General features: G+C 40.0%; 2 protein-coding genes across 2 annotated transcripts; one reads left to right on the top strand and one right to left on the bottom strand.

Moving 5' to 3' along the window:
* Positions 1–3,940: 3,940 nt before the first annotated feature.
* Positions 3,941–15,712, bottom strand: LOC112540518 (uncharacterized). Its single transcript, XM_025166021.2, has 6 exons — positions 15,677–15,712; positions 13,698–13,796; positions 7,613–7,898; positions 4,956–5,093; positions 4,682–4,811; positions 3,941–4,109 (listed from the first exon to the last, which is right to left on the bottom strand). The coding sequence occupies exons 1-6, from the start codon at positions 15,710–15,712 to the stop codon at positions 3,941–3,943; spliced, it is 858 nt and encodes a 285-aa protein (XP_025021789.2).
* Positions 15,713–44,306: 28,594 nt separating this feature from the next.
* FOXI3 (forkhead box I3) lies at positions 44,307–52,446 on the top strand. The gene is made up of 2 exons (XM_088142344.1): positions 44,307–44,994; positions 51,716–52,446. The coding sequence occupies exons 1-2, from the start codon at positions 44,307–44,309 to the stop codon at positions 52,270–52,272; spliced, it is 1,245 nt and encodes a 414-aa protein (XP_087998470.1). The 3' UTR covers positions 52,273–52,446.
* The last annotated feature ends 11,292 nt before the right edge of the window (positions 52,447–63,738 follow it).

Raw genomic sequence — 63,738 nt, 5'->3', positions numbered from 1 at the left:
AAAAAAAGCTCAGAAAAAGTTAAGTGGGTGTACTGAAAGTCACAAAATTTGAGGAGATGATATGTCTAGAAAGAAACAACTGAGGTTATTCCATTAATGATAAATTTCAGTTAAAACCCTCATCTCCTACTGAAGATAAGAATAAAGAGGGGCTAACCAATATATGGATGCTGTGTGAAAGTTAGGCCCCTGCCACAAAACGAGCCAACTAGAATACACATCTAACTTCAGCATCTGGAGACAGCTGCTGCAGCCTCTATACCAAAGGTGGCTCTTTTGCCAAAACATACTTTTGGTCCCTGTTTTGAGGGATGTTTCTCTGTGCTCTGAAAAATAAAAATGGCAAGATTGAGGTCTCTGGCAGTGACTGGGAGTGCATAGAGTCTACTGCCAAGTAATTCAGTGGGATATGGGAGCATTTATGTAAGGGGGCTCTAGCACAAAACAATTTTGTCTGGTGTAAAGGATCATAGAGATTCACTACAAATGTTCACTGGCCTATCAGATGCTAATAGTACATTAGTACGTCTCATCACCATCTATCAGTGCATACACATATATTGTTTCCAGACATTTGATATTTAGAAGCATATTGTCCCTGGCGTTAGATAAAATACAGCCATCATGCCCCTAAGCCAGGGGTTCTCAAACTACGGCCCACGGGCCGGATATGGCCCGCCAGGGTCATTTATCCGGCCCGCCTGCCTGATTGGCCGCCGCTGCTGTCTGCCAGAAGCAGAAGTGTTGAGGCTGTGTCGGGAGCTGCAGGTGATGCACGAGGAGGGAGATCGCAGACCCGGACTATTCTACATGGCAGGTATGCTGGGTCCGGCGGCTCTCCTCCTCTCATGTTTTTTTCAAACTATAGTCCAACCCCCCAACATTCTGAGGGACCATGAACTGGCCCCCTGTTTAAAAAGTTTGAGGACCCCTGCTCTAAGCCATTGATAATCTTACTCTCCTGAAATTCATTCAAATTACTGGGCAAAACTACATCTTGTAACTGCTCTATATTTGCATAGTGTTGCTTTATGCTGAGTCAAGTTTTCATCTCCTAAATCAATTTCCATCTTGTTTCATTGGATGACCTGAGGTCTGAGTATTAGAAGGTTAAAAAAAAACACCTCACTTTCCCCACACTTTGCATAATTGTGTACATTCCTTTTATTTATTTTTTTCCAAGCAAGAAGTTCCAAATCTTTGACATTTTTGGCATCTTCCCACTTTATAATACCTTTGTATAAGGTACAAAGACCAGAATTGTATACCAATGATCTTGCAAATGTATTTGAAACACAGGTTTAAATAAAAATTATGATTTTGTTATTCATCAATTTCATAATGATTTTCAATATGCAATTTGTGCTTTTCAGAGTAGTTCCTCAACAAGTTGTTTCCTTGATCCTTTTATCCAATCCCAGAATATTCCTATTTAGTCTCTGTTAGCTGAGACCTCATTTATGTATATGTGATGTATATGTGGGTTTTTTTCCTGTCCCAAGGTGCTTCATTTTAACTTTGTTTACACTGAACCACATTTCCCATTTTAATGACCATTCTTCCAGACTGCAGAAATTGTTTTGGAGCCTCTTCCTTGGGATAACTTCCTTAATTTAACTCTCTTGTGTAACATTGCTGATACTAACTACAGAGAGGAAAATATATAACTACAAGTACCTGTATATTTTTATCTCTGGAACTAATAACTTGGGATGTATATATGTGGGTGTTTTTCACTGAAAATGGGCATGGGGATCTCGGCTCCAAATATTTGCTATTTCTAGGTTAAGGAAAAACGTTTGCTAGAACATATTGTATTTATCTATTTACTTGTAAATTACTGCAATGTGCTTTCTCTTAGTCTGCTCATGGCACTAGCTTGAGAATGCCAGTTGGAGTTCCACAGCATCTATGACCACTAGATGCTGCTGGAGATCCAAAAATCTGAGCATACAAACATCTCTTTTGTACAGTTATATTGGTTGCTGTTTTTTTGTGATATCAAATTAATGTGAAATTGGCCAATCATGTTTTAGATTGCATTATCAAATCTACTACATGGCTTGAAGAAAAGGAGGCCTTACTTTCCCACTTACAATCTCAAAATGAGATTTCTTTTCAGACGGTGGAAGATTATTGTCATCTATCCATGTCTAACCATCTTCAACATCCTGCAGCAACTTATTTGCAGGACAGTTGGAGACCAAAAATGCTGTTAATCCTTACATTTTTACAACTCCAAATGAAGTGACCAATACATAATTTTACTCAGTTCTGGGGGATTTTCAGTTTTCGTGGCCTGAAGATGAAAACCAAAAACTTACAGGAGAACCTGTAATTAGTTCATCCCAAGTGCCTGTATCTTTCCCTCCCTGCCTTCTGGACTTAAAAGGGAAAAGGTTTATAAGAAATACTGTGTGGTCCTATTTACTCTGTGGTATTCTTGATCTTAAAAAGTAGCCTTCAGGAATGTTTGAAAACTGTTTTCATTATTACAAACACTGAACATACAGCTTTTCAATTTCTCCCAACATAACCCCATAGGCCCTAGGGGGATTAACACTCTCAACCCAGCAGTCTTTATTGATAATGGCAACATGCTGAGAAACATTTATTTTAATCACTGGGAATATTGAGCAGTTAAAGATGACCCTTTGCTATGGGAAAACTGGACCAGCAAGGTAAGGTTGACAGGGAAAGAGCATAGGCAGAAACATCAGGGGTGTGTCATTTATTTTCAGGATTGTTTTGCTTAGTAATGTAGTTTCTGCCTCTGTCTCTGCTGATTAATGAATGCTAACTTTGGCACATAGATCTAAGCCCCCCATGACTTGCTGCAGCTGCCTTATTCCCAACGTCCTTTCTTTTCTGCACATTTTAAAATAAAGAGTATCCTTTGTTATCCTAGCACTGGATTTTTCCTAACACCACACAGCCAAAAGCTGTTTGAGTCTGGAAACTATGAATAGAAGAAAAAACTCGAGCTGGCTGGGGAATTCTGGGAGTTAAAGTCCACATATCTCAAAGTTGCTAAGATTGAGAAACGCTGCTATGTTTAATAGAAGGGGAAAACTATTCTTCCCCATCCAGATTCCAAAGGAATCTCCCTATTAAAGAATAGGTGGTGCCAGCTTAGCTTCCTGGAGCTCTTTCATCTGGGGGAACAGCTGTATTCAGACATCCTGCAACTCAGGTGTAAGGGTAGGAGAGTAGAGATTTCAGAAGATCTAGCCAATTGTGTTCTTGTTTGTAACAACGTCATGATTACACAAACAAAACAAAACAACAAAACTAGCCATGAGGGATCAGCACTCTTATGCTAAATAAGCACAACACAGCTTATTTGTGTTTTGTCTACTGTTTATTTAAAAGGCGTAACCTGAAAAATTATCTGTAGATTATTGATTCTAAAAGTCTACTGCACAGTAGCACCGTCAATTTCCATATACAGTTCAAATCAGTGCCCTGGTTTTGTTTTGGTAAGTACATATATTATCAAAAACAAGCTATAACAAGTATATAAATGTATAAATAACTGAAATATAAACAGTTGTTTTTGGTTTACAAATGTTCTTCAAGTTGCCCTGATCCCATGCCAAAATTTCTGTAGCAGGTGTTCTATGTTACTTGTGGAACTGCAATCAAAAAGAAATATGTAAGAGGTATTTCAGTACATTCAGATTCTGAAATAATAGTTTGCATGAAAAGAATAAAAGCCGTGTTCTACATAGGAAAGAAAAGTTTTTCATTATGTAATTTACTTATGGATTCCACAGCCCAGGATGTAACAGCTCCAAAACAGTCTCTTTCATTATGAGTATGAGTCATAATTAAATTGAAGAAAGAATTGATGAATTATTTTACATGCTCAAATGCTGTATGGTCAAATTTAATTCATACCATAATTATTGCAGCTGCCGGATAAACCCTAAGCACCTTTCTAAAGTACAGAATTCACTGCTATTGGAGTCTGTGTGGATATTTCAGGGGAAAGACGGGAGATGGGTCTGACTGCGGAGCAGAAAGCTGACACAGGATTCTGAGTTTTCCAGTTTAGCTTCCTCAAGAAGATGTTGTAGTTATCCATGTATTCTGACATCCAAGGGTTCCTGCAAGGAAGAGGATGGATGGGTAATGACAAGCTGGAATTATTAAAGAACAACTTTTCGGATACTGTCTTGTTTTTCTAGTTATATAGGCACATCAAAGAACTGTTAGTACTTCTTTTCAGTGGTGGTGAATTCCCTCCCCCGAAAACCTGCCAAAGACCCGATTCATAAAGATTGCCAGAACTGATTTGCATCCTTTGTGCTGTCTTTTGGTGACGAGGAGTAGTTTTAACAATGGCTCAATTATCTTATTTCAGCTATTTTAAGATATTGTTGCTCTGCTGTCTCTCAGGGATGCTATCACAAAAAGAGAGGAATCTAGTACATGAAAAGAAACAAAGGGTTTTTGGTATTATACATCCAGAACATTCATGGGGCTTGGTGTGACCTCTGTACGTGGTCAATAGTGATAATTTTGCTCATTGTTTAGAAGATTCACATCATAAATGTGGCTGAAGATTCCTTGAATTAGACAAATCCTTTGGCCAGGATTTTAAACTTCACCAATCCGTGGCATCGCCCTTTTACCTTTAGACTCTTCCTACCATCAAAATCCATGCAATAATGCTCACTCATCGTAGTAGCCGTCATGGAAAACAAAGTTGGAGAAATTCCGATTTGCTCGATACAAGCCGCTACGGACCCTGGGCCAATTTTTATAATCTCTTTGGTAAGTACTTGCATCAGTGGTGGTGACAAAATCTATTAAAAGAGCAAATATGGAGCAAAGGTTTTCGGTTATCATGTTTTTAGGGTTGTTTCTGTGTTTCTTTGAGAAAGGGGTGGATGATATTTCCATAAGTATTGAGATCTTAGCAACTCTGTATTTTACTTAATTCAACTAACCTGCCTGAAAAACAGAAGATCCCAAATGCAATTTCTTAATTTCTTTAAGTTGTGTTTCATTAGCTCGCCGCATTTCTAACATAAATTGTTGATAGTTGTTCCAGTTCTGCCCCAATTCTTGCTTGATGCAAGGAGTACCTATGCTTCCAGGAAAAGGAAAATCCCACATTGTAATATTACTTTTTTTCCACCATATCCAAAAGATCACTGGGGGTCAATTACATTCAAGAATGGCTTAATAATTATTCTTATTTTTAATAATAACAGTGTTTCAAACAATGTGTACAATATCGTATAAAGATATGGATGGAACAAAGTATATTTACCAACACTGTAGCAAAGTATTATAAGAATGCCATAAGCATGGTCAGGATGCATTTCAGAATAGCTAATTATGAGCTATTTTTTCCCTGATGTGATGGTCTCCAAACAGTGGATTTCTTTTGAGGTTGGGCCCCTGAATTTTAGAACAGAGCATCATGGTTTAGATGGTGTGCAGATTTATTCACAAACAAGTGCGGGTATAGATTTGGTGTGAAGGATGACTTCTTTTTCCCTTGGTTCCCATCCTAAGAGGGCATAATGTGCAGTCCCCAAAGCCAGTGCAGAGGGCCTTTTCCACTTTACCCTGTTCCCATAACTTAAGAGAGTTCCTTCCTTTTGTTTGTTGCTTGCTTGTGAAGTGTCTCGTATTTAATTCATCATTGTCCTGTGCTTTTTGGAGTAGGATGATGGAACAACCTATACACTGCCATTTGAGAATAAGAAGCAAAACAAACAGGCCAACTTAAGCCACATCTGGATGTAGTGACAATGCAGAAAACCATTGTTATTTCAAGGAGTTTAGGTGACATATTTTGATTTCTCCTGCACATGTTAAGAAAGTTCACTCTGAGTCATAATAATATTTAGCTAGCTTGTTTTTCACTCTTGCTTGGGAGTGGGGGAGTAGGGGAGGACCTCAAGCAGTCAGGTTCCCAGGATCTTGATTCACACAATGAGCAGGTGCAACATCTAGTCAAGGTCAAGTCTTTTTGGTACCATGGAAACAGGGTCATGAGGTTTCACTGCAAGATAGGGATAAAAGACCCTGGTATTGCCTCTGGAGCTTGGAGTGTGGACACAGGCCTTGGTACCAGGAGCTGTGTTATCTAAGCCATCTTGGGGTCTTTCCGCTGTCACCTTATGGTAGTTCCTGACAGTGGGAGAATAGGTTTTATCATCTTGCTTGGTATGTCATGCTTTTATACTATGCTTTTGCAAATCTGTCTGCTAGAGTTAACAATAAAGCTTCAAATCTCACCTGCTGGTATGTTCATTGTCTCTGGATCTAAAAGAACTAAAAGAACCAATTGCCTGGGCACCTGATCACTGCCTTGACAATTGGCAATACACTGGAGTCCCTGCTCCTGCCTTAGATGAGCTTCTTTATTTCCCAGCTGCCTTCAGCAGAGCAGCACTTAATTCTTGGTAACTTCCTTTGATCCAGCCTATTCATTGTACTGAATGACATCAGCATGTGGAATGAAAATCCAGCTATCAGAGTTAACTTAGAAAAATAACAAATTTAGCAAAATACATTTTAGTAAAAGCAGTAGTTATATTTCTATGGGAAAAGCTACTAGTACAAAATCATTGTAACAGTTAAAGATAAGAACAGATATGAAAATAACATGGAGAAATACATCCATCCATTATTATAGCCTTAAGTATTTGTGAAGACCCCCACATTTTGGGTTTCTTCCCAATGAAAATCCTTAGTGATAATTGTTTTGGTTTTATCTCTACAGTGCTTTGCTTTTTCTACAATACAGACTTGCATTTAATAAAAGGAATAACTGTTGGAGATTTTCTGAAGATGGAGCACTAGTAGCTGAGTTAAACCATTAACTTGCACAATAAGCTTAAGAAAACCATTGCTCAAATTTAATGGAACTTAAGAGATAGCACAGAAGGGCTACCGTTTTTGAAATTCCCTGGCTGGAAGCTAATGATAAACATGAATATCCTGAAGCTAATCAATCAAGCCTATAGAGTCTGGCAGCATTCCCAAAGATACTTACAGTATCTAATGGCTATAGCAGTCAGAGAAACCATTCTAAGAAAAACAGAGAATGTCCAATATGTTCCAAAACCCTTTTTCTTGGAGGCAGAATTAGGGAAAGGCACCCTGCCTTCAAAGAGATGAAGGAACTGCAAGTCAAGAGGCCCAAATATATTTATATTATATTTAAAGAAATCAGTAACATTCAACAAAATCCCGATTCACATATTTTTATGGGGGACGGAGGTTGCCTCACCCTCCAGAGGTAATGATGGTCTCACAAAATACTTTCCACTTCACTGAAAAACAGTATACCAGATGAACAATTATGTGGAAGGCTGTCATCCTAAAATGTTGGTATTCTCTCTGCATGTAGTTTTTACTGAATGACTTTTTAAAATATTCACATGCATACTGCCTGCAGCCTAAAGTAGAGCAATCAAGGAAGTACTTAATTACTCAATTTTACTTGAGTTTAAGTGGATCAAAATCACATCATCTAATTTTGCATTCCTAATGCCACATAATGTTGACTTTAACCACATATGAATGCCCTTTTTTTAAAATAAAAACTTAGTAGTTTCATCCTTGTGGTGAAGAATTACAGGATGGCCCTTTTTACCTGGCATGGCAAATGCATCTGTCTGTGGAGTTGTGCTCTCTGCTTCCTTTTTCTGGACTGCAATTGGCTCCAAAGGAAGAAAATACTTTTCTTGACCTTCCTGTACTTGCTGGAATGCTAGTGGAGCTTCTTGGCTGTTTGACAAACTCTCATTTATTCTTATAGGGTAAGGTGGTTCCACCTCTTGACAGATGGGCTCCTCAGTGTATTTCATAGGTTTCTTCTCAACAAGCCTTTCAAATTCCTTCTTTTTCAGCTGAGCTTCCAGTTGCAGTTTCTGCAAAATCAAGTTTCACAAGCAATGTATGCAGGTGAAGATTTTGGTTTTTTGTTTTTAATTCTGTATGTTGCAACCATGAAGTCCTGTGGAATAAGGAATATGTATAAAACTGAAATGTGGTACTTGTAACAACCTGATAGGGCAGCCTTCCCTAATCTGCCACCTTTCAGATGAGACCATCTCAGATGTATACAGTTGTATTGCTGTTTTTATAGGAATGTTAGAATCCATTTTATTTCCCCTTATCTGCTCAATTTATGTAGGTCATCCTGATACCTTCTATAATACAAATTCTTCTCCCAGATCAAATAGATTCTACCTACCTAGATGTTGAAATTCTGTTATGCTGCCAGGAAGATAAGATCCAAGTTGACTAACGTCCATTTTCCTTAACATAACAATGGCTAACCCTTGAATAACACTGAATTAGTATGTATAATACTGTGCAAAAGTTTTAGGCAGGTATGAAAAAATGCTGTAAAGTAAGAATGCTTTCAAAAATATATATTGTAATTGTATATGTTTATCAGTTTACAAAATGTAGAGTGAGTGAACCTCTACATCAATATTTGGTGTGACTACCCTTTGGCTTCAAACCAGCATCAATTCTTACACTTGCAACACTTTGTACACTTGCACAAAGTCAGGGATCTTGTAGGATTAGAGTCAGGTGTATGATGAACCAATTATACCAAGCAGGTGCTAATGATCATCAATTTCATATGTAGGTTGAAATACAGTCATTAACTGAAACAGAAACAGCTGTGTAGGAGGCTTAAAAATGGGTAAGGAACAGCCAAACTCTGCTACTAAGGTGAGGTTGTGGAAGACAGTTTCATGTCACAGGTCATATGCCATGGCAAGCAACAACAAGATACAAGGTAGTTCTACTGCATCAGCAAGGTCTCTCCCAGGCAAAATTTTCAAAGCAGACTGGGGTTTCAAGATGTGCTGTTCAAGCTCTTTTGAAGAAGCACAAAGAAACGGGCAATGTTGAGGACCGTAGATGCAGTGGTCGGCCAAGGAAACTTACTGCAGCAGATGAAAGACACATCATGCTTACTTCCCTTTGACATCAGAAGATGTCCAGCAGTGCCATCAGCACAGAACTGGGAGAAACCAGTGGGACCCAGGTACACCCATCTCCTATCCGGAGAAGTCTGGCCAGAAGTGGTCTTCATGGAAGAATTGCGCCCAAAAAGTCATACCTCCGATGTGGAAACAAGGCTAAGCGACTCAACTATACACAAAAACATAGGAACTGGGGTGCAGAAAAATGGCAGCAGGTTCTCTGGACTGATGAGTCAAAATTGGAAATATTTGGCTGTAGCAGGAGGCAGTTTGTTCACCGAAAGGCTGGAGAGCGGTACAATAATGAGTGTCTGCAGGCTACAGTGAAGCTTGGTGGAGGTTCCTTGCAAGTTTGGGGCTGCATTTCTGCAAATGGAGTTGGAGATTTGGTCAGGATCAATGGTGTCCTCAATGCTGAGAAATACAGGCAGATACTTATCCATTGTGCCATACCATCAGGGAGGCGTGTGATTGGCCCCAAATTTATTCTGCAGCAGGACAACGACCCCAAACATACAGCCAATGTCATTAAGAACTATCTTCAGCGTAAAGAAGAACAAGGAGTCCTGGAAGTGATGGTTTGGCCCCCACAAAGCCCTGATCTCAACATCATCAAGTCTGTCTGGGATTATATGAAGAGACAGAAGGATCTGAGGCAGCCTACATCCACCGGAGATCTGTGGTTAGTTCTCCAAGATGTTTGGAATACCTACCTGCCGAGTTCCTTCAAAAACTGTGTGCAAGTGTTCCTTGAAGAATTGATGCTGGTTTGAAGGCAAAGGGTAATCACACCAAATATTGATTTGATTTGGATTTCTCTTCTGTTTGCTCACTCTGCATTTTGTAAACTGATAAACATAAACAATTACAATATATATTTTTGAAAGCATTCTTACTTTATAGCATTTTTTCACACCATTTTTCTTTGGTCTTTGATGGAAATAAACTTTGAACTTAACTGAACATCTTACAGTAGATAAGAGTTATATGCTAACATGAGGGACCACCTCTCTCCAACTGTTTCTGTCCCCCTGGTATATTCAGAAAGTTCCAAGCCCCTTCTATTAAATGCTGCCATCTTGTGGGATCAAGGAAGTGTGTCTTCTCTATGCAGTTCCCAATGTCTGGAACAGCATCCCTCCAGAGATATGGATGGCACCACCTCTCATGGGGTTCTGGAAAATCTCGCTTTGTCCCCAGGCCTTGGGTTAATGTGTTGGGAGTGGGGGGCTGTTGTGTTTTATTATTGTGGTGGATTTTATTTTGGGCTCTCTTGTTTTATGTTTTTAACTGTTTTACCCATGGATTAGATTTTGTAAGATGCCCAGAGTCTACCAAAGTGGGTGGTCATAACAAATTTAATGAAAGAAATAAATGAACATTTCTGAAGGGCACTGAGTTAGAGAAAACTTTACAGAGCATCAATATTCCACAGCTATTGAGATGGAGACAAAAACAATCAAATTAATCAGAGATTTCTTAAAAAATATCTGCAGCTAGCACATACTAAAAAGATTGCAGCAGAGGAGAAAACAGATGTGATTATTTTAAAAATGTAATACTTTCATTAAGCCATTAAAAAGTCATTGGATATATTTCAATCTGGTGATGTAATTCCTCTAAGATTACAGACTATATGGCATATACTTCTATATTTACTGCTTTAAAATGTTTATTTTAAAAGTATATCATAATGATTGAGAAAGAATTATAACTATGTAGGCCCATGAGAAAAAAAAAATCCAATGTCCACAGTATGATAAAAATCTAACCAAATGGCGCAAAACAGTGCAAGCTTGTAAATTCTGGAAACCTGAAGGCGTTAATTAGATAATTATATCTTTCCATTTTTCTTTACCACATTTCCTTTCCCTGCCAAATTATAACTTTGAAATGGCAGGAAGGCTCAGGAGCTCCTGGGAGTAATGCCGACAGGACTGTGAGCTCCTGATAGGGTGGTCACTCTTGCCAGGTGAACCTGAGGATATCCACAGCAGGCACGGGCAGGTGGGAGTCTACAGGCATGAGGGAAACAACCCCAATTAGGAGGAGGAATTCCAACATCACCTTAGAAGAAGGCAACAGCAAAGCCACTTCTGTATTAATGAGAACTTTCCAGTCAGATGACATATTCTAGTTACTGGGGAGGGAGCTAGAGTGGGCTACTAAAATGAGTACATGGCACTATTGTTCAGGGCATAGAAGGAAATAAAGTGGCCCCGATACACAAAAAGAACATTATGTGCTCATGTGTAATCAAATAAACAATAGGAACATAGCTATTAGATGCAAGCACAAGGCAGCAGAGTTTCCACTGCAATGCATGCTTCATAATTTCCCCTCCCCACTCCCCGCCCTTGTTGATGCCCAGGGAAGGAGATTTACTTTTGCTTTATAACCTTTAGCCATGGGGCTAATGCCAGAATGTGGACTATATTAGGATTAATGAACGTGCCAGAACAGCTCATTATGCCTCGGATTAATCTTGACATGAACAAGAAACTGAGTCCGGAAAAGCAGAGTAGTTCAAAATTGGGAAGGGAGTGAGAGTCTTGCACATACCCACAGTACACATTTCCCTGGCACTGGCTTTTTTCCCCCTTTCTTGATCTTTCCTTCATCTCCTTTACTACTCATGGGTGAGACAGCCTTAAATTATCCTTGACTGTAATGGTATCAGAGTAATGTTTTCTCCTTAAGCTGACATTATCGAATAGCATTTCAAAGTGTGTAACATCTGATGTGCTTCAGTGCCCATTCCAGAGTGTCAGGTAACACGTAGCAAGTAGGATCAGCTAGACCAGTGTTTCTCAACCTTGGCAGCCTGAAGATATGTGGACTTCAACTCCCAGAATTCCCCAGCCAGCAAGACTGGCTGGGGAATTCTGGGAGTTGAAGTCCACACATCTTCAAGCTGCCAAGGTTGAGAAACACTGAGCTAGACACTTGCTGACCATTTAAGGCTGCTGTGGTCTGCAAGCTTTCCTCCAGTCTCTGGTCTGCCACTGTTCTGCTCGTCTCCCACCTCCCCTCCCAGTGGCTTTGGGTACTTCCTAGCTGCATCCCATTGGGTGGCCTCAGCCCCTGCCAGAATTGCACCTCTGAGGGTACAACACATTGCTCTCCTGGCTTAGCTAGGTCTGCCCTGGAGTCAAAGTGACCAGCATGGTAAAGAGTTAACTGCAAAGGCAGGGCTTTGGCAGGCTTTGCATGTAAGTCAGTTTCATGCAGTGCTGCTACTAGAGATGTTCCAGTAGAGAAACACAAGGCAGAGAAGAGAAAGAGACAAGACAAAGCAGAAAGGGAACAAGCATATGAACAAGGAAATGACAGTTTGGATGGAGGGAGGAGGGGAAAAAAAAGAAAAGTACAGGTGAGGAACAACTATCTGGCAGTGCTAAACCAGGGAGAAGACTTGCTTTTAAACCCGGAGGTATGTCACCAAGAAGTTTATCGCCAGCCTTGGCTATAGCAGATCATTTTCAATCTTCTTGGCATCCGGCAACAGTAGGGAAACTCACCTGCTCACTTCAACAACTCCATTTGGATGATGCCCAAGCTAAAAGAACCATTCAAGAAAGGGGTGTAGATGTCAAACACAAGCTCAGCCATATTTCAGTGCACACACAGCCCATCATACCATGGACTCTACATGGGAATCAGGCAGATATCTAACAGCCCTAATTTCTCCTGCCCAGCAAAGAACCTTTTTCAGAGCGAGGCTTGATGTGCTCCCCTTAATGGAGATTTGCTAAAATCCCCACGCGTCAGAGAGTTTGCCCCTGCTGCACTGGAGCCATTGAAACTACCACACACATGCTGCTCTACAATCACTACTGTCAGCACAGTCACCAGACTCTCATTTCCTCCCTGCTACCACATCATATAGGTCAAAAGAAAAGCCTGTTTGTGGATTTTCTCTTGTCTGACTTGAAACCATTCATCACATATAATGTAGCTAAATTTTATGTGGGGGCAATTAAGATTTGCAAAACAATACCCAGCTGGGGTGTGGGCAAAGACACTGAAAAATGTCCTTTCTTTTATTATCATCATCATCACAATGGTTTTTCCAGGGATAATGTATGGCTGTAAAAGCTGGGTGTTGAGAAAGAATGAAAGAACAAAGATGCCTTCAAATAAGGGATTTGGTTACTAATAGTACCATGGACCTGAAAAAGAACCAATTAATCAGTATTGGACCAAAAGAATCTGAGCCAGACATCTCTGCAGCACACAGAGTGTTGTCAAAATGATGGAACATGTGTTATGATATCATAATGCAAGCTCCATCCGTTAAGTGGTTCATGTGACATCAAAACACCATTACAAAAGGGGTGGAGTTTGTACCATGATGTCACAATACGTGTTTCATAATATGTCCCCCTCTTGCCCCCCACCCTCATCACCCATGTCTTTAGCTGATGATTAGCAAGTAGAAGCTCATGTACTTTGGGAAATGTGTTTCTCTTTTTCCAGATTGATGGAAGTCTTCTCAAAACTGACATAAACTTTGAGAGCAGGGGGAGGGGAACTGATGAAGAAAACTGGGCAACTGTGAAATAAGAAATTTATATTTATGTCATATTTTGAAGTCTGAACATCAAAACCAGGCCTCACTAAACCATGTAGATAATCAGTAATTATACACCTAATGTTAACTCTGAAAAAAAATTAATTAAGGGCAAAGAACACTAAAGAAAAATTGATAAAAATATTGCATACCTTTGAAAGATCCATCATGGATAGCTGGTCCTGGCACTCAGCATATGGTGTATAGTCCATCATATACAAAGTCTCGTACATGCTCTGTTTCACGGGTGGCTGAATAGTGGGGAAGAGATGGAAAAGGGTAATATTCAAATTACCAAGGCTTTTGTAATCAGATTGCCTAATAAAGCAATAGAATGGAGAAATACAGTTAACACACAATATTGTATTCCTAAAGACTTTGCAAAAGAGGGATACATGTCAAGGATCATTCTGAAAAATATGTGTTCAGTAGATCACTCCTTTCTCAGCGTATTTGTAACCTGATGGTACAGGATGTCCCGGTTGGCCCCTTATGTTCATGGAATAGGCAATGCTCTACCACGAATAATTCAAAACTGTAGATCTCCTCCCTAGTTTGGGTAGCTCTCTTGTGGTCTATGATGTATGATGTGCTACAGATCCTGATATTTAAACATAGTATTTCCTTAGTAATATCTTGTGGCTAAATATTTTCTCCTTTCTAATAATTTCTGCACCACAGCTCCAACAGCTTTCAAGGATACTTCAGTTCTGCTTTTCAGGTTGGGTCCTACATTCACCTCAAGGGGACAGGTAGTTTCAGCATTCCAGCAGTAAGGCAAGATGTAAATAGGGAGGGTTGGGTTGAAAGTTACATAGCAACAAACTAATATCAGTCATGGTGGTAGTCTATTTATACTTACTCATTTTCATCATTTTTCTCTAAAAGTTTTAAAGCTTTGTGCATTTTGATTCCAACTCAGCAATTATTTAATCACTATGTGAATGTTACTTTATAGATCTGAAACTGCTTTCTGTAGCTTTGGATTATTTGAATCCATTTACATAAGATAAATGCAGACTTGATGGGGCAATTTAAATTGCTTAATATAACTTCTTTATACCTCTGGTGGTCAGAATTGTAAGTTATATCCTTATTATCTGGAAAAAAACCCTAGTATCAAGTTGAAATAACAGTGAGAAAGCAAACTAGAAATTAGGATGTTATTGAAAAATGTATTATGTGAGCCACCATCCCATAGCCTTCTCCTACTTGAAAGAGAAAAACTAAGTTCTGCATTAGTTCAGGTACATCTAAATGCTTCCCCTCTTATCCTTTCCTTTTGCAAGTGATATGAAGTGATATGCCGTTCACAATTATGTATACATGCAAAGAAAACAAGCCACCTGGATTACAGTGTTTATGTGCAAGATCAGTGTAAAATCCAGATTAATGGAGTTAAGGTCAGCGATCATTTGAAGTGTATATACAGGGTAATATTCCAAATAACCTACTTTCCTTAAATATTAAAACAAAGGAAGTTATTATTGTTTCTGGCAAATACTCTAGAAATAAGTGATTCTTCTTTTAATATGTTGCATTAATTACTTTTATTTTGCTCAGCTTTTTGTCAACTATCTATACCTTTTTTTCCTGACAGAGCACCCTACAGATATTGGATTTAAACTCCCATAATCCACAGCCAACATAGTTTTAAACAAGCTGATTGGGGATGATCAAGGTTGATCCAATATATCTGAGGAGCACCAGCAGAGAAGAGAGACGTATATAATAAACAAAAATAGGTGCTAACATTGTTTTAGATATGAAATTACAGACATCAAACAGCAGGGTCCCCAGCATGTCCCATTGGATGACATCTAGATTCCATATAAAATTGAGACATTGTCAAGCTAGCAATGGGATGCGAGGCAAGAACAGTGTATTATTGTGACAAAAGGGGAACTGAATTTGAGGTGGGATAAAAAAATTAAATGAACCTCCTAGGCATTTGCTGAATAGAAAATCTGGTCATTCAAAGGAGGAGGAGGAGGAGGAGGAGGAAGAGGAGAAAGAGGGGGGGAAGAGAGGGAGGAAGAAGGGGAGGAGTGGGAGGAGGAGGGAGAAAGAAAAGAAAAAAAGAAAAAGAAAAAGGTCTGTGGGGAAAACTCCCCACAAATTCATGCCTCACCTTGGAAAGAGAAATTCGCTGCATGATATCTGTCATGTTGCACCGATTGTCTGGCAAAGAAAAATATCAACTAAATCAACAGACTGTCTCCATGATAAAACTCTATGGTTCCAAACTACCTTACAAACTTTGCAGAACTGATATATTTGAAGACATGTTTTCTTTGATCATGACAAGAAGTTTTGGCCATGTTTTCATCTCTATAATACTTCTCTCTGTACTATAGGCAGAGTCCTTCTTGCTTCCTTTTTATATAAAAAAAATCATGGTTATTTTGATGTGGTATACATTTTTAAACATCAAAGGCATGGTTATGAAAATAACATCTTAAATATTTATAGATGTATTTTGGCATAAGCTTTCCTAGCATCAAGTCAAGCACTATCTGCAATTGCAGGTAGACTCATGGACAGATAAACTTCTATAAAAAGAAACAAGGCAACAATGAAAACATCACTTTGCACCACTTAAAAACAAAGCAGAGAAATAAAAACAGGGCATTAACTTAATTCAAAGCAGATGAGATCCATGAAATGAAAAGAATGTACAATATGGTTTAAATGACCTGAAAAAAAAAAAAGAATCTCTGCTGGTTGGAAAATTGTTTAGGGAAGGCATTCCAAGGCAGGGAAGGGCTACTCTTGAAGAGACACTTTCATTGCCACCTCCATTGACAGATGGGCTATGGAGTACTTTTAGAAGATGGTGACCTTAGAAATTGGGTGAAAAAACCAGCAAAGGTGTCTGCAACATTGGAGGCTTTCTCAAAATGATGAAAGCAGTATCACACTATTGTGACATAAGTTCCAGCCCTCTTGCACATGCATGCAATGTGCAACGGGAGCCTCTATCTCACAAAAATGGGCGACTGATAGTGGTTTCTCTGAGGAGACATGGATTGGGTATGTTGAATCTGGTTGGAGAAGACGGTCCTGAAAGTATCTTGGTGCCAAGCCATATAGAGCTTTATACATCAAATCCAGCACCTTTAATTACACCAGGAAGCTCATATGAAATCAATGTAGGGCTCAAAGCACCAATGTAACATGTTCATGCATGCCACAAACTATCTTCAAAGGCAGTGCCATGGAATAGTCAAATCTAGTAGTGATGAGAGACGAGACACTGTTGCATCGTGGCTCCCTACACCCCCACTAAGTACTAATTTATGTCAAAGAAGACCTGCTCTCTATTACTTCTAAATAGTCCTATCTTACTTGTACATGTTCTTGGGATAATCTGATCTTCTAAAAAATTCTTTCATCTTCATTTTATGTTATTTTCTTCTATTTGTTGATATTCTTGACTGAGGTATATTTCCGTGTCTTTTCTTGCTTAAAATTGAAAGTTTGCTTTCAGTTGTCATATCCCATTCAGTTGGCCTAAGATTTTCATCTTCTGTCTTTCCCTTGCTTGATATCATGATACCACTTGGATGTTTTTGCAGTTTTTAAAAAATTATGTTTTCACAACATCTTATGTTTCTTTGGATTACCTTTCACGTAAGTTACCAACACTGAATGTGTTTCATCTTGTATTCAATCTTATATTCTGACCTTGATCCTCCTGGTCAAATCTTGCATATGTGCACTCTTTACTTTTATAACTTTAACTTATATATTTGATATCATTACCTCATGGTCTCCTTCACAATCTCCAGCCAAAATTGTTTGGCTGACCAGATAGCAACTGCCCTCCTTATGTTTCCCGTTATGCACTCTGTTTGATTCTGATGTTGACCTCTGGGTAATATACAGCTGTAGAAGATATGTTTAAATTGCTTGAAGCAGGTATCGACAACAAAAACCCTTTTTGTAAATTTCTACTAACCCATCTCCTGCATTATTGCATTTTCCCAACCTCACTGTTTTTCCAGGTTCCTCCTTGTCTCTGGTTTTTTGTATTGCAACCACCCATTCGTATGCATTTCTAGATGTTGCATCTACTACTTCTTGCAGCTTTCCACAGAATTCTTAATGCTTTCCACCATTATGTCTTAAGCAGGGCATAACTTGTATATACTTGTATAAAATTGATATCCACTCATTCTAATAGATGCATTCCTTTCATTTATTGGGTTATACTTGAGCACATACCTTGCTGGGTAATTTTTGAGTACTGTAGCCACTCCATTCCTTTGTATGGTTTCATGTCCTGAATAATCACATCTCATATAATTGTGTTTTAATGTAGTCAATTCACAACCACTTATATTCAATTATCCCTAAAACATCCAATTCAATATGCGAAATTTCCTCTTTAATAACCAAGTTTTCCTTGGTTCATGTTACTCACATTCCATGTTCCTAATGAAAAATAAGTCATTCTCTTTCAATAAAGGTACTATCTACTACCTGGCCTTCTTACAGATTTAATCTTGTCAGATCACCATCTCCAGATCTACTTCTTTAAGTTTAGTATTTTCCCCCATGAACTAGAGAAATCCCTTCTGACCTAGACAAGTTCCATCATGTGGCATCCAAACTGATCTAAATAACATTAATTTCAAGGGCACTGTGATGTATTTGGGAATGGCAGAAGTAAGGGTAGAGATGCTTGTCTGTTAGACTATTTTTTTATCTTAGGCCATTCACATAGACTCTAAAGGCTCCATGTATGTTGGGCAAATGTTACTGGTGTTTCTTTCTAGCACATCTATTACTGCATACATAGACTTCTTTTTCTGGAAATTGGATATATGCATTACCTCCTAGCCCCTTCAACACCAAGTGATAGGGGCAGATAAATTATATAAATCAGGTCCAAAGGTATCCAAGTCCCACATGTAGTGGAAGAACTACATAAAGTGCTGTGCAATTTTTGTCTCATTTACCAGGGCAGGAGTGCTTGAGATCCTTTAAACTAAGGATGCAAGGCGTGCATCCCATAGTACCTCTTGTTATCCCAGGAGTCAGCAGAGCCCCAAGCTGGCACTTTTTAAATTTGGTAAGTTTGGAAGATTTTAAGGAGCAAAATATGTGCTCCTGAATAGGTTTCTAAATAGATTTTACCTATTAAGAACCCTGAAACTTCCACCCCAAAAATAGAGTACTGGTCCCACCGACATTTGAAATACCACCCTCAGCATAAGTTCAGTGCAGTCTTCAGGCTGCCAGACACTGAACATCCCACTTCAACCTGATGGATTTCTCCAAGGCTGTGAATCTGAAGCTGGAACATCACTGATGTCAATGAATGGGGAGAAAGGAGCTGAAATATTTGGAGAGCACTAAGCTGGGGAAGGCTGGCCTATACATGTACTGATTTTTGCATCACAGCTTCTGTGCCTTCTCATAACACTAAATAAAGCAATTTCTCTCCCATTATTTTCAGACCATCCCTTTTCTTTTTGCATTATAAATTAGAGATCAACTCCTGTTTTCTTACCAGCCTTCTGAACAATCTATAAGGGTGATAGGATGAAGTTCTGCAGATCTTCTGTGACCAGATGAACTGTAACACTTTAAAATAGCTAAGATGGAATGTAAAATTCTTAGAGAAAGCAATTTAAGAATTCCTCATGCTAGTGGATACCTCTCACAACATCAAGTGGAACTGAAATCAGCAGAATTAGAATTGTATTGCACCATCTCATGGTTACCTATTTATGCCGCCCTAGATAAAGAGCCACTAGGATACCTTTGAGCAGAGGTTGTGACACTGGCTGTTCTGGCATTGTTGCAGTATTGCTTGAATGGGCTTTACTAGGCCCCAAGGGTGAAGCAGGACTGTTTCCAAGGTAGCAGAACTTTCCATCCTTTATGACACATTGGAACTTCCATGCATTCCAAACTCTGTGTTTTCCTCCTCAAGGGAAACATGCAGAGTGCCTACTATTTTCTTCAAAACTTAGGACAAATCCTTTGATCAGCATGCCAGGAATAAGAGTTTCTTCTTGGGCAAGCATCAATTTCACCCAGTGCAAGCAATGATGTGGACATTTATTTATGAACTCCCTGTTCAGAGGATAGCTGTTGTTTGGGACAGTGAACAGCAGAAGTACCTTATTTTACCTGTAAAAGGAGCAACAGGGAGAAAGGTTCATTAAGCTTCCAATGTCAGCCCATTGCTCTCATACTGGCTCCAATATCACTGTGTGCTAAGCTGTCACTGTGTGCTGTTGTTCCTTCTTTGGGAGAAAAGCTGCAGTACATATTTGGAGTGTCTAGTGTAGTGTCCCTCCCCCAAAACACTGACAATGGAGATAAAAGAACTGAGCCAAATCATTCTGATTAAAAGGTGGAAAAATCAACCACAACCCTCCTCTCTCTCCTTCTGTTATTGGCCTAACATTTCCAACCAGTCAATCTTCTGTCCATGGAAGAAACAGAAGGGAATGGTGGGCTGGTTAGTTCTGAACAGCTGGATGAAACGGAGGCTTCCTCAACATCAGAAACCATCATCAAAAGACACTGACTCTGTGCAGAAAAAATGCAGAACTTTATGAAGTGACTGGTTGGCAAATGGATCAATTGGCCTGAGTCAGAAACTGTCTAGGATTAGACAGAATCCCTTTGAATATATTTATGTATATGTTTTAAAATGTTGAAATTGAGCTGCTCCTAGCTAAATGCAGAATTTGAGACAAATCATTATACTACTCAGATAATCACTTTTAACATTTCTTATCAAATGCAGTCTAAGATTCTGAGTCACAGAAGTGAAAAATAGCACTACACTAAGGAATAGTATATGATTTTCTTCATTCTGGATTTTATTTCAAAAATTATTCATTTATACAATAGTTCATATATATAGCCTCCTCCTAGGATTTTAGGCAGTTCACAATAAAGTAAAAACCATAAACAACCACAATAAGATAAAACCCATCATGTAACCCCTAAATTACATCAGATTTCCTCCCTGGACCGTCTGCTTCCAACTAAGTTGCGCCTTTAACCTTGAAGACCTGTTAGAAAAGTGTGGTCATGACTACTTTCTTAAAGGACAGCAGGGAAGGGGCCATCCTCATCTCAAGAGCAGGCTATTCAACAGTGAAGAGGACACCACCAAGCAGATCTGCTTCCTGTCTCCCTTCCTCTTGTCTTCATAGCCTGCACGAAGTGGATAGACAGACTCTACCTGGGTCAGACAACCTCAAAGATATCAAGGAACCAAGCCATACAGGGCCTGAGAGATCATAACCATACCTTCAGGTATACTTGAGAGCCTTATAGGAACCTATGCAGCTTATAAAAGTTTCATATTATTTTACTGTACTCTCAGGTCCTGGACTGGAGAGCAGGTGGACAGCTGTATTCCAGACCAGTTGTAGCCTCCAAATTATCTTTAAGGGCAGCCAAATGTAGAATGAATTTCAATTATCTAAGCACAAACTGGGAAGGGCATGAGTTACTCTACCAGAATATATCTGGCATGTAGTCTAGTGAAATTACATGTTCCCCAAATCAGTCAATTCTGGTATCAAATAAATATTCTTTGGGTAATAAATCCTTTTGCACACTTCCTTAAGCTTCACCATCATCCATATATTTCAGACTGTTTATTCAGTCTGGGGAAAGACTATAAACATAGTTTACTTGGGAAGTTAATTTCATTGTAGAATTGACATTTTATTTTGCACTTTATGACTATTTCAACAGTAATGTAGGATCTTTCTATTTATTTCTATTTACTTCTTTGTTTATTTACTGTATTTGTATGCCACCCATTCCTGAAGACTCTTGGCAGATAACAAGTACAACATAAAACCCTCCAAATATATCTAAAAAGAAAAAGTCAAGAAACATATATAATTAGATATATGAAATCCCATACACAACCAAAAAATGCAAAAGTCAATCTCTCTCTCACACACTAATATAAATTAAATGTAAAATCCTTTTTAGCATAGTAGAGGAAGGCCAAATCAACAGCTGAGTTTTTTTCTTCCCTAAATATAAAACTCTGCTGACACTAAAGCGATTACAATCTACTTCCTCCTTAATCCAGCTAATGCTCATGGGGGAAACCCTCAGGCCTGGGATTTAAGCATCCACTCAATTAATTAAGAACAAACCCCTGACTTAAACCAAAAACACCCAGTAAGGAAGCTGATTTCCTTTTTCTTCTCTTCCTGTCTTCAAGAGTACTCCCTAAATTCCTATGCTAACAAAACAGATTTCTTTTTTGTTTCTAAAATCCTTTGCGTAGCACCAGATCATTCTGAAGTCAAAAGCAGCAATGAATTGAGCTCATGCTAAAATTAAGACCATGATTGGGTTTGGGTACTGAAACAGCAGTCTTCAAAAGAGGAGCTGTTTGGAGGCAATCAGAGGTAAATGTGTGGTGACAGTGAACAGAAATGTGTTGTATTTGGGCACAAATGATTGTTTAACATCAGCTTTCCTATTCTCTGTCTCTGTCACTTCCCTCAACTAGTAGGAATCCATGTTAGGAGAAACTTTGCCAAGAAAATGGATATAACCTTGAAAATAAATCAGTGAAGTTACTCATTTCAATAAGCGTGCTGACTTTACATTTAAATGTACCCTGAGTATTTCTTTGCACAGATGAAGATCTAGTCTTTTGTTCTTTTTATTATAACATTGTTTCTGTCATTGCATTGGTGAAAATGAAGACAATATTTGCTTTTTCTGTGTTCATTATTTACAAAGTTCTGTTGATGTTTCACTCATTGAGTGAAGACAATTCAATTCATTAGACGGGTTTTAAAAATCTTACTATCACATTTTTAATAAGTGTTTTTCCAGATGACAGATTTTCCAAAAGGTAATTTTACATGTCGAAAGAAGAAAAAAAGGAAGCAACATCCTTATTCTGAGCTATGAGACCATACAATGTGTGTAATCTACAGAATGATCTCTATTTGTCTCCTAACTACATGTGTGGACTTCACTTCATGCTGGGGGGTGAACTCCAGAGACCTTAAAATTCCTAAGGCTGAGAAACCTTGTTCTACAGCAAGGTTCTTTTCAGTGAGCCACTGAGCCATCTTGAGCAATGCTGTGGGTGAAAAAGTAAATAAATTAAAATTAAGAAATGTCTGGAATATAATAAAAATAACCCAACAATTTCACAAGATCTTATAGAAGAACATTACTAATTCTTACAAGATTTGTGCAAGATTTTGGCCATTAAAGAGCTTCCGTTTTAAAGTTAATGTTGGCCTTCTCAAGATGCTATCTTGGGATGTTACAAATAGTTTGGTACTTTTGGATGTTATACTGTTTTAGGCTTTTCAACAGTTTCCTACCAACTGTTGAAAGGTTTCAAGTGACAGATCATCTTGAAGGAGATGAATGCTATTGCTCCTCTTCCTCAGCATGGCTGCTAATAAAGCAAGGTTGCACCAATCTTTGTGGACTGATAGTGAAGCAAACCCCTTATCATAGTATGGATAAATGACAGGGTCCAAAGCAGCCTTCCCTAACCTATGTTTACAGTGTTTCTCAACTTTTTGAAACCCATTTTCCTTTTGACAGAAATAAAAATCTCATGACTTCCCTTCACATGTTTTCTTCAACAATTTCAAATGAATTATATATCACAACTAAAGACAGATCAAAGTGTTTATAAATTGAAAAAAAATATGTATTTTGATCTTTCATTTCTTTTACATCAAGCAGAAATTATTCGCTTCAGTTGTTATCAATTTGAGTATTAAGGCTACTTGCTTGTCACAAGCTTTTATATTCTATGCAGTATGGAAGATGGAGGACAGCGTAAATCACTTTCAGTGTCTAGCCTGCTGTGCTGTTTTGTTTTTGTAGAAAAACCAACTTCCCAAAGACTTGTCAATGCAAATAGGAAGATTGTATTAATTTAGGGATAAAAGGAGATATTTTAATCAAATCAAATCACATCAATCTTTACTGTAGTCCTTAATCAGCACAAAGCAATCTAACAGTACTGTAGGCCTAAAGATGAAACTAAAAGGATTAAAATATCAGAGGGTAAGTATAGAACAGTAATTTTAACTAAAAGACATGTGAAAGATAAAAAGCTTCATTTAAATTGCTAGAAGTTTTGGCTAATAAAAAGATAAGTTACTTCTAAGCTCCTGGCTAAGACTAAACCATATCCATAATCCAACAGGTTCACATGCTTTTAGTTACTTTGTGCCTTATTTTGCAGGCAGCTGGGCAGCACCTACCTAAGTTATGTGTCGTCTCAGAATTGTTGTCAAATATCAGAAGCTATCCCTGTTGTTGGGTGGAAAACCTTATACCAGTGTTTCTCAACCTTGGCAACTTTAAGAAATTCTGGGAGTTGAAGTCTACACATCTTAAAATTGCCAAGGTTGCATAACACTGCCTTACACTATTATTCATGTGGGGTGATTTGGGCTCTATAGGGTTCCCTTTAAAACTGATAATAGAGAGGGACATGTTCAATAGATTCTAATTGTCCTAACTAGCAGGGACATACTCATAATGGCTGTGGCATTTTCTTGTATCTACAGTGCTGAAGGGAGGGCATTGCACTGGGCAAGACTGAAGGCCCTTCTCTGATTTGGTGCCATAATGTGTCTCCAACCATCAGCCATAAACAGCTGGCCACATCTGTTTTAACCAAACATTTTCCAAATTTGCTAGAAGTTATCTTTAGCAACAGAAAGAAATTTGAGTTCCAAAATTTGTTCTTGTAGATTCTCTGGCAAATATTAATTCTCACAAGCTTCCAAATGGCTTTCCAGCCAAAACTTCTGGGAAATATTGTTTGAATTATCCAGCAGATAGCTTGAGATTTAAATTTTTGTTTAAGGTCATTTTCAAGAGCCTTGTCTTTGAGAGCTTCATCATGTTGTGAGAATGAGGAGACTTTTTAACACCAACTCTTTATATCCATAGTTCCTACTGTATCAGATCAAATGTATTTAATTTCAGTCAATGACCAGCAAAGTAAAAAAAGAAACCTCAGAAACAATAGCCAAATACAGGAAAGACAATACAACAGTTACATTAAAACAACAACAACAACAACAACAAAATTAAAAACCAGAGAAAGAAGAGAATGGAATAAAATAGCCATAGTTCACTTATAAATACTGGCACTAAGATTAATAGATCAATGATGGTGGTGTTTCTCCTTTGAAGCTTCATATGCATTCAAATGCATTTCAATGCATTCAAGGCTTCAAATACTCAACCAAACTCAATTGAAAGTAATCATTTTTGAATGCTTCAAGCTTTTGGTCTTTTCCATGAGGTTTCAAAAATGAATAAAGTTTCCTTCAAGTCCTGGTGACTTCATGGACACATCTGTGTAGGCTTTTTTTATAACAGAAAGGAAGTGAAGTGGATTGCCATTGCTATCAAATATGTGAAAAGTAACATGCAAAATCATAATCTATAGTATATACAATCAAAACTGTAAACAAATGTTTACTTTTTTTCCACAGTTAACAGTCATATCTCAGTGTTTAAAGTCTTAGCATACAGTTCCTGAGTTATCTTTCTAACCACTATTTATGGGAAGAGAAGTTTACCTTTTCTCAGTCATGTTCTTGACAAAAATCAATGTGACAATAGGAACTTCTGTCTTTTCCTAATGCTAATTGCCATCATGGGAAAGAAATGCTTGAACCAAGGGCAAATTTGGCTTGAGAGGCAACCTCATCTGGTGGCCCCTTTCTCCAGGCCCTGAGGAGTGGTTCAATTTGACCAGAGAGGAGAATAACCAAGATAACTCTCAGATTGTTTCTCACAGGAAATAGGATTTCAGAGAGAGACTGCCCCTTATGCTGATTTGGGGCCAATAAGAAACAAATTAAGTTCCTTAATTAGGATTATTCCTAGCTTTTTCATAAGCTCTGATCCTAATGAAACTCTGGAGGAATTTCCTTCCTTCCTTCCTTCCTTCCTTCCTTCCTTCCTTCCTTCCTTCCTTCCTTCCTTCCTTCCTTCCTTCCTTCCTCCCTCCCTCCCTCCCTCCCTCCCTCCCTCCTGGGTCATATAGATAGATAGTATTCCATGCCATAAGATACTTCATTTGGCTCCAAGACATTCAGTGACTTTGCATTTTATTGATGGTATCAGTTCCTAAGCTGTGCTTTGTAATGAGATACTGGCTGGTCAGTGGCCACCGGTCCAAGCAAAGCCACATTCCCCATGTATAAATTGGGAATGGAAAGGAATTGTTTGATGAACAAGGCATGCAAAGAATGATGCCGTGGAAAGGATAATGTAGGCAAATGTATTACTTTTTTATGAATAAAAGTGAATTATGTTTGCAGCTTTCCATTTCATATTATTATGTGGAAGTTATTTGTTTATTTATCTCCATTTCATCATGAGGGTTCAGGCTGAATAACAAATATGCATACAGAGCAGAACAGAATCATTAATCAAATGTCAATAAATGACAAATCATTTCACTGGGTGGCCTAATATATTAATCGGAGGCATATGCTCTTTATTGCTTATATATACGTGTATGTGTATATATGTGTGTTCGTGTGTGTGTGTGTATTTTGTTACAGTATGCTTAATGTTTGTGGCTTTCATTAAATGTGCTATTTATGATTGCTTGCAAAGCTAATATAAATATATACTTAAACCAGATATACATCCAGGACTGCTATTAATAGCATCTCTTTCCTCATCATTTGGTCAGAGGAAGAAGACTGTCTTTTAAAAGGTTTCCTGTCACTCAGCCTAAAGTAAACATACCTCTGTGAAGCAATGCATCTTTGTATCAAGTATCCATGGCTTTAACTTTCAGAAGACTTGATACATCCATTCTGGCACGGTTAACTTTTGGGGTGAGGAAGGTTCAGAGATGTGATCTCCTGTCAACTCTAGAAAGCTTTTGAAATAAAACACAAAGTCAGATTGTCTTTTACATTATATCTTTAGTTTCCCTTTGTTTTTCTCCCTTTGTTTTATCCCTGGAGCACCTTGAGATGTCAATTTTAATTTTGTTAGCTGCTTTGGCTAACAAAAGTGAGCTCAAACATTAAGAGAGATCAGTTTAAAAAAAATCTGAGAATTCCAAAATTCTAAGGAACAAACTTCACCTGTATATTAGGCAGTCATTTCTAGAATGGCTTAATAGACAAAACACAAAGGGGGGGTCAAAGGATAGGTGGAGAGAAGAAATGGATATCGGTGTTATGTGGCTGGAGGCTTAAGTGCTTTTGTCAACTAGCACAAAGAAAACAAAACAGAAGAGCTTGCAGCTTCTCAAATGAAATACCAAAAGAATGAGACAGCAGAGACTCTTAGTGGTTTGTTTTAAAAATGCTTATATGTGTTTTGGTAGAATCTCTATTTTCTGCTATTATATTTACTTCCCTCGGATTCAGGTACAGGTGAATAAAGCACATACAATGTATATGTTCTGAATCAATGACTCTGAGTCCCTGTGGCTTTTGTTCCTCTGTTGCCCAGCTTATTCAGCCATATAATTTTGCCTTCCCAAGTTCTCCATGAAAAGGACACTGGCTAGTCCTTTTAAAGAAGTGGTCCCCTAACTGGAACAACCCCAGTTTTTAAGACCTGTGAAGCATTCCCAACAGATAGATGTCCAGCCTCTGCTTGTACACCATCAGTGACCAAGTGATGAAGAGGATGGGAATCCAATATCTCCTCAGAAATGGTGCTTACCCTTAGAACCTATTCCTAACAGTCAGCTGAACTTTTGTCTTCCTGTAACTGAAGGTCATTATTCCTTGTCCTGTCCTCTGGGATGGTAGAAAACAAATCATGATCTTTTTCTGTGTGATACCTCTTCAGTTATTTAAAGAGCATTGTAATACCTTGTTTACCATTTCCCCCCCCAAGACTAAACATATTCAGTTCCCTCAATCTCTCTCAGAAGGCTTAGTTTACAGTCCATTCTTTTTCTTCATAGCCATTCAATGATCATGGTTCAGCTTGTCTGAATCCTTCTTAAAGTATGATACAGAACTTGACATAATATTACTAACACAAAAAAGAATCGAAGTATGACTTGCCATGATTGGAAACAGTAGCTGTATTGATGCAGCCTAACATTGCATTTGCCCTTTTGATAGCCATGTTACACTGATGATTCAAAAGTAGTTTGTGATCAAATATAATTGCAAGACAATTTTGTACATACTGTTAATCATGCCAGGTATCCCCATTCACTAGCGGGTCTAGACTACCAACAAGATTTTAACCAAGGCTCAAATCATATGGATTTCAGTCCACATACTTAAGAATAAACTCAACAGTGAATCTTACAAACCTGAGTCCCTGAATTTATTCTTTGTGGTACTTCCGGAATCTGCTCATTATATATGTATTAGAAAATACCACCTCACCATATTAGACTTACAGGCTCAAAGCCTAAAAGACTTTGGCGAATGGGTCCAGAGATTTCATGGCTCCCTAAGGCAGGTCCTCATCTGAAGGGGTAGGAGAGGAGGAGCAAGAGCTGGATAAGGAGCCTGAGGAGCCAAAGCTTAGCTTAACAGAAAGGGTTTCTTGGACCCCGATTCTGCAGTTCTGAAGATGACCACTCTGAAGATGACACAGTAATACAGCTTTTGAGTCCACGAGGCGGTCACTACATTGAGAGCCAAAAGGAGGGGGAGCAGAGAAATGCTAGGCTACCTGAGCAGCTATTTGGTTTGACAGCACCATTTGTGACTGAGTGGAAGCAGGGAGCTTCCACTAGAAGCTGAAAAAAGTATCTGTGACAGCTTGATCTAGACTTTTCTGTGTTTTAGATCTAATCTTTGTTGTGGCTACTGAAATCACTTGAGCTTTGCCAAAAATTTACAGTATTGTCCTGCCTCATTCTTTGAACCTCACTATGGATATCAGGACCCTTTGCCTTAACTATGGAAATGACCCTGACCATCTGCTTGCCAACTGACTGTGCACTAAATGCTTTGTGCTGGTTTATCCCAGAATTATCCAAATTAGGTTTCTGGTCCCACAATATGAGATTCATGACAAGAGGCATACAGTGGGAGAGGAAGTTACAGTGAAGTCATTATAAAAGAACACCCCAAGCACAATAATGGATGTTTAACAAATGTTGACAAATACACCTAAGCATTTGTCAATTATCCCAGTGCCTTTGTTGTCAATTCAAGATGGCGCACATAAATATGTCCTCTCATTTGAAATAGAGACTGCCTCAAAGTCATCTACAGAGCACCATGGTAGAATAGGGAAGTAAAACTACGTCTTCTTGTTCTCAGTCCAACATCTGAACCATTACAATGGTGCTCTATTTATATCTTCTAAATTTCTTGATTTGTTTTAATTTACCAAATGTGTAATGTTGTGGGATTTTTGTCTTTTGTTTGAGAGGTCCAGAAAGCGGATAATTTCTTAAAGGTCTCTTTTAATTTTAAAAATATTTCACAGGCTCTTAACAGCTATCAATACTTAACTGATTTAACTGATGCCTGATGACTTCCATGATGCCTTCATTGTGGCTCTCTACAAAAATAAGGAAGCAAATCAGACTATGAAAACTATAAGGGTATCTCACTGCTGTCCATTGCAGGCAAGATCTTTGCCTGCATTCTCCTGAAGAGACTTCTCACTGTCTTGGAAAGGAACCTCCCAGAGGCGCAGTGTTGCTTTTGGCCAGAATGGAGTACAGCAGACATGATATTTGCCATGAGGCAAGTCCAGGAGAAGTGCATCAAGCAGAACAAACCTCTTTGCTCTGTCTTCATTGGCCTGGCAAAGGCATTTACAAACAAGGAGGCTCTCTGGATCATCCAGAGACATTATGGATGCCTGAGGAAATTTGTGAAGTTGATTCGGCTACTCCACGATGGAATGACAGAACAGGTTCTTTACAATGGTGATACATCAGCTGCATTTGCCATTTCCAATGGGGTAAAATAAGGTTGTTTGCTAGCCCCAGTCCTGTTCAATCTGTTCTTCACTTGCATGTTGTCATGTGCTGTCCAGGGTCTGAAGGAGAAAGTGTACATCTGGTACTAATTGGACGGTTCTCTCTTTGAGCTTCACTGCTTGAATGCATGGGCGAAGTGCCTCCATACAGTCATCCAAGAAACCCTCTTTGCTGATGACTGTGTGTTCCTGGCTCACGAAGACAGTGATCTACAGTTGATGCTAAACAAATTCTCAGACACTGCTATGCTCTTTGGCCTGACTATCAGCCTGAACAAGACTGAAGTACTTTACCAACTCATGCTAAACACCAACCCCATAGAACCAAAAATCACTGCTGATGACTCCCAGCTGACAAATGTAAACAGCTTCAAATACTTGGGAAGCATCATCTCAAGTGATGGGTCTTTGGACAAAAGAAATTGACTCCAGGATCAGCAAGGCCAGCCAGGCACTTGGGCAGCTGCGTACTAGAGTGCTCAATCAACACAACATCCATATCTCCATAAAGCTGAAAGTCTACAGAGCTGTGGTTATCCTTTCTCTCCTATATGGATGTGAGTCCTGGACTCTGCACCAAAGGCACATCAAACAATTGGAGAAATTTCATGTGTGTGCTCTTTGCTCCATCCTCGGCATTCATTGGCAAGACTGTATCTCCAACCTGGAGGTCTTGGATCATGCGAAGTCCACCAGCATTATGTTCCTGATTATCACAGCCCAGATGCAGTGGGTGGGACACGTCATCAGAATGGATGACCACTGTATGCCTCGCCAGTTGCTCTATAATGTACCGGAATCTGGGAAGAGACCTCAAGGTCGACCACGCAAGCACTACAAAGGTGCTATGAAAGAAACCCTACACTACTGTGACATCCAGCCAAGAGAACTAGAAGCTGCGGTTGCTGACAGAACCTGCTGGTGAGCCCTGTGCTATGAAGCCTCCACCACCTTTGAAGACAGGCACCACCAAAAACTGATAGCTGCCACTCACAGAATAACACCCACAGTTACTACAACAATGGACTTCCAGTGCCCCCATTGTGCTAGACTCTGCACTTCCAAGCTGGGACTGGTGTGCAATTTGGGAATCTTTTTAAACTATAAAGATATCAAGTCCCTGGATGACCTTACTAAGTGGTTTCATGTAAAAATTTAAAATATGGGGCCAGGATGAAATCTTGTGGAACTTTATAGCATAAATGACAGCTCCTGAACAGAACTCCCTTAATGCCACCTTCCAGTTAGCAACAAAACCACCAAATCACAGAGCTTTCATTCTGAACCAGACAACCCAAGGCCACTTTTATTTATTGCATTTGTATCCCATGTTTCCTCTAGGAGCTCAAGCTGATGTATGTCACATTCCCCTCCCATTTTGTCATCACATAAAGTTAAGTTAGCCTCAGAAATAATAACTGCCCCAAAGTTACTCAGTTAATTTAATTATGGAGTTGGGATTTGTGAACCTGTACCTTAGTCCAATTCTATCATATTATTGTATTCCTGAAAGTATCTAGATGTTAAATATCAACATTTGTTTTCTGCTAAACTAGATCCAAGTGCAGACTAAAATAGGATCTGTATAATTGGTCTCATCATAGGGTGCTTTGTGTTTTTATGCAGCACCTTCTCAATTTCTGTGACCAAGTTGGTGAAATTCTGTGGATCCTAGAAATCTTCATAACCACTTCTTCAAGACTGTATGGAATGGCCCTTACTGTAATGAGGCATTCATTATTGTCTGGATAGATGCTAAAACATCACAAAGAATCAAGAGTTGAACAAGCAGAACTGATAGAGAACTATGTTTTATAAAGCAACTAATCATACATATATATATACATACTGTTCATAAAGTAGTCCAGAATCCATTGGAATTGGACGGCCAATAAATTTAAATAAAATAATAACAATAATAATAAAACAATAACAACAACAACAATAGACCACATTCTTTCTGATATTTTGGGCTTCCATCAATGAGCTTCACCTTCTAAAACAAGACTAGGTGGTCTTCTGAATATGTCCCTTGACTGAATGGCAAGACTAGTGGCATTGATGTTGAGGTAAATATAACACAATTACCTTGAATTGTTTGAACAAATTTGCTAGGGTTTCCTATGCCAGAGCCTGAAATTCTATTTGCCTTTCTCAGTGTTTGTCAATTCTAGAGCTTAATCTCTAGAAATCTGTCACTTTTTAAATCAGTTAATATTGTGTAAAGCAAATGCAAATTTATTTCAGAGTAGCACATTTTTGCCATCATCTTTTCAAATAAAAGGCCTAGCAAGCTGTCAGATAAAGAAGCGGCATGTCAGGCTATCCTTGCAGGAAATTTGGTTCAAAGAAATTACCAGGTTTTCAGAGAGGAGAGATGCTGTGATTGCTAATCTGAGCTTTATTTGTTGTGTGAGCAAGAAAAGACATCATGGGGGAAGGAAAAAACCCTTCTCTAGTTACCCTACAAACTGATAGGGGCTTCTGAAAGGATTATAGGCCAAGAACCTTTTTAAGTACTGGGATGTTGTTACAGCTAAATCAAAGGTAACTTGCCAAAAAATACCTGTCAACAGGTGAGGAAAGGAGCAGGCCAAGTAAGGAGTTATGCATCAGGATTAGATTCAAAGTTATTACAGCTGAAAGGTTCGGGCAAAAAAAGAAACCTAACCTCACTGGTTGCTTTAGCTTTTTGGTGGGATAGTTGTGGAAACATTTAGAAGGAGAAGAATTGGACACGCTGGCTGACAGGCAGAAAGACAAGGAACTGGGGGTGCCTTTTTGTGAATGAAAAAGGGCCCTTAGAGCCATCAAGCAACAGCACCTTAACAGAGAAGATGGTCCTTACCAAGTCGACATTAAGAAGTATTCCTCACTTATCAGGTATATGAGTAGGATTAGCAGACTGTGAGCATTCAAAACCTGGATGTGGATGCCCATCCAGCAAGCTCTCGCTTTTAGGTTAAGCTTTCCCTATTTTCTTCACTGCCTTCAAGTTATGCCCAAATTAAAGATGAGGCCAAGTGGTTTTTATTTGGCTTGGTAATGGTTGTTTGTTACTGTAGGCAACACAAAGCCACTTTAAATTACTCCAGCCACATAGGACATTCCTGTTACTTTTAAAACAGGCTTGGACTGCAAACTCCATAAGCCAAGGCCCAGTCTTGTTTCCTGAACCACTGCCGCCACCAAGGGAATAAAAATTCTACTACAGTTTCAGATTAGGTGATGGACTGTACTGACTATCTAATCAGTGTTTCCCAACCTTGGCAACTTGAAGATGTGTGGACTTCAACTTCCAGAATTCCCCAGCCAGCATGCTGGCTAAACTATGGGATATTTCTGAGCTTGAGAGTTAGAGACTTCATTTCCTGCTCTATAGTAACAATAACAGCTATATATCAGAACAATAAATACTGTGATGGCTACCAGAGATCACAGTGGCTATTTCCATGCAAGTAATTTGTTTGGTACAACTTGTTTGGTGAGACAGACCTACATGGTGGTCGTTCCTCTTGGAGATGCATGGATATTGGCTGAAACAATATTACTATCTGTAGCAAATCTTGATGAATGTGGTTAAGGCACCAGGCTAGAAAGCAAGAGAATGTGAGTTCTAGTCCCACCTTAGGCATGAAACCCGGCTGGGTGACTTTGGGCCGATCACTCTCTCTCAGCCCAGCCCACCTCAGAGGTTTGTTGTTGTGGGGAAAATAGGAGGAGGAAGGAGTGTTAGGCATATTCGCCACCTTGAGTCTTTTATAAAAATAATAAAGGCAGGATTAAAAAAAAATGTAGGCAATACTAACATATAAAATATTGAAAATTCTCCTTTATGTTACAACTAGATTGGAAAAGCTTAAAGCAAGGTAGACAAATGTTTTCAATTGTCCTTCTAGGCTCTAATGTAGCTACTGAAGAATTAAATTAATTCCATAGTTCCATTTATTCCTTCTAAAACACACACCCTCCTCACTTTGTGCCTTTCATTTGCTGCCAGAACTTCAAAGCAGCAAGGACCCTCCAAAAGTTCTTCTCTAAGAAAGCCTAACATCCAACTGTTTTTGGCATCAATTTCTGATTTGATTCTTTATTCTGGGACCTGTTGAAGTCTAGAAATTTAGCTGCAAAATCACATCGGAATATCTAACCCTAAGAAGAGAAGGATAGGAACAAGTAGGCATCACTAGAATCCCACTATGAAACGCTACCTATCAATCTAATTGTATCACTCATATATATATGGGGAGAGAGAGAGAGAGAGAGAGAGAACCAAATCCTTGACAAACAATTAATTTTATTCTGAAATCACTTTAGAAGAAGAGTGGGCCAGACGGTGGGCCATGTCTCCTATCCTCCCTTTCCCTACTGCAAATACCTTACTGCCAAGTTCTACTACTGTAGATGCAAGATGTCACACAAACTTCATTTGCAAATTACTTGGGAGTGAGAGCATTCATCCTTCCTGCAAGGTGGGTTCCAGTGCTTAACTCCTATCCAAGATTATATGAATGCATTGACTCAGAACTGTAACTGGAGAGGGAGACAGAGTCACCTACTTAATTTATGCTTCACGGATTGGGGGTGGGGGCAGTGGAAAAAGAGCTAATTAAGTAAAAACAATTCTTGCAGAGAATTCTCTCGGACACACTCATGCATAGAGACATGCATTCCACATGCCCACCCTTTGGCAATGGAAGTGGTCATCCTAAGGGGACAAGCAGCATATTCTGTAAGTGCTCAGTTTCATTAAGGATAACAAGCTCCGGGTGAAACTGGAGAGGAACAGCTCTTTGGGCGTACCATCTTTGTCAAGACAATCTCTCCAACTAATCTTCTCTTTTGGAGATGCTCACTCCTCAGAAAAGAACCAATTAGGATATCACTGATCATGATCAGCTGATATGAACTATTTGAGTGCTTGAGGTGAAGAGACAGTTGCAAAGTTTTCAATTATAGAATGGGCTAAATTCTGGTTTAGCTGGGAAGCCCACTGTTTGATCTTCCAGAAAATATCAATTTTAACAGATTAAGGGATTTGCTTCTATTTCACCCAACCTAGAGATACTGGGTTGTGGTCTTCTCTTAAGGGATAGTAGTAGGATATTTCAGCATCTAATTAAAAAGAAGGAAAAGAGAGAAACAAATGAAGCACTGACTTCATTTCTGGGAAATTCATATGGGAAGGGTTTTTAAAAATATATTACTTAATTGTTTTATCTCATGCCGTCTTTTATACCATTTACTTTTTATTTAATGTTAGCTTTCAACCTTTAATATTAAAGAATCACTCCCAATCTTTAGCATCAGAAGCTGTAAGTATAACTTCTCTGTTCTGTGCTATCTCCACCAGTCACCAATGGCTTGTTTCTTGGAAACCATGGCCACTTAGGGTTCTTCTAAGTGTCATGCTAACTTTGGCACAAGGATGCCTCACTAACCATTTTTAAAGGACATGTCCTCATGATATGACCTTTGCTCATCCCCAGCCCACCATGACGGCAGCCCAATTTTGTCTTTAGTTGGTCCAGTTTTAAAGTAGAATTTCCCCATCCTTCAAGATAGGGCTTGTTGTACAAAGATCCATGAAACCTCACAGCCATGGGATAGGATCTGCTCAGCTCCCATTTGCCATTTTAGGCTGCTATATCCTGTCCAGTTGTGGGGCACTGCTCTCCATGGGCATTTTGGCTTGGGCTGTAAGCTCAGTTGGACACCTGGATCCCCACATGGACTTCTTATATGCACAGGTTTAGTGGTCTTCTGGAAGTATTTTTGTTTAATAGTCTTTTGAAAGAGCACTAGAGTTACAAAAATGGATTTGTGCTCTAGTTGATTTAAACCAGGAAACAGAGCTCACTTCTGCCAGCTGTGTGTTGTGCTGATACTGTCATAATTAAGTGTATTACTTGTTTCTGTTGTTTCTGCCAACAAAAGGTTTCATGGGGCCATATTTTTTACTCTTTTTATTACTTTGGAAAAGGCTCTGTTTGCTTACTCCAGCACTACTGTGCTTACTCCATGGGTTGCTTCTCGGTGCTACTAGCTATAGCCACTCATTGCCAGCATTGACATTTCCTTGTGTACCTATGGATTTGGGAGATAGGGTGAAATTTTGCAAAAGTTCTGTCTATTCACCCTTTTAGCCTAAATAACAGGTCTCAGATGTAGTAGAGGGGCACTGATTGCAGTGGGAGGGAGATCACCTGATGCTCCTCATAACCCTTCATCTGCTCTATCAACCTGTAAGCTGGGCATCTTTGGATACAAATGGTGGTCTTCAAGAAGATCATGAAACCCATGTCCAAAAATAGCCCTAATAGCAAATCCCTGGCACTGGCACCCTGATAGTTGGGCAAGAGATAGCTAATGCCTCCATCCCAGACACCTACCCACTGTCACTTTAGCTCACCCTACCACATACTAAGCACAGTTACTGGTGGCTGCTTTTCTTACCAAGGCAAGTAATGCTGGAAAGATGGGGAGTTACTACTCTTAACTTCTTGTCCTGCAATAAACTATAAAGACAGCACCAGGCACCAGCGGCTAGAGCACAGTCTCAGCCATTGGAACAGGGCAAATTATGGTGACATACTTTTCTGCTTGCTCAAAGACTGGAACCCTTAGTCAATGCAGAGTTGTATTAACAGTTGTTTAAGATGGCTTTGTATCAGTCTCTGAACTAAACCTCTGAATTTGTTGGAATACAATCCCTATCACCCCTAGTCTGTAAAGTTATAGACACAGTAAAAACATTGGCCACATTTTAGGAACCAAGAGTCCCCAAATGCTATGAAAGAATGGCAGCCTAGAAAAAAGTTATAGGTAGTCCTCATTTAGCAACTGCCTTATTTAGTGACAGTTTGCAGTTATGACAGTGATGAAAAAATAACTTTGCAACCAATCCTTGCATTTATGATCTTCTCAAGTCTGTAAAGCAAAGGAAAGCTGAAGTAAGATTATAAGCACAGTCATGGTTTCACTTAGTGACCACTTTGCTTAACTACTGAGTTGCTGGTCCTAATTGTGGTCACTAAAGGAGGACCACCTGTACTGTTAAAGGCTCATTTCCAAGCCTGCATTGCAGGGTCTGTGTATGTTAAGGTGGAAGAAAAATGGATAGTGATTAAATCATAATTTGTGGTCACTGGCTATCTATTTAGCCTCCATATGATGTAAGTAATTCAGTTTCAAATCATACCACTGCTCCAAATGCACAAACCTCCTTAGAGAATGTGTGGTCTTTCAGTCCCTCCTTTCAGGTTGCTCTAAAGATTACTAAGATAAGACAATACCAGCATACCATAGACAACCTCAAGGAGCAACTGGAACAAACCATGACTTCAGAGCACACAAATATACTGGCAACCACCATCAAGACCACATCCCTAAGACAAGCTGAGAAAAGAAAAACAAAACTTCAAACTAAGCTGCTCAAACTAAACCCCAGAAACAAAGAGGTACCTGAACCAGAATGGGTAATCAACATGTCCAGCCGACCACTATCCACTGCAGAACACAGTATCCTCCAGAAAGGCCTCAACTATAACATGGACAATGCTAATCAGCTAGAATTCTGTGCAGCCTTAGAAGCAGCATTTAAACCAAAGGACTTAACACAGAGACCCAAGAATATATAAGGCAGACAATCATACCACAGATCAGAAGAACACAGTATCAGCACCAACTCAAAGCAGAGGACAGAGCAGCCCTCAAAAGCCTAAGGAAGGACCAAACCATCATCATCCTCCCAGCAGACAAAGACTGAGCCACAGTTATCATGGATAAATCACAATACTTGCAAAAAGCCAAAAAATTATTAGAGGACAAAGAAACCTGTGCAGTTAACACCAACCCAATACAGAAACTAGACAACCTAATCAAGAGAACCCTTAACAACCTAACCAAGAAAGGCCAGATCACAAAAGAAGAACAGTGGCAGATGAAAAGCAGTGGACCCATCCTCCCACGTTTCTATGGATGACCAAAAATACACAAGCCCGACATACCTCTCTGACCAATTATATCTTTACCAGGGATTCCAACATACAACATAGTGAAAGAACTGACAAAAAAGCTTGGACATCTCACAGAGAGAAGTGAATATTCTATCAACTCCTCAGTACAGTGCCTCCAGAAAATCAAAGATGTACACATACAGTGGGGCAAAAAAGTATTTAGTCAGCCACCAATTGTGCAAGTTCTCCCACTTAAAAAGATGGGAGAGGCCTGTAATTTTCATCATAGATATACCTCAACTATGAGAGACAAAATGAGGAAAAAAATCTAGAAAATCACATTGTCTGATTTTTAAAGAATTTATTTGCAAATCATGGTGGAAAATAAGTATTTGGTCACCTACAAACAAGCAAGATGTCTGGCTCTCACAGACCTGTAACTACTTCTTTAAGAGGCTCCTCTGTCCTCCACTCGTTACTTGTAGGAATGGCACCTGTTTGACCTTGTTATCAGTATAAAAGACACCTGTCCACAACCTCAAACAGTCACACTCCAAACTCCACTATGGCCACGACCAAAGAGCTGTTGAAGGACACCAGAAACAAAATTGTAGACCTGCACCAGGCTGGGAAGACTGAATCTGCAACAGGCAAGCAGCTTGGTGTGAAGAAATCAACTATGGGAGCAATAATTAGAAAATGGAAGACATACAACCACTGATAATCTCCCTCGATCTGGGGCTCCATGCAAGATCTCACCCTGTGGGGTCAAAATGATCACAAGAACGGTGAGCAAAAATCCCAGAACCACATGGGGGGACCTAGTGAATGACCTGCAGAGAGCTGGGACCAAAGTAACAGAGGCTACCATCAGTAACACACTATGCCGCCAGGGACTCAAATCCTGCAGTGCCAGACATGTCCCCCTGCTTAAGCCAGTACATGTCTGGGCCCATATGAAGTTTGCTAGAGAGCATTTGGATGATCCAGAAGAGGACTGGGAGAATGTCATATGGTCAGATGAAACCAAAGTAGAACGTTTTGGTCTAAACTCAACTCGTTGTGTTTGGAGGAGAGAGAATGCTGAGTTGCATCCAAAGAACACCATACCTACTGTGAAGCATGGGGGTGGAAACATCATGCTTTGGGGCTGTTTTTCTGCAAAGGGACCAGGACGACTGATCCGTGTAAAGGAAAGAATGAATGGGGCCATCTATCGTGAGATTTTGAGTGAACACCTCCCATCAGCAAGGGCACTGAAGAGGAAAAGTGGCTGGGTCTTTCAGCATGACAATGATCCCAAACACACCGCCCGGGCAACGAAAGAGTGGCTTCGTAAGAAGCATTTCAAGGTCCTGGAGTGGCCTAGCCAGTCTCCAGATCTCAACCCCATGGAAAACCTTTGGAGGGAGTTGAAAGTCCGTGTTGCCCAGCGACAGCCCCAAAACATCACTGCTCTAGAGGAGATCTGCATGGAGGAATGGGCCAAAATACCAGCAACAGTGTGTGAAAACCTTGTGAAGACTTACAGAAAATGTTTGACCTCTGTCATTGCCAACAAAGGATATATAACAAAGTATTGAGATGAACTTTTGATATTGACCAAATACTTATTTTCCACCATGATTTGCAAATAAATTATTTAAAAATCAGACAATGTGATTTTCTGGATTTTTTTCCCCATTTTGTCTCTCATAGTTGAGGTATACCTATGACGAAAATTACAGGCCTCTCTCATCTTTTTAAGTGGGAGAACTTGCACAATTGGTGGTTGACTAAATACTTCTTTGCCCCATTGTAGATGAAATTATGGTCTCATTTGATGTCACAGCACTCTTTATGTCCATAAACCCAGAACTAGCAAAAGAATCCATATCAGCAGTACTACACAACACACCCGACCTAAACAAATACACCAAGATTGAAATACCCAGAATCATGGACCTCATCAACCTCTGCCTCACTACCTATTTTCAGTTTGATGGACAAATATACCAACAAATCAGAGGCACACCCATGGGATCACCACGCTCAGGACTCATAGCAGAGATTGTAATGCAACACCAAGAAACTACAGCACTTCCATGCATACAACCAAAAGTATGGATCCAGTATGTAGATGACACCTTTGTTATAATAAAAAAGGAACAACTTGAGAAGACGCATGAAACTATCAACAACATCTTCAAAGGAATAAAATTCATCAGAGAAGAAGAAAACAACACGCTACCCTTCCTGGATATCCTCATCAGCAGAGGAAACAACAGCAAATTAGAAACCCAAGTCTATCGGAAAACAACCCACACTAACCAAGTACTCCATTACCAAAGTAACAACCCACAAGAGAAGCTGTGAAAGAAGATTATTCAAATGAGCGCAAACACCCTGCAGCAACCCTGAACAGCAGAAACAGACCACCTATACAACATCTTCCAACAAAATGGATATCCACATAACTTGATCAAAAAGTGCCCGACCACTCAACCTACTATAACACAACCAACACAAGCTATGAAAAGGATAATACTGCCATACATCAGAAACATCTCAGAAACTACCAACAGACTATTACAACCACATGGCATGCCTGTAGCACACAAACCAACTAAAGCTCTCCAAAACATCTTAAACAAACCAGAAGACCCAGTAGCCCAAGAAGAAAAAACAGGAGTCATCTACAACATACAGTGTAAGGACTGTAACAACCACTATGTAGGACAGACAGGCAGAAGGCTTGCAGAATGCATCCATGAACACCAGCTAGCAGTCAGAAGACACAATAAAAACTCCTTAATCTCACAACACATGGACAGACATAACCATAGTTTCAACTGGGAAACTGGCAGCATTTTAGGCCAAGCTAAATCCAAAAATGCGAGGGAATTCCTGGAAGCTTGTTATTCTGACAAGGCAGCCATCAACAGGCACATAGAGATAAACAACATCTACACATTATTCAAAAGAGACAATAGAAAGGAAAAACATCAGAACATCTCCTCGCCAGCAATCATCACCCAGACAAGCAGAGATTAACACCAAGATCACCAGACATATGTATAGTCAAGCAGTAAAAAATACCCTAATCAAGGAACTACTAGGGGGAGAAAAAAAAACCCCCATCAGCACAGGCAAGGCAAGCCACTGTATATAAATAGAGAGCAAACTCCACTCCATTCTAGCACTGAAGATGTTACCTAGCTGGGTAATGAAATGTTTGCAAGAAAACAGCCAAGCTCAGAGAACCCCAAGGACTCCAAAATTGTGCAATTAGTCTTTCTCTAGTCCTTATTAGTTCTTGTCAAGAAAACAAGCAACCAATTTCATAAATCTGAATCAGCCTGCATACATTTCATGTTCAGCTGATGAACATCCCTATGTTTTACGATACATACAACTAAGATGTTTTAAAAACACACCACAAAATATAAAACATAAAAGAAACTGCAGAGAAAACTTGGACTTACAAATATGTAATCAGTATCAATAAGGGCTCATTTACATATGCATCTCAGCTCCAATTTTGTCATTATAAATGTTTAGGAATAGGCCATTAGAGGCCCATCACCACCACCAATAAACTCAGGGTTGAGCTGATCACATAAGTTTATGGAAGGCTGCACAAGGCCAGGGTGCACCAGGTAGCCCAGCCTCTGGTGTTCCCTGGAGCAGTTTTGGTTGGCAAGCATGTCGTATGTGAACAGAGTGTGTTTATCCCCGTTTGCTCTGCAGATGCGCGCGTGCACACACAATAGAGATTTCGAACTTCGAATGGCACCGCTCATTTCGGTCTTTTCTGCCCCTGGTCTCATTCTGCCCTCCCTGCAATGCTCGAAGAATGCCTCCAGGCGGCTCAACACGAATGCCGAAACGGGAACCGGCGCGGAGCCCCTTTGCCGAAACAGAGCGATGGAAGGCAGCGCGGCCAGGGGCTTTCTGTCCCTGCTTTCCGCCCGGCTGGCAAAGGTCCTGCCCGAGCGCTCCGGCTGCCTCGGACGATTCCCGCCAGCGACGTTCTCGGACGCTGCCGGTGCGCAGAAAGCGGCTCCTTGCTTTGGGACCGCGCTCTAAAGCGCCCTTTATTTATTTCGGGATCTACCCGTCTGCTGCTTCTTAGGACAAATATTTAGTATATGCGAAGATTTTTTTTTTTTAAATTTACCGACTCTAAAGGGACATCGAAGGAAGATGTTCCAGGAGATAATACTTGAAATTCAAACGAGGATGACGGCGATTTGGAAGTGGTAATGCTTGTCACGGAAACGAATAAAAGTAGCGAGGGAGCGTGTGACACGTGGGTCTCTCGCGCGTGGGCTCCGCTGGCCCCGACCCGTGGCCGCGCTTTCCTTCCTTCTCCTGCTCGGAAGATGCTCACAATTCCATTCACCAGTATAACACGCACGGAGTTCCCGTTTTTAACTGGAAACCAGCCGGTTAAATAGAAATTGCTTTCCGCGTAAGCAAGCCATGTTTATAAAGAGACTGTTCACAAACTTGATTGTAGACGTTAAAGTCAGCTGTTCAAATGAAAGTCCTTTTATGACAGAGTAATATTCTCTAAAAATAACCATCTTAGAACTGCAGGAATGAAGTATTCGTGCCGTTCCCTCACGCTGCGATTTCTTTTTTCGGATCTCTAAAGAAGTAGCTTCCAAATCGATATTCACAAGATTTCCCAGGCAACTTTGAAAAATCTTATTCTGCCAGTTTTGCCTGCATTTCAGTGCTGGAATACACACACACACACAAGGGGGAGGGGGGTGGGCAAGAAAGAAAAGTCATTTCAGTTGCAAAAAATCTAACTTCCTCCAAAGTGATCCGTTCCCCAACAGTCAGGGGAGACAGTGGCCATGTTACAATAGTGTTAGCCCAAAAGCTTTTGAGTCATCACAATTTAAAACCAGTGTAATGGCATAATTTTGACTGGATCATGTGTTGAGAATTTGTGCCAAAAATCATAGAAGTAGAAATTTATTTCACCTTAATGATAAAGTGTGCTTCCAAATTGACGCATAAGCTGTTCATCATCACTTTTTCCAAATAAGTCCCACGACAATTTACTGACATGTAATGAGGTAAGAAAAGGCTTCTAATAATATCCAGCAGCAATGTTAATCTGTGCAGCAAAAGCAACAGTGTAATGTTGAGATGCCGAAAACTAAGATATTTATTATACAATAAACATTTTAACAGAGATTCCAGAATGAACTATGTTCTGAATGGCTCCTAAACATTTAGCAAACAAGGAACATTAAAATGATTGCTTACATTTTAAATTAAATTTAAAATAAACCTTTTTTGTTTCTGATTCAGCACAATCTAATCACAGAGATTTTGGTTTTATTTTCAGATGCTTCCTTTTGCACATCTTCTGACTACAATCTGTCACCTCCAGTAACTAAAGACAGGGAGGACCAATTTAATACATACAGGTGTGCATATCTTGGTGATTCAGCCAAGGGAATATCATTATCATCATCATCTAAAAGTGATATAAAACTGTATTGTTCATGTGTTTATTCCTTTATAAGATTTTGTTATATTGTTTTCCATTTTGTGAAAAGTGGAATACTTCGTTACTTTAGAAGAAATCTTACTGCAGTCAGCAGAACTGTGTCCTTCTGTGTAAATATGCCCAGGACTGCACCTCATAGTTCATTTCATATGTTAATGAAAGAAAGTTGAAGAAAGTTCATTACTGGAGGGTGAGTCCTGGCAATCAAGGGCGAGAAAGTAGATGTGCCAATAATAATAATAATAATAATAATAATAATAATAATAAGGAGGAGGAGGAGGAGGAGGAGGAGGAGGAGGAGGAGGAGGAGGAGGAGAACACAATAATATAATAGTAGTAGTACCAGTTGTTGTTAAAGGAATTGTTTACAATCAGTGCATGAACTTCAAATTGTAGAATCCCTCTCAAAAACTGCTGTAGTTGATTTTGAAGATTTCTCATTTTTTAAAAAATGGGAGAATAGGAATGCACTTTTAAAACAGAACATGAAGAATAACAGGAGGGGGATAGGGAGAAATGATAAGTTTGCTTTATCTTTTGCCAAAGCAATTCACATTTCATATCATATTCCGAGCTCATTCTTCCAAAAGGGACTAGAAAGAGGTACATTTTTGAATCACTCCAATGTGAAACTTAATATATACATTCATTAAAGTACTTTTGCCAAACTGAATGGCTCACCAGTGCCTCTTTATTCACTCCTTCATTGATATAAAGTAGAGAGATCAGGATCTTTTCTCCTAAATAAATAAATAAGAGTAAAATAAAGAGTACGCATTTTTTCCTCCTCTTCCAGAGGTTTTGCAATTGATCAAGCAAGCGTCTAAACCGTAAAGCCCGTCGTTAATGACGCAATCCTGCTACTCCTTGGAAGTCCTAACTCAGTCGGAGTCCTCGAGGAAATACACAGCCTAACATTTCAAAGAAGTCCCTGAGCTGGGATTCCCCCAATTCCCACTTCAGAAAGGCAACCCAAAGAAAGGAACGGAGAACTTCTGTCTTGCGTGCGCTTCTTTGGGCCCGGTCCCCTCGACTTCCAGGCAATGAGAGAAAAGGAGGGGAGGACAAGGACGCCTGGGGAGGGGGGGGGTTACTTGGATCGGGCGCTGCGCTGCCAACCCCTCCAGCCGACCCCCGACTGGCTAGTCGGAGAGCCACTCCTCTTCCTCTTCCTCGGTTGAGCCAGCCCCGGGCCCGGGCAGGGAGGCTGGGCAGCGCTGTTCGTTGCTCCACGGCGAGAGAGGGGGGGAAGGGGCGGGAGAGGGGCTCCTCGGGAAAGCAAAATTCTGGGCGGGGACTGGACACCTGAGCGCACCTTTCTATTCTCCAGGTTCCTCGCCGACTGGGCGATGAGCGCCAGCGCTCCGCCGCCACCAGCGCAGTCCGCTCCCCGCTCGCCCCCGACGGCTGCCGGCAGCCCTTTGGCTCCGTGGTCGCGCAGCAGCGGCGTCCGCGAGGAGCCCGCCATGGCCGTCTACTGCAGCGAAGCCTTCAGCGTCTACCCGCAGACGGCCACCGCCGCCGCGGGCCCCTCGGGGCAGAGGCCTTCCACCACGACCTATGCGCTGGGCGACTATGGGGCACCGCCGGGAGCCGCCGGCTACCTGTGGGGCGTGAGCAGCGCTGGACCCTACGTGCAAAGTGGCGGCGGTGGCGGCGGCGGCGGCAGCGGGGGCTCGGGCGCGCCCTTCTTGCCCTACGGCTGCCCTCCGAGGGCCGTCGGGGGGACGCAGCTCTTGGCTTCGCCCGGACCTGCGTCTGGCTCGGGCGCAACGTCGGAGCTGGGCTGGCTGAGCCTGGCTAGCCAAGAGGAGCTGCTACGCCTGGTGCGGCCGCCGTACTCGTACTCGGCACTCATCGCCATGGCCATCCAGAGCGCTCCCGAGCGCAAGCTGACGCTCAGCCACATCTACCAGTACGTGGCCGAGAACTTCCCCTTCTACAAGCGCAGCAAGGCCGGCTGGCAGAACTCCATCCGCCACAACCTCAGCCTCAACGACTGCTTCCGCAAGGTGCCGCGCGACGAGGACGATCCCGGTGCGTGTCTCCTCTCTCTTGGGCCGGGGTGCGTGCGTGCGTGCGTGCGGACGGCGACGTAAGGCAGATTCCCGGCCCCGTGGGGACGCGGAGTTGTTCCACTTTCTTCCGAGCGGCCGCGGTGCCGGCTGGGCTGGGCTGGGCATCTGCGCCCGAGAGTACCCGGGCCACTGCAGCTCCCAACGCTAGAAAGATGAACCTGAAAGACAGGCCCAGGTGCAGGTAGTCGGAAATAAACATCGTTCAGGTGTACCAGGTTCCGGCTCAGGCTACGCTCCTATCTGTTTTACACCGGCCCCCTTAGATCTGCTTGATCTGAGTTAAGTTGGCTTAGGATCATCAAATCGGTCAGTATTCTTGTTCCGAGGTAGACTCTGCTGTAAATCCAGTTGAACTTAGTGGGCGACGTTTCTGAATAGGTATGCATAGGACTAAGCTTCTTGGATTTTTACAGCTTCTCAGATGACCTCATGCTAAATAGTGCCAGCATCACCATCCTTAAAACATTCCTAGTTGCCCTGGCATACTTTGTATGAGATTGCTAAGGGACAATATGGAGCCATGAAGTGAGGGTTCGAGCCCGCTGAAGTGATCCAGAATTATTCTGTATTAATCAAAAGGGTAGGGAAGCAAGATATGTGTGTGGTATGTATCCAGCTCTCTGATCATACATGCCTTAGAGTTATGTTCTAGTTTACTGAAATTGAGATTACTTCATTCTTGGAAGGGGACTTCCTTTCAGCTCAAATAAGCTGATTCCAGATATTTAAAGTCACTCTCGTTCTTCTCCATGTCACTAACAGACATGAATTTTCCCATTCACACACACCCGCACTGGATGTGTTTGGAGGAAAGCAATGTTTGTTAAGTGACGCTAAAGGGGTGAACTGAGTTATAAGGATGTATAATCAAATGCAAACTTGAATGTTTTCTTTCTCATTAATGAAATAACTCCTATGAACCATCTCTGCATCCCTATGGGAATATAACATTACTTTTTGCCTGTTTTCATTTTTAAATTTTAGATTCACAATGGAAAAAAATACCTATTGAAAAATATAATCGATGCATGGACACTCAGGAATTAATTGTGAAAGCTTTAGGACTGATAGAAAAACAGTCTATACCGTGCGTCAGTATGACCTATGTCACAATTTTTCTAGGGAGGATTACTGGGATAAAGTTTGCGGAGCACCCTAGACATGCAACCTTCATTCTGTTGATTGTCCTTTAACTGTAAAATAAGAAGCTTGCCATTAGGTATAAATTAGCAACTTTCTTAACACTTCCAATCATTTGTGTCCAACCCACCCAGAGTATGGAACAGCATAAAAGTGGATTTCTCCCCCGGTTTTTCCATGGATGTTCCCTAAAAAAAACCCCACGATTCCACAGAACAAAGTTGTATCTACCTTTGTCTATAGACTTTTAAAAGTTGCTACTCAGTTTCCCTTCACTGAGGCTGCATCCACAGAAGATGAGTCTCAAAGAGCCACTTTATTCTCACAGCTATCTTATCTTGCACAGTCTCTCTCTCTCTCCCTTTCTCTTTGCATTTCCTCCACCCCAGGCTTCTACTCATTAACCTGTTGCTTCTAGATTATTAGTGAGAGTCAATTTGGGCCAAACGATATGACACTATTCTTGTATTTAGATGGGAGTTTGTAAGGTCAATTACAGACAATGGAGAGTAGGGGAGAAGGTTTTAACCTTTTGCTCTTGCCCATATGTTCCATTATTGTTATTTGCAAAATATACTTGTGCAATTGCTGAGCGGATCAATACTGCCACACCTTATTTGGCCCTGAATCTTTGGGTTCTGAAGATCTTCTGAAGCTTATTGGAGCTTTTTCAGAAGTTCAGCAGTAGTATACAAGTTTCTTTGAAAGATGTTGTTTTCCATGACCAATATTCCCATGTGATACGTGTCTGGAAAGACCTGCTGTGTACATTCCACTTCATAGTCTCGCAGCTAAATTATATGTGATTGGAACAGCTGCACTTATCCATGTTTCTGTCTTATTTCTGCATCAGATGAAGAAATTACCTTTTTCTTTTTTAGTCAGAGGCTTCGTGCTTGACATCTTCTCTACCTTCTATTTCTTTAGACACAGTAATTAACTTCTACTTCTTTAGGCTCACTGTTAGTATTGGAACGAGCTAGGAGAAATGTACCAGGCTAAGAGATCATTAGAACCTCAGAAAGTGGGGAAAGAGTTAACTACCTGTGTGCTCCTTTTGATCAAAAATAAGACAGACACATCTTTTTTGATGTGGAGGGGCAGAGTGGTGGTTGGCTTCTCCCTCATGCCTAGGTTTGACCCTCCGTTTGTACTCTTTTAATTATCTTTTAATAGTAAACTGCTTTTATATAGAAATAATAAACCATCATAATCTTGAGTAGCATTGAGGCCTGGCAGGTCTGTCCTGTACCCTGTGTGTGAATTTTGGATCCTAGGCAGAATCTTCCAGCACACATTGTTCAGGGGTTCCAGGCGATGAAGTCAGGATAGAAAATTTGAAAACCTATATTCTACAACTAATCTAGTGCTACTGACAGAGCAGGGAGAATCAGAATGCCTATAGAGAAAGGACAAATATGCCTGTAAAACTTTTTAAGAAGCCATAATATTTGGGGTGGGGTTAGGGATCTGTTCTGAGAGACGTGGCTCTCACAAATTCAGTTGGGAGTTGGTCTGGATGAAAAGATAGGAAGGAAAAGAAATTTACTGAGTTGTTGGCTAAACGTCCTCCTTGTAAGACTGAAAACTAATTACATTATGTTGCTTGAAATTTTGCTTATATTCACATTTGTCTGGAGTAAAACCGAAAGCCTCTTTCAGAAATTGTTAGATCATTAAAGTTCTTGTATCCTGTTCAGTAAAGGCACTAAAACTAGAGGCAGCACAGACTCATGGTATCCAAGAGTATTTGAAATACATGCTGGATATTTGGATGGGGTATACAGTTTGAAAAGGTTCCATACCACACACTAAGCCAAAACTATACAAAACCACAACCATGATTTAGCAGGCTATGTGAACTCAACCCCTGTGCTCCATAGCTCATGAAAGGAGGGAAGCTAAGGAACTCAGAGAACCAGTGACACTTTCTGCTTCATCTGTAAGTGATGTCTGCTTCAAACCTTAAGAAGACTTGAAGCACCAATTCAATATTATCTGGTATGATAAAAAAAAAAAAAATAGGGCTTCCCCTGCTTCTGGAACAAAGCATGTGGTTACTAGAATTCATCCAGATGGCTTAACAAGCATTACAAATGGGAATCTGATGCAGAGAAATTCCGCAATCCATATTTTTCGGTGTGGGTATGGGTGTGGATATGAATGAGGCAGTTTGTGGGAAAAGAAACTTATTAGGTGCCTTTCCAAAGGGCTGTAGTAGTTGTTAAAATCTCACATTTAATTTTGAGAAACTAAGCATATTTATCAAATGGTTCATTGAGGGAGAAAGTATCTTGAATATAGACTAAATTTATCTCCCTAAGCAGCAGTTGTTTTGAAATTTACTTATGAATTTAATGTCCTGACACATAGTGGACCTTTTTGTTGGATAGTGATTGATCAGAGAAGTTGGAAACAAAGGAGAATTTGCTAATTCCATAGTATTACCCTGAGTTATGGGGAGATTTGAATGCTTGCATAATCAAAGCTATTACCTGAATTAATGCTGCATTTACCACTGGGGGTTGTTTTCAAACTTAAGGCAGAGGATTTGTTTTACCTCTACAGATCTTGCCCCCTAGCTTCATGTAGTATATAGATGTTTGGGGTACTTGGGGTTGCTGCCTATTGCAAGTGATATGACTCTTCTCTCTTTGCTTTCTGAATATTGTATCTGCAAGAAAAGGAAAGGAGCGGGAAGTACATAGAAGATGCTGTCGTTTAATCTTCCCATAAAATGCCATACACGAAGTTGAGTAATGTCATAACTGTTTGGCAAACAATCTGTTTGACAAAATCCAATCCACTATGTTCTCTTTAAGTAGAGAGCATGAAACCTTTATATGTCAGGCTCAGGTTACTTGGATACTTCTCTGAATGTCAGGCCATTGTTAAAACAGGAGAGAAAGCTGAGGAGAAGCATTTGTAATGCAAAGGAGCTTTGCAATGTAGTTTTTCCTGTCAGGCCACAAACCAATGACAACAAAACTATCTAACTTTCACACGTGCGAATGTTTATGGCGGCATTGAACTCCCCCCCCCCCCCCCCGGCAATAGTTTCCCACATAGGATCAGTAAACCTGAGGTTTAAGCAGAAGAAAAGTGGGAAGTGAGGGAAGAGTTAAGGAATTGATTGCTTCTTCAGTACTTTGCATATGGAGGGCAAAGCTGCTATTTGCCCAGCGGCAGGCAGGTTTTCTAATAACCAGGGCCTATACTTTTTCCTCTTATTTTGAATGGGTTGGAAGGCAAATGGAAGATGTAATCACATCATGGAAGTGGGCAGAGCCTTTTTTATGTTGTTTCCCCCCCATTTTTATGGAAGTGGGGAGGGGGGAGTCATATAAGTTTCCCTAAACCAAAAATAAACTTTATTTCTTTGTTTTTCCACTGATCTGGGGTAGGAATTCCATGCAATTTTTAAAGTAATAAGACAGGTTTTGGTGTCACCTGTGGCCTACTAGCCATGGGTTGCCTACTCTTGATCTTGTGCAACTTCAGGCCAACATCTGAGTGTGGAAATTACATGCTCTAACCAGAGGCTGCAGTAGATGAGTTCCAGAATCCTAAGGCAAATGCATTAATTAAGCAATTGGTTGGTTTAATCTGCATTAAAGTATTTGATTCGGGAGAATGTCAAGTGTGTTATGCAGAAAAGGTTGTATATTTCAGGTGGATTTAAATGGATTTCTGCATGTGTACCAAACTTTTTGGCCAGAAAACAAAACAAAACACTTCTAAAAGCATGGGCCAAAACTCTAGTGTGGCATCCATGGTGTATAAGAGATTGCAATCAACAATGAGCATGAGGATCCATGCGTGTGTACATGCATACATATGTACCCATGTGAAGGACTGTTGAACGGCATAAACATGGCTTTGATTAATTATCCTGGCTGTTACTTGGATTAATTCCTCATTAAATGTTGAGGTATGCCTAAATTATGAAGCATCTTCTTTTCCCTCCCTTTTTATTATATTATTATAAACCTTGATACATTGTATTATTTTATTTATTTATTTATTTATTTATTTATTTATATTTCAAATTTGTCATTGCCCATCTCACTTATTTCAATACAGTGATGTTTATATAATATAATTAAAGATTATTAACATTATTTAGATAGCTCAGGGTACTGAAAATGGAGAAGAAAAAATACTGTATCAATATTAACTACAATTTAAGATATCAGTATTACAAGCATAACATTATTTAGCTTTTTCATCCAAAGTTGAATATAACGTTGAGAAAAGAACTGCTGCAACTGTCATCAAAGTATTTGTTATATGATAAAGATTTTTATCTTAAGTTAATTATTTAACATTAAAGAAGCTTCTTCTTACCGAATTGGGTACGATCGCTAGGAGAAGCACATCCTTGATGGCGAGGGGAGAAAATACTCAGATCACCCTCAGTGAATGGTGGGCCCACACTATGACAGGATTTCACATCTCCTCAGTAATATTGTGGCCTCTCATCTCTTTTCCTTGAAAAAGTTCAAGCTCTTTTTTGTTACCCAGATCTAGAATGTGTAATGTGTGAAATAAAAAAAACACACAGCTACCTTCACATCAGTCTCAACTCTTGGTGACTTCATGAATATAACCATGCAATATCTTTCCTGCACTAGTTTGGATATGTTCAACATATACTGGGCTACGACTTAACGACTGAACAACAACAACAACAAACTAATATAAATAAATGAAATAACTTGAATTGTAGCCCATCCACTCCTGCCTGGCTGTGTACATGGCTTGGGTTCTTCCCCAGTTTAACTCCCCTGTATTCACCAAGAACATACACAGTTCTGAATTTAGCAATGCACAGTTGCAAATTATGCATTGCTATGACTCATACACCTTCCCATATACGGAAGCCACAGGTCCATATTTGGAGGTTACATCATTAAGTCATTTGAGGTGTGGCCATACAGGCAATGTAATAATTTCTATAGTTGGAAATTCTTTAATCTCTTGGGAACCAGTATGCAGAGCAGCAAATGAACCAGCTATTGTTCATTTCCTGGGAGCACCCTGTCTGTCCTTTGCCAATCTTTAGAATGGCATCATTGGGACTTGTTCTAAAAATGGTTCCTTCTGGTTTTAACCGATGTTCACATAAGAGGGGGCTTTAGTTTTATATATTGTAGATACACAGTATGGAGCCAGTTGTAAAACATACACATTTACGTTTTCACTTTTAAAAAAATTGCAGCTATTGTAATAGGGATTGAGTTGTAATGGTCATTTTGTATATTTCCCCCAAATTTCTCCCTGCAATACAAAGCATCTGTTTTTAAGGTTCAGTAGTATGCATTATTTTAAAAATTCTGCTCAGTAAATAGTCAAAAGACCTGCTTGCTAGCCATATTCTTCATTGGTCTCCTCTTTTTCTAGTTCTAGATTATGGTTTTTCTTGTTTTGGGGGGGGCAGTACTTTGATCCAACCACACAAAAGGGGCATTAGGAGTGTGGGTTTCTGCTTGTGTCGGGCATGGATTCCTTTTTTCAACCCCTTTTCTCTTGTCCTTCAGGAAAGGGAAATTACTGGACCTTAGACCCAAACTGTGAGAAAATGTTTGACAATGGGAATTTCCGCCGCAAGCGCAAGAGACGCTCCGATCCCAGTGTCTCCGGAGTGGCATCCAGCATTTCCACCTTGGGGACTCTGAAGACTCAGGAAGGCCCCCCCGTTGCTTTAGACCCTGTGAAACCCTGCAGTGACAGTCCTTCCTCAGCCCTGGAGCCGACGGCCTCCCTGAGGGACACCGCAAAGAGTAGCTCTCCGCCTGGGATTGCCTCATCGACCCCAAGCTGCCTCAGTGCCTTCTTCAGTGGCATGAACTCACTGAGCAGTGGCACTCGCCTTGCCGAACGGCAGCCTCGAAGCCACCCCACGGGCCCGCTTAGGGGCAGCAGTTTCAGCCAGGAAGCTCCTTCGGCTGAGCAGCTGCATCGAGCCTCGGGGCCAGCTGGCACCTACTATAGCCCTTTTCATCCTAGCAGCGGAGGCCAGTCAGGACAGTACAACCATTTGTACAACTTCACGGTCAATAGCCTCATCTACACCCGGGAAGGCACTGAAGTATAAGGCCTGTGGCCCTGGCCTAGCAAGACAGCCTGGAGGGCTTCTTCTGCCTTTTTCTCATTTTGAAACGAAGTCTACATCGGACACCTGGAAGGCCCAGGAGTGGAAAAAGTTTTGGAAACTTGCTGTTTGAAAATCATTGTATAGTACAACTTCCAGCTGTTTCTGCATATTGCGAGCATGCCACAAGTTTGACAATTGAGGGTTCTCTGGAAGGGATGATTTAGAAGGATCAGGGTTGAAACTAAATGTATAATAATAGTACATTGCTTGCTGGCCATATTTTTTGTTAGTTTTTGAGCCTTTGTTTACAGGCACGGTGGTGTAAAAGGAGGAGATTTTATGAAGTCCCTTTATCAGTGTAAAAAAAAACCCTGAATGTTTTTTGACGATAATAACTTATTTGAAGCTTGTAGTAGATCCTACAGCGTACCTGCCAGTTGACAACCCACTAAAATCCTGTTGGCCAGTCCTCAGCCAGGCATCAAACTTAAATTTATTGAGTCCCAGTTGCTGATAAACATGGTCTGAGTTCAATCTGTAAGTCACAGGTCTTAGATTAAAAACTATATTGCTGTCATAGTTTATCAGACAGAAGTACTGTGCACTTTTGTGCAAGAGAGCAGTGTAAACCACTTGTCATATGCTGAAGTCAGGATTACTAAATACATTTTCATGGAAATAAATTCTATGGAAATTGGTGCACTCAGAATTGACTGTAAAGCCATTCAGTACAGTTGGCTTGGTACCGTATTATTTCAAATGTGGGTGGGGGAAATCAAATATTTGAACCTCTGCTATCTCAGAAACTTTCAGCATAGAGAAAACTTCTTTACCCCAATAAGTCTTTTGTGTTGTGGTGTTTTTTTTTTTTTTTCCTATGTGAAGGCCTATGTTTTTTCAGCAAGCATGGCTTCTGAAAAGAACCACATTCTGAACTGGTCAGCTATATTATATGAGTGTGGAATATCTTCCTGTGAGCACTCATTTCCATGTTACATGTGACTGCCTGGTTGCTAGGATTAAGAACTAATTTTTGTGAAAACATCAGTTTGATAGGGCTTTCTGCCAAAGACATACACTTTTAACCTTCCATTTTTAGCAGAACAAATATCTTGAGTATTTTTTTATATATGTGCTACTTTGTAATAGACCATACTGTAAATTTATTCTTATATATCTTTATTTGTAAATTATGAAATAATACTTATTTATAATGTGTTTTGGAAAGTTTGTATTTTTCTTTGGTAGTATATTAATAAATGTTTCAAGTTGTTACATTTTTAAACATTTTTCAACTTTCCCTGTTGTGTGTTTTTGTTTTTGCAAATAGGATTTGGAGAAACTGCTTGTGTAGATAGAGAGATAGGCAGGCAGGCAGGCAGGCACGCAGATAGTTATAGAATACAGACTTTCTCTTATGGACATTTCATTGAAATGAATGAAAATTACAATTGCACTGCCCCCATCTTTTTATCAACCACTGCATTTTAGCGATCTGCCCTAGATATATGTCTCAAAATATCACTGTTAGCCTTTTTCATTCTGATTGGGCATTTTGTGTGCATGGATTTTTTTCTCCTTGAATTGATGGAAACCTGAGATCTCCAAACACACAAATCTCTGCATCGTATCAAAAGTAGCTTACATTTGTCTGAATTAGTGTCAGTCAGAATTTTAGGAAAAATGAATTCTGGGCTGCAGCAATTTACCTTTTCAGTGTGGGAATTAAGGGTCAAATTACTTCTTCAATTAATTAATTTACAGAAACATTTTTATTTTGAAGATATTCTTCCTTCCTTCCTTGCTAAAAGACATACCAAATATCCTATTTGCACACAAAGATGCTATTTTCAGTAAAGCACAGTAGGATTAGGGTTTTTTTTTAAACTATAGTTTGGCCTTAAATTCTTGGCCAAGGACAAAAATTGTGAATAGTGTTACCTCCAGTGATAGTTTTTTCTGTCATCTCAGCCTAATCTAAGGAACTGATGTATTTGAGATGGGTACGAGCTAGACTGGGGACTCCTAAAGGCGTGCTGAACTACAGCTGTCACTACCCTAGCCAGATAGGTAAGTACAGATAAGGAATTAGGGCAATTAGTTCTTGATATGATGAGGATGTTGTTAACTGATTATTGGAGTTACATTTAAACTGTTCTTGCCACTCCCACCCTTTTAGTGAAAAACCAGTCTGCTCAAATATGTATGTAAAAACATTTGTGCTTGAAGGACATTGGATTGCAACTCAAAAAGTAGCCCATGCAAGGGAAGCTACTTCTTAAATTATGGGCATTTAAACATTCAGTTGATGGACATATTATTTAAATTCAGAAATGCTACACTGTATGTTCCATGTTGCTCTTTGAGCACAAACATTGATGCAGTCTTACGTATCTACCCAGATGATGACCATAGAATTTACACCCAAGAAAAAGCATATAGAGGATTGCAGCCTTACTGTAGCTGATGGTTGCATAAGAACAGCCCCTTTGGATGTAGCAGCATGTAATTCTAACTGGGTGTTTATAGGAGAGGTCAAAGAAGCTCCAGTAATAAATCTACAGAGAATGGTTCCATTAGGGCAGAGGTCCAGAACCCCAAGCAGCCATCCCAGCAGCAGTTCTCCCCGTGAACTCTAGAACCACTCTAGAGTTCCCCCATTTTATGGAGCAGCCTGCTAGGCTAAACAGTTAAAAAGGAGCCAGGGTTCCCTTTAGCACCCGGTGAACTGAAGATAGAGGACAGCAGAAGGAACAGGAGCTGCCTCAGGCCCAGTAAAGCCACTGCCTAAAGATGGAATAAGTCTCTTCTGGCCATTGTTCTATATACATCTGAGCTGGAAGCAGCTGTCATCAGGACGATATCCTGGTATTACAATTTGGAAAAGTATCTAACTTAGCATCCCCAAATCTGGTTGTCTTCAAATCATCTGCAGCCAGGGCAACATATCTGAAGGACACCAGATTGACAGTGGCTGGTCCAGTCTATAACCCTACTTAACAGAACTTAAATAAAGTTGGAAAAGATATCTGCACAAATCCAATGTTGTTTAAAGGCAAAATTGGAAGAGTCTGAGCAACAAATAAATCATTTAATTCCCTCCCAATATTTTGGACCAACTTTTTCCAGCAGGTCAACACCATGCAGTTGTGGACATGTTAGTCTGTGACATCTGGATATGAGGTGACCAGCCTTTGATCTAGATAAAATACAGAGACAATGTTGGTAAGACTTGTTGCCAAAGAAGAAATAACCCATATGAAAATCATGTAAAGAAAACCCCTAATGTATCCTTATAAATGCTTCTCCATTCTTTCACAGTACAGCAAAGAAAGCCATTTATTTACAGCAAATTTCCATGACTACCTAATACACAATCACAGGAAAAATGTTTTCAGTGTGAATGAGGCTGAACAAGTAGGATCCAACAGTTGTTACTGTAGTCATGGCAGTCTCTGTGTAGCGACTGCAATTACAGTTGCCTCTACTCCAATTTTTCTTGAAATGCTTGTGTATTTCATGCTGCAAAGTGGTGGGATCTGCTTGTACAGAAGTTATTCCTGACAGGCTGTCCCAGTGAAGTCTAGGGCCAAACACTTTTAATGCTTCAATTAACAACCATCAGTTTAAAAAAGAGAACAAAACCAAGCATGGGGGAAAATGAATTTTAGTAGGACTAGTAGCACATAGGGAGGCCTGACCTCTCCTTCCCTGCCTGCAATCTTGATGAAAATCCCCCTCTGCCCATGTGGCAATTAACCATCAGACACACACCCCCTCCCAGTTTCCTAAGGTTAATTGCCACACAGGAGGGACAGTTTTGCCAAAATTGTAAAGGGAAGGGAAGGATCAGACTTCCCCATGTGCTGGGTTCTCAGTAAAATTCACCCTGTACTTTCATTACAAAAGGACAGGCATAGTCACTAGTCCACATATTAAAAATATTGGTTGATTAGACCATGTATATCATGAATCAGTGTATGAATTGTTAAACATTAAATGAGGTATGATTTTGCCCACGTGAAGGACTGTGACCTGGATCACTTATTCCTGATAAAATTAATTGAGGTTTGGTGTCTTACTAGTAGGTACAAACGATAAGCCTGAATCATAACTTTGTCAGGTGTCTCAGTTATATTAATTTAAATCAAATTATTGTGTACTGTATCATTTCCTTAAAAACAAAACAAAACCTCAATCACTGTAATTGTTGTTCATTGTGTGTGTATGTATGTGTGTGTGTGTGTGTATATGTGTGTGTGCATGTGTGTATGTGTATGTGTGTGTGTGTGTATGTATGTGTGTATATATATCTGGAAAATCTCCAGTTTTTCAAAGACATCTCATGTCTTTCTCAGAAGTGACCTGAGAGTTGATATTGTACTGTACTCGAATTTTTGTATGTCATTTTTTCCCTCCAAAAAGAAGCTGCACGAATGGGGGAATGTGATTACACCTTTGTTTCCATCCCATTTTTCTGATAAAAATGATTCCCCAGCTGTTTTTTGCTCCTCCATGATGTTATCTAAGTTGGCCTTATGTGGCCTTATACCAGCTTCTCTTCCTTCAGCCTGTGATCTCATTTTTAATATGGAAATGGAACTGTAGTGCTAATTTACAAGAATATTGTAAGGCTTATCAGATAATGCATGTGATGTGCTTTGAATGTTCCATGAATGTTCCAGAACCAGGATATGAAATCACTTGAGTATAACGATTCTTCCTCAGATTCTTCATGGGCTGTGATCTTAAGACCTAGTTCACAAAACAGGCCAAGCCAATTGCAGATGGCTAATGGCTATGCCAGCATCTTACTCTCCATCTTGTATAGTTCATTAACCAGAGTAGGGATGGCTAATACATAAATGTTTCAATAGCCCCTGTAATAAAATAATCAGGGACATGTATCAGATAGATTTTATAATCTTCCCACAGTATAAAAACCTTCAGAACATGTTGGTATGATCAGGTCTAGAAAACACCATGCCTAAGATAGCACCTGCCTTTCCTTTTGGGGCACATTCCCAAATTAACAGGTCGTAAGACCTTGATACTGCTATATGCTGAAGATGCAGTCCTTATTTCCTACTCTCCTAAGCCTACAGGGCTCAGAAAGGCAATGAATTCTACAGTCCAGTACTGTAGACCAGTGTTTCTCAACTTTGACAACTTGAACATGTGTGGACTTCAACTTCCAGAATTCCCCAGCCAGCATGTTGGCTGGGGAATTCTGGGAGTTGAAGTCCACACATCTTCAAGTTGCCAAGATTGAGAAACACTGCTGTAGATGGAATAGGTTGGTACTTCCAAAAATCCAAACTCACAGTATTTGCTGAAAGGGCTAAAGTATCAAGAACTGCAACAGCCATTCAATGCTTTTTACTAAGAGAGGCAAACTAGTACCAGCTGCTTTATAACTCTTCTAAGCTAAAACTTTTGCCCAAGTAGTTTTATGGGTCTTTATGTTGGGAAGAATGCTCTGAGGCCATTCAAACCAAATTTCTGAGGCTTATGTTTGCTGCACCCAAACTGTAGCTAATGCCCTTTCTAGGTTAGAAACAGAGATACCTAAAATTGAGGAGGCTGATCTTCAATTGTTGATTAAAGCTCCAATTCTTCCACTCAGGTTTACTCCCATTAATACTGGCTGATGACATTCCATCAAGCTGGAACAATGTCATAGAACAAAAATTAATGACCAGGGGGTTATCAGCAGGGTTTATATGATCCCTGGGGTATGATCATGCCACACATATACTTCTTCAAAGATTAAACAATATTGAATTTCAGATGGAAATCAACGACTTGGCACAGGGAAGGAGGATCTGGGTGGCAAAAGGCTTCTGGGAAGTGGCCAATTATCTCTCCTCATTTACATTTCCAAGTTAAGGAAAGCTTTTTTTCTGGGCTAGGTATAATATTTTACCTTCGGCACTATTGAAATGAACATATTCTAAGATCTCATATGTTTCTGCTCACTCCACCAGATCTAGTAAAAGGGGCATGTTCTGAGTCCCTTCTATTAACAATGCCATCTTGTTGGACCCTGGAGTTGTGTCTTCTCAGTGGCAGTACCTGCCCTGTGGAACAGCATCCCTTTAGAGATTCAGATGGCCCCAATCCTGTTAGCCTTTCAAAAAGCTCAGAAGACCTGGCTGTTTCCCAGACATTTGGGTCAGGTGGTTTGATGAGCTCTGCTGTTGTCAATGTGTGTGTGTGTGTTTCTGTGAGTGGGGTCATATGTTGTGGGTTTTTTGGTGTGTTTTAGTCCTTGTACAGCAGCCAGAGTCACTTGTGTGAGATGGGTGTCTGTACAAATCATATAAATGAATGAATGAATGAATGAATGAATGAATGAATGAATGAATGAGATATATGTTTGCCTATGTGGAAACAGAGATACTGAAACAGCTGAACATGTTTTATTTTACTGTGGCATCTATGGGGACACTTACAATACAATATTAGCCCTGCTTCATTTGTACCCTGGAAGAACAGATAACTTCTATGTGAGTTTACTTTTCTCAAATTTCAAATCCTCTGTTACCCAGATAATGACAAAATACTATACAGCAGCAGTAAAAATGACACACCAAGTAATGCAAGGTCTCCCATAGTTAGAAAATGGTTTATTTGTTGATCTCCTTGTGATCCAATGTTTTTTTTTACTATTTTTACTAATCTTTAATATTCCTGGCCCTGGGCCATAATGATGGACATTGCTGATGTTGCAGATGCTGATGCTGACCTCTTGGATCTCAAACAATGGCAGCTGAAAAATGGCAGTGGGGCCTATTTTCTGGCTGCGTTCAGGCCTGCCTCAAGAGTGGAGGTTAGATGCTGGGCATTAGTTCAGCAGGTCATTGGAGTTGAGTGATGGTTTCCTTTTTGATGTATTTTTTAACCCTTGAGGCAGTCATTCAATTTATTTGTGCATTTTTCCAACTGTCACAAACAACATTTTAAAAATCCGGTGGTCAATCTTCTTTCTCCTCAAAAGAAGTGTTGAAAATCTCTGTCTGTCACAGATTCCAAGATTGTGCTTGCTCCCTTTTCACCTTTCAAGAAGGGCAAAGCAATGACAGAGGGAGGTGGAAGAACAAAGGAGCGACAACCTTCTTCTCCACCCAGTGATGGCCCTGGTTCTCATCCCTGATGCTTCCAGGTCTTCTGTTCAGGGGAATGAAGGGGGATTACATTCCTACTAGAAACTAAAAGTCCCTAAGGGAAATTGGGTCTAGGGCAGGAGCATAAATCTACTATTAAAAATGTATGGGTTCTGTCAAGGATTTTAGGAACAACTTATTTAAAAAGGGCAATGATTCTTTGCACTAGGAAAAAGAGAGTGGGGGGTGGGGGAGTCAGGTAGACAGATATTCTTGAATGTGGTCCGTCCTTTTGTGGACCACCCAACTGGAGCTTTCAAGCCACTTAGAATCCATAGAGCTCAATCTGAAAAAGTCTGCAATAAGCATTAAATAATACCTATTACATTGCTTCCTTGCGCTTATTACTGGCTGAGGTTTCCCAAGAGGCAAGGTCATAATAGATTAGCTTTTTAAACAGTGGGATAGGTTTGGTTAGACAAAAAAAATTTACACATGTAGTAAATAAACAAATATGAGAAGTTCAGCATATGCATCAGCAAAGCTGAAAAAGTATTTTGTTTTAATAAAACAGCACAGAAAATGATGTCCATGTTAAAATGCAAACATCACATGACTGGTAGCATCTGGTTTAATCAGGGAACTGTTCTGGAATAGAGGGCTGGAGTCAGACTTAGGGCCTTTCTTCACTGCTAAGCTGAAGTGCCATCTCACTCACATTTGCCACTAGCAGAAAAAGATCACCATTAATTTTGTTGTTCCCACTGTTGATCTCTATCCTGCCTCTGTTTTAAGTCCATTTCCTTGACTTCCCATCAATGTAATATATGACATACTTAATAAATCTTTTATATACCTCGAGGATGCCCTTGGACTGGGTTGGAATAGGGGGGGAAATATTATTTTAGCATAAGCATTGTGAAGGATGACCTTCTCCTGTGAGTCATTTGCTTGCCCCATGAACTGGAGACAAAATAAAGACACAGGGACACACCAGAAAGAAAAGATGTTGTCCATTCATATTTGTGCTGTGGCTACAGGCAAGGGAGAAAATGCCTGTAGTTGTTTGTAAAACAGAACCTCTGAAATCACTCAGACAAATTAGCCATGACTGCCTAACTCCCATTGATTTCAATGTGCTTGCTCTAAGCATGACTAAGCCTATATCCAACCCATAGTAAGTGCCTCAGTGAATGTGAAGAATGCAGTTTCCTTCATCACCAACAAGCAACCTCAGCTGCAAACTTCCTAACACATAAAACCCTGACAGGATTTATAAAGGAACATGGTTCAGACAAAATCTTTCAAGCAGAATTAAGGGGCAAAGCACCCCATGCAGATGGCGCTGCTCCCAGTTGCCAGCTCAGATATTCTCTGAACCACCCTGAAATACTTGGGAGAGTGGAATGAAATGAAGAAAGGATGATGTGACTGCTTGATCCCTATTGTATTTGGGCTATAGGCTGATAACCTAAAAACTAGATTGCATGGTTGATGGCCTCCCCCAAATTGTAACAGCCTTCAATTCCCTTTAGATCAGTGTTTTTCAAACTTGGCAACTTTAAGATGTGTGGACTTCAACTCCCAGAATTCCCCAGCCAGAATTCTGGGAGTTGAAGTCCACACATCTTAAAGTTGCCAAGTTTGAAAAACACTGCTTTAGGTTTTTGTAGATTTTCAGAAAGCTTCCCTTATAATATATTATACTACAGTGTTTAGCTATGTGTTCATCTGAAATTCTTTTCTGCTTCTGATAATGAATGCATCAAATATTTGTGAGCTGAGTCCATAAATCTAGTTAGGACCAAGAGAAAAATAGCTGCTGCTGCTGATTTGCAACAGCTATATGGTTTTCTTCCTTCCCTACTAATTGTCTAACTAAATTGATTGTCAGAGGGTGCTTAAAAAAAGTTTGTGCTTTTTTTTTTTTGCAAGATGTTATTTATACGTATGTACTCTTAACGAGAAGGAAGCAAACTGGTACCCAAGTCTACTTTTTCCAAGCAAACCCAACACTTGACTTCTCTCTCTTCCTTTTCAGGTGTCCTCCATGTCTCATTTCAAGGATGCTCATAGTAAGACTTCAGCTTTCTGGTGAATGTATTGATTAAACTTTTCAAATCTAATGCAGCACACAGTTAAGCTCTGTAAGTCCCACTGATATCAGTGTGAACATGGAGGACCAAAATATTTTCCTTCTTAAGCCAATTAATTCTGACTCATGAGGTCGATACCTATAGTGGAAGATTGGATCATAAACTTAACTGAACTTGCAGAAATGGCAAAACTGACCAGTTTGGTCAGAGAGAAAGCAATACCAACTTTTCTGAAAGACTGGAAAGCTTATATGGACCTTTTGTTGAAAGAATTAAAAATCACATTAATGCTTTGGGGATTAAAAAAGACAAAGAGGTTGGGAAAAAGTTTAAGATGATAATTACGCAATAGAAAGAAGGGTGAAAGGCATAATTGTATGTTTTTTCTTTTTCTTCTTTCTTTTTTATTTTCTATCTTTGTCTTTGTTTTGTATATTTTTACTACAGCGAAAAATTCAAATTAAAAAAAAGTAAGACTGACTCATGAGGTCAAGAATCAAACAAGCACCTCTTTCCATTCTTGGCAGCAAAATACAAGTTTAAATCACTGCAGTAGCAATCTTACCTAGCTTGGTGGAAGAGCTGGCTCTGATGGGAAATAGTTAACCTCATGTTTTCTTTTCTCTATAAACCCATCAGCAGTCCATGTTGGGTATATATACTGTAAGTTCAGTTATTGGATGAATGTGAGAATGTGGCCAGGATGGTACCTTCTTCAGCTGCTCTTCTCCATAAGTCCCTGGGTTAAAAATGCCTGGGTTACAGACGTCCCATAGTTAAGAACGGAGCCTACTGTAGTAAAATTTGAGTTGAATACACAGTGATTCGAGTTAAATACACAATGGTTTGAGTTCATTACACAATACTACTTATACAGTATTATACAATAATACTGTTCCAGCTGATATACAAATTCAACTTAAGGACAGAGCTTGGGAACGGAACTCATTCTTAAACTGGGGACTACCTGTAGTTCATTACAATTAGGGTTACTAGAACTGCATTGCAAAAGTTGAAACACCCACTAGAGGGCAGCAAAGAGTTAGAGGTTTCTATATTTCTTTTCCTTTAAAAATTCTCATATTGTCTTACAATATTTTTAAAGCTTCAGAAAATGCCCCTCCCCACAGTTTATTTAGCTATATAGTACTGATTGAAATATCTTTTCCATGCATTGTCCCCCTACCGCCCATCCTTGGGAATCATTGTCTTGTGAGGAATATCTAACTGCAAATGCTGATTGCTCTCATCTTCAGAGATAACCTGAGATACTTCATTGCATTCCGTTACAGTTGTAACCACATGAAACCAATATTTGTATGGGAGTAATGCATGCTTTGAAAATAATCTGGAAGAACTCAGGTGAGCACAATGCACCTCCACTCTTGATTAAATCATTTATGTCTTGTTTAAGGTTGTTGTTACAGTTTTTCCCCTTTCATCCTGCAAAGAACAGCAGCTTGACACTCTTCCCCTTCCTATTCTTTTTAATACAAGGTGCACAGGAGAACCTCCCAAGGATCAGACTGGCCTCTCCCTGTTCTGTTCTAGTACTGCACATGGTAACTGTTGTTCTGCACATCGTCACTGGATGATCTAGAATGGTGATAAAGCTATACTTGAAACAGAATTATCACTTTATTTCCAGCTCTTCTCCAGCAGAAGTCCTGCAACCTATCTAGCTCTTATGATCTGCAACCAGAATGGCCAATTGTCAGGAATATGAAGTCCAATAACATCTTGGGGGCAATAGATTCCTCGCCTTTTATGTATTTATCACACAAACCTGCTCCACCCCCCCACCCCCCATAATGAAAGATGAAGGTCATGCATAGCTTTCCATCCATAAAAATTTCCTCTTGGCTCCAAGAGCATCTAATCATCCAACCTGTAGTTTCTTTAAATGCACAGTGGCAGAAATGATACATGTCATCTTCCTCTGTCACTCAGTTAAATAGTTCATTTATGCAACAGGCTGCCTTTTTGGATCCCAGCTAGGTCACTCTTAGGCTGAGGTAACATTAATTATTTTTCCGCTTGTCGGATCCTATGAAAAGGATGTGAAAACAGCCTGTTTATGAAAGCGAACGGGCAAAGTCTGTGCACTGATTATGTCAAACATATTCAAAGCTTCCTCTGCAAAAGGGATTGTGATCAACAAAGCATGTCCCACACCTGCACTCATTTTCCAGCATGTGAGCTAGTCAGCTATGAAGATGGTTACTAGAGGAAGAAAGAGATTATAGTAATCCTTTTGGAGCAGT

The sequence above is a fragment of the Python bivittatus genome, unplaced genomic scaffold, assembly GCF_059951505.1.
Source record: "Python bivittatus isolate LINGU-HERP-01145 unplaced genomic scaffold, Pbiv_v1 ctg000000_np1212, whole genome shotgun sequence".
NCBI lineage: Eukaryota > Metazoa > Chordata > Lepidosauria > Squamata > Pythonidae > Python > Python bivittatus.
This window is presented reverse-complemented; position numbering and strand designations above follow the sequence as displayed.

What these genes read in the sequence shown, in the direction of transcription:
- LOC112540518 (XM_025166021.2), bottom strand. Translation starts at nt 15,712, where the DNA reads ATGACAGATATCATGCAGCGAATTTCTCTTTCCAAG. An exon ending in ATCTTCTGTTTTTCAGGCAG is followed by an intron (nt 4,812 to 4,955) that starts GTTAGTTGAATT and finishes CTCTTTTAATAG; the next exon opens with ATTTTGTCACCACCACTGAT. An exon ending in CATGACGGCTACTACGATGA is followed by an intron (nt 4,110 to 4,681) that starts GTGAGCATTATT and finishes TCTTCCTTGCAG; the next exon opens with GAACCCTTGGATGTCAGAAT.
- FOXI3 (XM_088142344.1), top strand. Translation starts at nt 44,307, where the DNA reads ATGAGCGCCAGCGCTCCGCCGCCACCAGCGCAGTCCGCTCCCCGCTCG. An exon ending in GCGCGACGAGGACGATCCCG is followed by an intron (nt 44,995 to 51,715) that starts GTGCGTGTCTCC and finishes CTTGTCCTTCAG; the next exon opens with GAAAGGGAAATTACTGGACC.